The 72,089-nt window shown below is 38.1% G+C and overlaps 3 protein-coding genes across 4 annotated transcripts; 2 read left to right on the forward strand and 1 right to left on the reverse strand.

Moving 5' to 3' along the window:
- The first annotated feature begins 20,556 nt into the window (after positions 1 to 20,556).
- LOC107805016 (serine carboxypeptidase-like) lies at positions 20,557 to 23,660 on the forward strand. Its single transcript, XM_016628986.2, has 8 exons — positions 20,557 to 20,999; positions 21,096 to 21,264; positions 21,731 to 21,850; positions 21,962 to 22,105; positions 22,224 to 22,374; positions 22,469 to 22,557; positions 22,761 to 23,019; positions 23,268 to 23,660. The coding sequence occupies exons 1-8, from the start codon at positions 20,662 to 20,664 to the stop codon at positions 23,513 to 23,515; spliced, it is 1,518 nt and encodes a 505-aa protein (XP_016484472.1). The 5' UTR covers positions 20,557 to 20,661; the 3' UTR covers positions 23,516 to 23,660.
- Positions 23,661 to 25,818: 2,158 nt separating this feature from the next.
- LOC107805014 (sister chromatid cohesion 1 protein 1) lies at positions 25,819 to 31,294 on the forward strand. Its single transcript, XM_075244623.1, has 20 exons — positions 25,819 to 25,871; positions 26,420 to 26,488; positions 26,586 to 26,644; positions 26,716 to 26,760; positions 26,873 to 26,892; positions 27,030 to 27,109; positions 27,318 to 27,438; positions 27,907 to 27,976; positions 28,099 to 28,177; positions 28,331 to 28,440; positions 28,812 to 28,882; positions 28,969 to 29,130; positions 29,354 to 29,519; positions 29,599 to 29,681; positions 29,761 to 29,959; positions 30,049 to 30,127; positions 30,330 to 30,481; positions 30,573 to 30,657; positions 30,750 to 30,862; positions 30,973 to 31,294. Exons 1-20 carry the CDS (start codon positions 25,819 to 25,821, stop codon positions 31,053 to 31,055), a joined length of 1,899 nt encoding a protein of 632 aa, XP_075100724.1. The 3' UTR covers positions 31,056 to 31,294.
- A 1,100-nt stretch (positions 31,295 to 32,394) lies between these two features.
- On the reverse strand, positions 32,395 to 41,371 carry LOC107805015 (T-complex protein 1 subunit beta). Of its 2 annotated transcripts, none has more exons than XM_016628983.2 (12): positions 41,137 to 41,371; positions 40,430 to 40,483; positions 40,294 to 40,350; positions 39,715 to 39,780; positions 39,510 to 39,621; positions 38,607 to 38,735; positions 37,635 to 37,706; positions 37,299 to 37,414; positions 35,997 to 36,073; positions 34,550 to 35,035; positions 33,846 to 34,161; positions 32,395 to 32,691 (listed from the first exon to the last, which is right to left on the reverse strand). In XM_016628983.2, exons 2-12 carry the CDS (start codon positions 40,433 to 40,435, stop codon positions 32,548 to 32,550), a joined length of 1,581 nt encoding a protein of 526 aa, XP_016484469.1. In that variant the 5' UTR covers positions 40,436 to 40,483; positions 41,137 to 41,371; the 3' UTR covers positions 32,395 to 32,547. The 2 variants fall into 2 exon arrangements, with proteins under 2 accessions (XP_016484469.1, XP_016484470.1); XM_016628984.2 differs by having other exon boundaries at positions 40,430 to 40,503.
- Positions 41,372 to 72,089: the final 30,718 nt, after the last annotated feature.

The following is a 72,089-nucleotide window of genomic DNA, read 5'->3' on the forward strand; positions in this document are numbered from 1 at the left end:
AATTTGAGTAGAAAATGGGGAACCGGGGTTGTAATACTCAAAACAATCGGCCGGGTCGTTACAAAGATCTTTTGAACCCACCGGTGGAATCCATCGAGTTTCTGAAACATGCGAAGGGTGAAAATACGGCCATAAAAGAATATCTAGTCAAAGGAACATTATACAAGGAACTTACGAGTGCTGTTCCAAGCAACCAGAAAGGATGAAGCCATTGTTGGAATAATGTCGTTAGTGGCAACTACAACAAACCATTCCATCGACCATTATCCATGCTAGACAACAAAGCACGGTGGCCGCGCTTGCAAAGGTTTATCATTCCCCTGAGGAAGATCATAGGGGAATAGAGATTCACCATATGAGCTAAGGTTAGCTCCTCTCCAGCTTCTTGGCACAAACATCAGAGGCAGGCAATCGTCCTCCACACTGAAGGACTTACCTGTGCCAAACATACCTGGTAGCAAGGCAAAACGTCGCAATCATGGAATCAAGCTCTCCGCTCAAAGAAAACACACCCAAAGTAAAGGGGTACGTGAAAAGGTATGTAAAACCTTCCTTGGGAAGGGTCACTCGCTCCGATAGATCAGAAGCAATCATTTCCAACTCATTGCAGCTGTAGTCCTCCTTCACAGCAAGAATACTGGAAGGACGAATGGAAGAAGGGTACCTACTAACAGCCCATGTACGAGGGTTAGCAGTAGAAAATTTCTCTTCAAACTCCTTCGAAGTACTAAGCCTTATTGGGATGATGGAACCCACTATTGGAGGAACGGAATCCTCAGTTTTGTTCTTATTTTTTAAAGAACCAGCACGTTTAGAGGAAGAAGCCGTTGAAAAAGAAGATGGAAAAGATTTTGTGTTTGAAGAAAATTAGAAAAGGGATTGAAAAAAAGGATGCAAAGTAGAAGCTCAAGCAATTATAAAATGCAAAGGAAAAGGAAGTTGCGTATAAGTAAAATTTTGGTGGCTAAATTCATGGCCATGATTACCTCGATAATCGAAAAAAGTTGTGCTGAATCATGGGATGATGCATTTTCGGGGCATTAAATGCTGAGAGACGTGCGTCTAATCACTGTCTGAGGCCTTCAGAGGGAGTTATAGTAATTTCTGCCAAAAAGGTATTTTTGCCAACTTCCCGGTAACACAAAGTTATGTCATTGGAAAGCAAGGGGACTATCTGTATAGGGTAAAATATGATATGACATGTGGCTGACTAAAAGGAGGACACGTGGAATCCGAGATGGGATGGCTGAGGACCGAACGCAACCACTCTGCTTGTCACCGGAAAGGATAACGTTCATGAAGGTGTACTAAATGATCTGCGCCCTGTGGCATTTACTAAGGAATATTCTGCAACATTAAGAGCGATGGTCCGTTACAGAGAATTTGGCATTTATATTCACCGTTACATCCTTATCAATGACCCTCATAATTGTCATTAAAGGAGGGCACGATCCTAGGACTTATTTCCCTAGGCATAACTATAAATAGTGAGCTCCGTTACCATTGTAAAGGACACAAATTTTTTGGAAAAAATATATACTATATTCTATACAAAGCTTTATATAATTTCACTTTCTTGCTTTTTGATCTCATCATTGCTATGTTCGAAAACCGTGTTCACAGAATCACCATCTTTGCTATTTCATCTATATTCTAAGGCTAAGTATTGTGTGTTTCTTCGATTATTATATTATGTTAGGATCAAATTAATTCACTTAGAAACCATGTATCAATTCAATTATACCATTTTACGGGTAAACAAGTGTACGTTTGAAAGAACTTTTGCACAAATTAGTGAAGTGCAACCCGTTGTAATAAGTTACTCATCAATTTTCATGTTATCAATTCATATTTATACAGTTACTTATAATTGGGTTTTAAGTAACGTCACACTCCACACATGTCTTTTGATTTTGCACTACAATTTTTCATATCGAGACGTCCCAAAATATTTGACAATAGAACTCTCATTTATTTATAACTTTCATAACTTTCTGTTTACCCTCAAAATCGGATAACATTTAAATTTGTAAGTGATTTTAAGGATATGTGGATTAACTTGATACAAAGTGATAAATTAAGTTACTATAGAATAAATAAAGATAAAATAAATTCAAATCACATGAGTTGAATAGTTTCAGCCTTATTGAAATATCCACTCTCGATCCGCGCTCACCACGACCGGCAAACTGTTGAAAAAGAACAAGAGCTAAAGACAGAGAAAATGATAAAATGTTGCTTTTGAATGCATGTTACAATGTTCTTCATGAACTATCAGACCCCCTTTATATAGTAGGGGGTCCAATTTTAGGTACAACTCTTTAAAAGGTAAGAAATCTTCTGATTCACTGATTGTCAGTTCCTTATCGATACGTGCCGAGATCCCCGCCATAATATTCGAGCGGTCACGGATATTTCATCCTTCTGTTGGCTATGTTGGATTTTCTGTCAATGTTCTTCGAAGTCGTTCGAGACTAGGACTAATTCCGGGACCATGGCCTCGATATTCTTGAAGGCAGGCGTCACACCCCCGTGTTCTAGCCCGATGGGACTTTGGCTCGATTTTGGTACCTTGTTGCCATGTCTCGAGCCTGGCTTATTTTGTCAGAGGTTAGGATGCATTATGAGCTCGATTTCACCCGTATACAGATAGTCCCCTTGTTTTTCGGAGAGTAAACGATGAGAAACGACTTGAGCTTCCGATTCTTACTTTGATACATCGTGACAGAAATGACAAAACAATCAAAACGTCTCGTCAGTCGAGTCATAATGGCATTAAATGCATGTCAGCCGCCAGTCGGCCATCCCTGGATGTGAAACGCCGCTGAACTACTATAAATACCCCCCTCCTTTGTTCATTTTTACTTTACATCCAAACCTTCTACCCTCGTACCTTTATATTTTAATACTCTTTAGCACTTTTACCTCGGTTATTCGAGGTCCTTGCAAGAAGTTTTATCCATCTTCATCTCAAGCCAACAAGTCTAATCCTTCAACTTCCTTTTTTTCTTCATCTTTTTCAGATTTTCCTCCACCTTCATTTTCTAAGGAAATGGAAAAGACTTCAGAAATCGTTCCCCAGAAAAAAGCTCCTTCTACTTCGCGGCCGGCTACTGAGGTCGAGGAGACCACTCTGCGTGCGGCCGTTGATGAACCAGTGCACAAACCCCCTTGAAAAATGTTCATCCCCGGGGGATGTTCGATCAACGTCGATTTCAAGGTTGAAAAGCCTTCCTCCATACAGGGTCGGTGTGAGGAGCTTTTGAGATACATCTACTCGATTACCAAGGAGATCCTCCCTACGGTCCAAAAAGACTACAGTTGGGATGATAAAGGCATAGTGGTCCCCGACCCCGACAAGGCCATCACCACCTATGTCGAGGGATATTTAAGTGTTTACACTTATCCCTTTATATTGGGCCCAGTGGACCCGATCATTTTGGATTTTTGCAGGAGGTACAACGTGTGTCTATGCTAGATTCATCCATCACTCAAGAGGATCGTGATCCTCCTCCGCTTTTTGTGAACAAAATCGATGGGTGCTCGTTCACCATCAATCATCTACTCCGCTTATACAGTCCCTGAATCTTCAAGGAGGGACTGATAAAGCTTGAGCGTCGGGCCAGTAAACCCCCATTATCAAGTATTGATGAGGATCGGGATCGGGGTTGGCAAGGCCATTTTGTCTGAGTGAGGACTTCGGACTTGATCACAGCTGAGTGCAGGCCATTTTCTGAGAAATGGAATATGTCACGTAAGTATAACTTACTTTCGAATGTCGATTTATTATTTACTTCTCTTTTCCTTATCGGTGCTTTGTGATGGTGCAACCATCGCTCGGGTTCCAAATGTTATCCCTCGACTCAAGGAGTGGGTCGAGGGTATCGTTTCTCAGATGCCCTACTCCGAGCGCTCGTGGAGCAAACTCTTGAAGGGGTGTTGGGAGGCCCGTTCCCATGGTGATACTTCTTTCCCGAGTAGGTTGTATTAGGACTCTCATTTTAACATTAAGCCCTTACTTCCTTAACTTCTTTTTGCAGGTTAATCTAAGGATGTCGAGCTCCAGCCTCCATTCGATGACAAGAACTTACCTGCCGAGCCCCCAGCTCTGAGACAGGCCGAAGAGAGGAAAAGGAAGAAGGCTCTGAGTTCCCCTAGCTCGGAGAAATAGTAAATAAGAGGAAGGCTGGTGTGCAAGTCGAAAGAAAACACCAGCGCCCGAGCACCAGCTTCGATTTCGCTCTATCGGTTGAAGGACAAGTCTGAGGAAGAACAACCTTTTGTTCTGGTGGCCCGGGAGCTGTCGCAGCTCAAAGAGCAGGGGGCCTCTGAACCAGAGATCCGTGAGGTCGATCTGCCTCAAGTTAGGGAGGTCGATGAGGAGGCCGGGGCCTAGGCTTCCCGGGATGCGGGCAGTGCCCCGAAGGAGGCATTCGGTGTGATAGATATCATCGAGTCACCCTCGTTTACTGAGTCCATGTAATACGAGGCACAAATGGTGAAAGAGCGTCCCAACAAGGGAGGCCATGGAGTGGACGACCCCCTCCGCTGATTTTTTGATAGCGTGGATTTCACCGCCATGGAGGACGTCACTGGATTGGGTGACTTATAGGTATCGAGGAAGAGTCTGTCCTCGGGGGAAGGTGGGCCTAACTCGAGCCTGAAACTGATCAACCGGTTCCCTGGCCCGAGTATGGATACTGATCGGAAGCGGTCTATTGTCATCACCGTTTCGGAGGATGCCCAGATTCTTTCCACCCCCATAGGGGTGGCCAGTTATCTCTGGTGCCTGTTGATCGAAGAAGACCATGCCAAAATGAACGAGGTAGACGCACCCTGCATGTTCAATGAAGCACAACAGGAGCTGAATCGGGTAACTCTAGATAACTCTTGATGATTTCAATTTATCCTTTTATACTTGCACTAATTCATTGATAATCCTAATATTTTCTTCGTATTTCTAGGCCTCGGTGCTTCACTATGAAACTTTCCTCCGGTATCGGGATGAGCAGATCCAACTCAAAGTTGAAGTCAAAGAGCTTACTGAGAAGAAAGACATGTAGAAACTTTTCAGCGAGCAGCGTGAAGGAGAGGCTAAGAGCCTTCGAGTTGAGTTGGAAGCGACTCAGAAAGAACATGCCGACCTGGTTGAATAGGTAAAAATCTTTGAAGTTAGTGATGATGAGCTAGACACGGTGACTAATGGACGGAACCTGCATATCCAATAGAAGATTGATTGGATCGACCAACTCCGAGCCAAGATGGATACAGTCAAGGTCGAGGCCAAAGAGTGGAGAAGCAAGATGGACCGCCTGGCCTCAGAAAAGGAGACTGCCCGGGCATAGTTGACCTCGGCGTAGGCCCAACTTTGAGAGACGATAGAGAAAGTTGAGGCACGGTCCTAAAATATTGAGGAGCTCCAGTCTCAGCTAAGCTCGGTTGTTGCCGACCGAGAGACTTTTGTTAAGGAGCTTAAAGCGGCCAAGTCGGTGGTTGAAGTAACCAAAGTCGATGCCGATGAGATGGTGGCCCAGTATTGTCAAATAAATGAAGTGGCAGTCCCGAAGGGAGGCCCTCGAGGAAGTTCATACTCGGGGTTTTGATTTGTTGGCCGAGGTCAAAAGTGTTAAGGGGCTCGAGGGCGAGGCTAAGAAGTTGGCGTATCCCGAGGACGAAGAAGACTCCGAGTGTTGGGGCAGATCTAGGAGCGGAGAAAACTCTTATAGTCCCGGTGATAAGGCGGGCTCCGGTGGAGACCAAGCCGTTTAAATGCCTGGTAGTTTTTTCCTTGTTTTTGTACTTTTGTACCTTCTTTTCTAGGCCGTTTGGCCTTTGTAAAGATCTTTTTATATATATAAGGCTTTTTTTCCCTTCGACAGTTTTTAAGCTTGCTTCTTTTCACTCTTTTCTTTATGATTGTAAAGAATGCCTTAGCACGTAATAATTAGGTCTTGTTCGAAGGTTCCTATAGACCTTGCTCTCGATATTATTTTGTTTAAGACTCGTGGGGGATCAGTACGACTGGAAGCTTTCCCCAGAGGACTTAGAATTTTTTTAATTACAATTTGCCGAGGGTAGCCTTTTGAACAGGTTTAGAAATTTTGAAAGCCTTGTTTTTTTTTGTTACGGGTCTCGGACATCTCCGAGCCATTTTAAGACGGTCGTAGCCTTTCTAGTTCGGGTGTTTCCCAGTGGACTTGTTACCCTGAGTCATCCGGGCTTAACCGAGATAACCGTCACCGAATGAGGGTGGCCGTAGACTTTAAAGTTCGGGCACTGCCTAATAAGCTTTGTACCCCCAGGCTTCATTATCACAAGCCTTCCGAAACTGCCTTGGGCGACAGTCCCTGAGTGAGGTGGCCCTTGGGCTCAATGAATTTAGGGGATCAAATGTAAGAAAGAAAATATTTCAAGGGGCAAAATATTTATCCGCAAGGTAGAAACTTCCTTTCATTTTTGTGAGTAATATACAAAGTTACACATGTGTTCAAGCTTTGTGTCCGGGCTCGGGCGGTCTATGTAGGCACGGTTCATTCGACTGTTTGGCCCTTACAGTAAATCCTATCGATTGAGCCTAGACTATTTGAGCACAAAGTTTCTTTCCTTGCCAAAATCATTATCCGAGGGTAACTCCCCCCAGTATTCGAGGTCGATCATAGAGAAGCCTCGGATATTGTTGACAACCCATCTTCGATTCTAAGTTAGCACGATCCATTGTTGTCTCATTAAAAACCTTGCCGGAAAACCCATTTGGGACAAAACCGGTTCAAGGGAAAAAGAGTGCAACGCGTGCTTTCAAGCCTAAAAATTGTATCGTTCTTTGACGGTTACCTACAAGCGTTAGTCCAAAATGTAAATAAATAAAAGAAGTAAATGGGGTCATACCTTAGCAATAATATTATTTCGAGTGAGTTATGTTCTAGTTATTCGGTAGTCGCTCACTGTTCATTTCTCCGAGTTTGTACGACTCCTTTCCGGTGATCTCGATAATTTGATACGGACCTCCCCAGTTCGACCCCAGCGTCCCTTCATTCGGGTTTTGGGTATTTAATGTGACCTTACTCAAAACAAAGTCCCCAACATTAAAGTGTCGAATGTTGGTTCTTCGATTGTAATACCTCTTGATCCGTTATTTTTGGGCGGTCATCCGGACGAGGGCGGCTTCACACCTTTCATCTAGCAGTTTCAGGCTCGTATTCATGGTCTCGTTATTTGATTCTTATGTTTCATATCGGAACTTGAGACTCGGTTCTCCGACTTCGACCAGTATTAGAGGTTCGGCGCCATAAACCAACGAGAACGGGGTGGCCGCGGTACTGGACTTCGAGGTCGTACAGTAAGCCTATAGGACTTCGGGCAAGATTTCTTTCCATTTTTCTTTAGCGTCGGTTAATCTCTTTCTGAGGATTTGGAGTATGGTTTTGTTCATAGACTCCGCTTGCCCATTCCCACTAGGGTGATAGGGTGTTGACAGGATTATTTTGATCTTATGATCTTCGAGAAACTTGCTTACTTTGCTGCCGATGAACTGCTTCCCATTGTCACACACGATCTCGGCTGACATTCTGAACTGACATATTATGTGGTCCCATATAAAATTAATGACTTCCTTCTCCCTGACTTTCTCAAATGCCTGGGCTTCCACCTATTTAGAAAAATAATTAGTCATAAACAATATAAATTGAGCCTTACCGGGTGCCCGTGGAAGGGGGCCGACGATGTACATCCCCCATTTCATGAACGGCCAGGGCGACAAGACCGAATGTAGCAGCTCCCCGGGTTGTTGAATCATCAGAGCGTGCCTTTGACATCTGTCATATTTTCGTATGAACTCCTTCGCATCCTTTTCCATGTCAATCTAATAGTAGCCGACTCTGATTATTTTCTGAACAAATGATTTGGCGCCCGAATGATTTCCGCAGGTGCCTTCGTGGATTTCCCTCAGAACATACTCGATGTCTACGGGTCATAGACATATTGCGAGTGTACCATCGAACGTTCTCCGAAAAGATGTACCATCTTTGGACATGCTAAACTGGCCCACCTTCGTATGTAGAGTCCTCGATTCCTTAGGGTCCGAAGGCAGTTTTCCGCTATTCAGATATTCTATATATTTATTTCTCCAGTCCCAAGTTAGGCTTGTTGAGTTTATCTCGGCGTGACCTTCTTCCACTACTGATCTCATGAGTTGTACGACCGCCCCCGAGTTGAACTCATTGTCATCAACCGATGATTCCAAGTTAGCAAGGGCATCGGCCTCGCTGTTTTGATCCCGAGGCACATGTTGTAGAGTCCACTCTTTGAACCGATGTAACGATACCTACAGTTTATCCAGGTATCTTTTCATTCGTTCCTCTCTGACTTTGAACGTCCCATTAACTTGGTTCACCATAAGAAGGGCGCCCCACTTAGCTTCCATAGCCTCTGCCCCCAAGCTTTTGTCTAGTTCGAGACCTGCAATCATGACTTCATACTCGACCTTATTTTTAGTTAATTTTACAGTCCTAATAGATTGTCTAACTATATTATCTGCGGGTGGTTTCAAAATAATTCCATGTCTCGGCCCATTTGCATTCGAGGTGTCGTCCGTAAAGAGGGTCCAGATTCTCGAAGATGTCCCCGCGCTTAACAACAACTCTTGTTCGACCTCAGGTATTAGGGCCGGCATAAAGTAAACTACAAAGTCTGCCAAAATTTGAGATTTAATGGCGGTCTGAGGCCGATATTCGATATCGTATTCGCTGATATCTACGGCTTATATGGCCAACCGTCCCGATATCTCGAGTTTATGCATTACATTCCTCAATGGGTAAGTGGTTACGACACATATGGGGTGACATTGAAAGTACGGTTTCAACTTCCTAGAGGAGCTTAGCAAAGCGAGCGCTAATTTTTTTAGGTGAGGGTATCTAGTTTCGGCCTCACCTAAAGTCGTGCTAACATAGTAAATTGGAAATTGTGTATATTTCTCTTCCCGGACAAGGAGTCTACTTATCGCTATCTCCGATACTACTAAGTACAAGTATAGTTGTTCGTCTGTCTTCGATGTGTGAAGTAGTGGTAGGCTCAATAGATATCGCTTGAGCTCCTCCAAGGCTTGTTGGCAATCCGGGGTCCATGAGAAGTTACTATTTTTCTTCAACAATGAGAAGAACCGGCGGCTTTTGTTGGAGGACCTCAAAATAAATCGTCCCAAGGCAGCTATGCGTCTTTTTAACCTTTGTACGACCTTCACATTGTCCACAATAGTGAGATCTTCGATGGCCTTGATCTTATCGGGGTTGATATCGATTCCCCGATTGTAAACCATGAATCCGAGGAATTTACCAGACCCGACTCCAAATGCACATTTCTCCGGGTTCAGCTTCATATTGTATTTCTTCAATATGATGAAGGTTTACTGCAAATATTTCAAATGATCCTCTGCTCGCAGGGACTTGACCAACATATCATCAATGTAAACCTCCATTGATTTTCCTATTTGTTATTTGAACATCTGATTTACTAGGTGTTAGTAAGTGGCGCCGGCGTTTTTTAGTCCGAACGACATCACATTATAGCAGTAGGTTCCGTACTTGGTGATGAAGGAAGTTTTTTTCCTGATCGCCCGGGTCCATCCGAATTTGGTTGTACCCAAAATAAACGTTGAGAAAACTGAAGATCTCATGGCCGACAGTTGCATCGATCATGTGATCAATGTTAGGCAAAAGGAAAGTGTCCTTAGGACATGCTTTATTCAAGTCTTTATAGTCCACACATATTCTTAATATGTTCCCCTTTTTGGGGACTACGAATACGTTTGCTAACCAATCCGGGTATTTAACCTCCCGGATGGACCCTATTTTAAGAAGTTTAGATACCTCATCCTTGATGAAATCATGTTTGACCTCGGACTGGGGTCTCCTCTCCTGCTTGACCGGGAACATCGTATGACAAGAGAGTATTGGAGTAGGATAGATGAAGTGGAGGTTAGCATCTGGAGTCATGTGTGACAAGAGAGTGCCACTGATACTCAAAGGTAAGTTCTATAAAGTGGTGGTTAGACTAGCTATGATAGATGGGGCTGAATGTTGGCCCGTTAAGAACTCATATATCCAGAAGATGAAAGTAGCAGAAATGAGGATGTTGAGGTGGATGTGCGGGCACACTAGGATAGATAAGATTAGGAATGATGATATTCGAGAGAAGGTGCACGTGGCTCCCATTGATGACAAGATGCGGGAAGCGAGGCTTAGATGGTTCAGACATGTTCAGAGGAGAAGCCCAGATGCTTCAGTACGGAGGTCTGAGCAGCTGGTTGTGGAGGGCACGTGAAGAGGTAGAGGGCGGCCTAAGAAGTATTTGGGAGAGGTGACCAGGCAGGATATGACGAGGCTCCAGATTTTCGAGGACATGACACTTGATAGGAAGATATGGAGGTCCAGTATTAGGGTTGTAGGTTAGAAGGTAGTTGAGTCTTTCCTTACTTCGTACCATTGTGGGACTAGCCAGGTAGGGTTTTTGTCTAAGATAGCTAGTGGCAATGTTGTGTCTTACTATTTCGCTTTTCAATGCAGGTCCTATTTACTAGCTATCGCTTTTGCTTTGCATCTTTCTTCTAGATTTCATGGTGTTCCTATTTTTCTTATGATTGTTGTGGCGATACTAATATTGTCTCCCTTTGCTTTGCATCTTTCTTCTGGATTTCATGGTGTTCCTATTTCGGAAATAGACTCTCTACTCCTTCGGGGTAGGGTAAGGTCTGCGTATACACCCTCCCCAGAACCCATTAGTGGGATTTTACTGGGTTGTTGTTGTTGTTTCTAAGGCTCAATGCATGTGCTTAGCAAATTGTCCTACTGTAATCTACTATAACTTGAAATTTAACTAGAAAATAATAAAATATGCACTAAGAATATATGCATATTGTATTTTCCAAGAATCTGTAGTAATGAGTAATATTTTAGTGTTGAATTTGCAATTCAATATTTTCTTAGTAATAGCAGTTATGATTTGCACATTAACTAAACGTAACAAAAGAGATTTATGTAATGAGTATTTTTTTAGTATTGAATTTGCAATTCAATATTTTCTTAGTAATAGAAGTTATGATTTGCACATTAACTGAAAGTAACAAAAGAGATTTATGTTATCATCGAAAAACCAATAAATAACGTAATTTATTGAACAATGATCATGGTAGTTATTAATTTTTGCGCGTGGCTTTGGGATTGGATAAACTTCTAAAAGGTGTGCCATTTTGGGCTTCAACATTCACTAACAATTAATAAAAGATTGAGCTCATATATAACATGTTAGACTTAAGAGTTTTAATCCCGGAGGCTATAGGACCCATACTCAAAAAAAACTTTGGTTTTTCGGTTAACCAAAATACTAAAACCGAACACCAAACTTTTAAAAAATATAAACCGCAAACCGACCAAAAACCCTAACAAACTGAATCGTATAAACCGAAATTATCGGTTCAGTCAGTTTTTTCTGGTGCAGAGTCGAGGGTACCGCCCTCATGTTGTAAATCCATGATCTCCTGAATAAAGCATTGTACCTCATGTCCCCTTTGATCACATAGAACTTTGTTTCCTGAATGGTCCCGGCGGTGTTCACTGGCAATGAGCTAGACACGGTGACTAATGGTCGGAACCCGTAGGTCCAATAGAAGATTGATCGGATCGACCAAATCCAAGCCGAGATGGATGCAGTCAAGGTCAAGGCCAAAGAGTGGAGAGGCATGATGGACTGCCTGGCCTCGAAAAAGGAGACTGCTCGGGCGCAGTTGACCTCGACAGAAACCCAACTCCGAGCGACGAGGGAGAAGGCTGAGGCACGGTCCCAAAAAATTGAGGAGCTCCGGTCTCAACTACGGTCAGTTGTTGCCGATCGAGAGACTCTTGCCAAGGAGCTTAAAGCGGCCAATTCGGAGGTTGAAGTAACCAAAGCCGATGACAATGAGATGGTGGCCCAGTATAAAGCCGATGTCGAGGCAGCCCAGGACCACCTGAAAGATATCGTCGAATACATGAAGTGGCAGTCCTGAAGGGAGGCCCTAGAGAAAGTTCATGCTCGGGGTTTTGATTAGTCGGCCAAGGTCGAAAGTGCTAAGGGGCTCGAGACCAAATACAAGAAGTTAGTGTATCCCGAGGACGAAGAACACTCCGAGGGTTCGGGCAGATCCGGGAGCGGAGAAGACTTCGATGGTCCTGGTGATGAGGCGGGCTCCAGTGGAGCCCAAGACGTTTAAATGCCTAGTAGTTTTTTTTCTTGTTTTTGTATTTTTGTACCTTTTTGTCGAGGCCGTTTGGCCTTTGTAAAGATCTTTTTATATATATATAAGGCTCTTTTTCCCTTCGACAGTTTTTAAGCTTGTTTCTTTTCGCTCTATTATTAATGATTGTAAAGAATGCCTTAGCACGTAATATTTAGGTCTTGTTCGGAGGTTCGAACAAGCCTTGCTCTCGATATTATTTTGTTTAAGACTCGTGGGGGGATCGGTATGACTGGAAGCTTTCCCAAAAGTACTTAGAATTTTTTAGATTACAATTTGCTGAGGGTAGCCTTTTGAACCGGTTTAGAAATTTTGAAGGTCTTGTTAATGTTTTCTGGTTATGGGTCTCAGACGTCTCCGAGTCATTTTAAGACGGCCGTAGCGTTTCTAGTTCGGGTGTTTCCTAGTGGGCTTGTTACCCCGAGTCATCCGGGTTTAACCGAGATAACCATTCCCGAATGAGGGTGGTCGTAGCCTTTAAAGTTTGGCCACTGCCTGATAAGCTTTGTGCCTCCGGGCTTCTTTATCCCAGGCCTTCCGAAACTGCCGTGGGCGGCAGTCCTAGAGTGAGGTGGTCCTTGGGCTCAATGTCCTTAAGGAATCAAATGTAAGAAATAAAAATTTTCAAGGGACAAAATATTTATCCGCAAGGTAGAAACTTCCTTTCATTTTTGTGCGTAATATACAAAGTTACACATGTGTTCAAGATTTGTGTCTGGGATCGGGCGGTCTATGTAGGCATGGTTCATTCAATTGTTTATCCCTTACAGTAAATCCTATCGATTGAGCCTAGACTATTCGAGCACAAAGTTCTTTCCTTGCCAAAATCATTATCCGAGGGTGATTCCCCCCCCCCCCCCCCTCCCCAATGTTCGAGGTCAATAATAGAGAAGCCTCGGATACTGTTGACAACCGGTCTTCAATTCTAAGTTAGCAAGATCCACTGTTGCCTCGTTAAAAACCTTGCCAGAAAACCCATTTGGGACAAAACCGGTTCAAGGAAAAAAGAGTGCAACGCGTGACTTTCAGGCCTAAAAATTGTATCGTTCTTTGACGGTTACCTACAAGCGTTAGTCCAAAATGTAAATAAATAAAAAAAGTAAACGGGGTTATACCTTAGCAGTAATATCGTTTCGAGTGAGTTATGTTCCAGTTGTTCGGTAGTCGCTCACCGTTCATTGCTCCGAGTTTGTACGACCCCTTTCCAGTGATCTCGATAATTTGATACGGACCTTCCTAGTTTGTCCCTAGCTTCCCTTCCTTAGGGTTTCGGGTATTTAATATGACCTTCCTCAACACTAAGTCCACGCATTGAAGTGTCGAAGGTTGGCTCTTTGATTGTAATACATCTCGATCCGTTATTTTTGGGAGACAATCCGAATGAGGGCGGCTTCACGCCTTTCATCTAAACAGTTCCAGGATCGTATTCATGGTCTAATTATTTGATTCTTCGGTTGCATATCGGAACCTGAGACTCGGTTCTCCGATTTCAACTGGTATTAGAGCTTCGGTGTCGTAAACCAATGAGAACGGGGTGGCCCCGGTACTGGACTTCGAGGTTGTATGGTAAGCCCATAGGACTTCGGGTAGGATTTCTTTCCATTTTCCTTTGGCATTGGTTAATCTCTTTCTGAGGTTTTGGAGTATGTTTTTGTTCGTGGACTCCGCTTGCCCGTTCCCACTAGGGTGATAGGGTGTTGACATGATTCTTTTGATCTTATGATCTTTGAGAAACTTGCTTACTTTGTTGCCGATGAACTGCTTCCCATTGTCACACATGATCTCGGCCGACATTCTGAACCGACATAATATGTGGTCCCAAATAAAATCAATGACTTTCTTCTCCCTGACTTTCTCAAATGCCAGGGCTTCCACCCATTTAGAAAAATAGTCAGTCATAAGCAATATAAATTAGGCCTTACAGGGTGCCCATGGAAGGGGGCCGACGATGTCCATCCCCCATTTTATGAACGGCCAGGGCGACAAGACCGAATATAGCAGCTCCCCGGGCTGATGAATCATCTGAGTAAGCCTTTGACATCCGTCGCATTTTTGTACGAACTCCTTCGCATCCTTTTCCATGTCGATCCAATAGTAGCCAGCTCTGATTATTTTCAGAACTAATGATTCGGTGCCCGAATGATTTCTGCAGGTGTCTTCATAGATTTCTCTCAGAACATACTCGATGTCTTTGGGTCCTAGACATATTGAAAATGGGCCATCGATCGTTCTCTGGAATAATGTACCATCTTCGGATAGGCTGAACCGGGCCGCCTTTGTATGCAGAGTCCTCTATTCCTTAGGGTCCGAAGGCAGTTTTCCGGTCTTCAGATATTCTATATATTTGTTTCTCCAGTCCCAAGTTAGGCTTGTTGAGTTTATCTCGGCATGACCTTCTTCCACTACGTACCGATCTCATGAGTTGTACGACTACCCCCGAGTTAAACTCATTGTCAATGACCGACGATCCCAAGTTAGCAAGGGCATCGGCCTCGCTGTTTTGATCCTGAGGCACATGTTGTAGAGTCCAATCCTTAAACCGATGTAACGTTACTTGTAGTTTATCCAAGTATCTTTGCATTTGTTCCTCTCTAACTTCAAACGTCCCATTAACTTGGTTCACCACAAGGAGGGAGTCGCACTTAGTTTCGATCACCTCTGCCCCCAAGATTTTGGCCAGTTCGAGACCTGCAATCATGGCCTCATACTCGGCCTCATTGTTAGTTAATTTTACAGTCCTAATAGATTGTCTAACTACATTACCTGTGGGGGGTTTCAATACAATTCCATGTCCCTACCTCTTTACGTTCGAGGCGTCATCCGTAAAGAGGGTCTAAATTCCTGAAAAAATCCCCGCGCTTAATAACAACTCTTTCTCGACCTCGAGTATTAGGGTCGGCATAAAGGCGGCTATAAAGTCTGCCAAAATTTGAGATTTAATGGCGGTCCGAGGCCGATATTCGATATTGTACCCGCTGATCTCTACGGCCCATTTGGCCAACCGTCTCGAGAGATCGAGTTTATGCATTACATTCCTTAATGGGTAAATGGTTACGACACATATGGGGTGACAATTAAAGTACGGTTTCAGCTTCCTAGAGGTGCTTAGCAAAGAGAGCACCAATGTTTCTAGGTGAGGGTATCTAGTTTCGGCCTCACCTATAGTCCTGCTAACATAGTAAATTGGAAATTGCGTACCTTTCTCTTCCCGGACTAGGACTCCACTTACCGCTATCTCTGATACTACCAAGTACAGGTATAGTTATTTGTTTGTCTTTGGTGTATGAAGCAGCGGTGGGCTCGATAGATATCGCTTGAGCTCCTCCAAGGCTTGTTGGCTATCCGGGGTCCATGAGAAGTTACTCTTTTTCTTCAACAGTAAGAAGAACCAGTGGCTTTTGTCGGAGGACCTCGACATAAATCGTCCCAAGGCGGCTATGCATCTGGTTAACCTTTGTACGGCCTTCACATTGTCCACAATAGTGATATCTTCGATGGCCTTGATCTTATTGGGGTTGATATCGATTCCCCGGTTGTATACCATGAATCCGAGGATTTTACCAGACCCGACTCCGAATGCACATTTCTCCGGGTTCAGCTTTATATTGTATTTCTTCAATATGTTGAAGGTTTCCTGCAAATGTTTCAAATGATCCTCTGCTCGCAGGGACTTGACCAACATATCGTCACTGTAAACCTCCATTGATTTTCCTATTTGTTATTCGAAGATCCGATTTACTAGGCATTGGTAAGTGGCGCCGGCATTTTTTAGTCCGAACGACATCACGTTATAGCAGTAGGTGTCGTACTTGGTGATGAAGGAAGTTTTTTCCTGATCACCCAAGTCCGTCCGAATTTGGTTGTACCCGGAATAAGCGTCGAGAAAACTGAGGATCTCGTGGCCGACCTTTGCATCGATCATGCGATCGATGTTAGGCAAAGAGAAAGAGTCCTTAGGAGATGCTTTATTCAAGTCTTTATAGTCCACACACATTCTTAATTTGTTCCCTTTTGGGGGTTACTACTATGTTTGCTAACCAGACCGGGTATTTAACCTCCCAGGTGGACCCTATTTTAAGGAGTTTAGATACCTCGTCCTTGATGAAAGCATGTTTGAACTCGGACTGGGGTCTCCTCTTCTGCTTGACCGGGTGAAACTTAGGGTCCAGGCTTAGCCTGTGAGTGGATATTTCCGGCGGGATCCCTCCCATATCAAGGTGGGACCAAGCGAAACAATCTTCACTAGCTATAAGAAATTGAATGAGTTTTTTTCCTAAGCTCTGGATTCAATATCGTGCCTAGGTATACCATTCGATCGGGCAAGTGTTCGATCAGTACAACTTGCTCTAGTTCATCGGCCGTTGATTTGGTAGCGTCGGAATCGTCGGGAGTTATGAAATATCTGGGAACCTCGTAGTCGTCGTCCCCGCCCATCTCCTGCTTCTCCGATTGGGACGGAGTTGGTGTCAGTAGTTGCTATTTGGTTTCTCCCTTGGTAACAGGACCCAGCTCCTTCGGTGTCGAAATTGTGGATATCGGGACCACCTCGTCGACTGCGAATATCTTTTTTGCGGTCAGTTGTTCTCCGTAAACTATTTTTATTAGGGGTGGACGTCGGTCGGTTTGGTTCGGTTTTGTAGAAGTTCCATTTTTCAGTTTTCGATTTACGATTTTAATAACTAAAACAGAACCAAAATATATTTTTGGGATGTGGTTTGATTTTCTTGCGGTTTGGTGCGGGTTCGGTTTGATTTTTTGGTTTTAGGCTTGTCAAATTAGACTTCTTTCTTAAGCAATAAATGAGCCTCAGAATTAATTCTTACAAAGCTTCTGAGGCTCAATGTATGTGCTTAGCAAATTGTCCAACTGTAATTTACTATGACATGAGCCTCAGAATAAACCAGTGTCCAACCGTATAAACCAAAATTATCAGTTCGGCCAGTGTTTTTTGTTCGGTCGGTATTATGCCCACCCCTAGTTTTTATTCCTTCCGGCGTCGGAAACTTCAACACCTGGTGCAGAGTCGAGGGTACCGCCCTCATGTTGTGAATCCATGGTCTCCCGAACAAGCATTGTACCTCATGTCCCCTTCGATCACATAAAACTTTATTTCCTGGACGGTCTCCGGTAATGTTATCTCCCCTTTAGTGGTCTCACATGCCATATTGAACCCGTTTAGGACTCGGACTGCAGGCATGATCTGATCTTGTAGGCCGAGTTGTTCCACGACCCTCGATCTGATGATGTTGTCCAAGCTACCTGGATCAATTAACACATGCTAGCTCGAGATTTATTTATAAGTACTGATATTACCAGTGCATCATTGTGGGTCTGCACGATCCCCTCAGCATCTTCGTCGTTGAAAGACAAGGTTCCCTCCGGCACATAATCCTGAGTCTGTTTTTCCCTTGTGTGGATACTTTGGTGCGCTTCAGCATCGGCCCCTAGGGAATGCCGACCCCATCGATGATCATGTTAATGATGTGCTGAGGTTCCTCATACTCGATCTGTTTACTAGAATCTCTATTCCTGGAGTGGTTCTTGGCTCGATCGCTCCGGAACTCTCGGAGGTGTCCGTTGTTGAATAGCCGGGCTACCTCCTCTCTTAATTGTCGGCAATATTCTATTCTGTGGCCGTGAGTTCCATGATATTTGTACATCATGTTAGGATCTCTTTGGGCTGGATCGGACTGTAGAGGTCGAGGCCATTTGGTGTCTTTGATGCGTCCAATGGCGGATACGAAGGTTGCGGCGTCGACGTTAAAGTTGTACTATGATAGCCTTGGCGCCTCCTTATGCACGATGGGCCAATCGAGACTATTTTTGCTCATGAGTCCCCGATTGCTTTGACCTCGATCACTCCTTCTTTCACTTTTCATGGGGTTTTGCCCAGATCCGGTATTTGATCTTGGTTCACGATCAACGTCTCTCCTGACTCTGTCGACGGCTCTGACGGGGTAAACGGACCCGAAAGGGGCCCCGAGTTGATCATCTTCGACCCTGATTTTTGATTGATACCGATTATGCACGTCGACCCAAGTGACAGCCGGGTACTCCACCAGATTTTGTTTCAACTACTGTGAAGCCAATGAGCTTCGAGCATTGAATCCCTGGGTGAAGGATTGAACGGCCCAATCGTCCGCGACCGGAGGTAAGTCCATCCGTTCCATTTGAAACCAGGACACAAATTCCCTGAGCATCTCATTATCCCTCTACTTTACTTTGAAAAGGTCTGACTTCCTGGTCTCGACCTTGATAGCCCCAGCGTGTGCTTTTACGAAGGAATCTACAAGCATAGTAAACGAGTAATAGAAATTGGAAGTAGGTTGTGATACCATATCATAGCTCCTTTGGACAGAGTTTCCCCGAACTTTTTCATCAGGACATACTCGATCTCATCATCCTCCAAGTCGTTCCCTTTGATGGCGCATGTGTAGGAAGTCACATGCTCATTTGGGTCGGTCGGTCCATTATACTAAGGAACCTCGGGCATGCGAAAATTCTTTGGGATCGGCTTCGGGGCTGTGCTCGGAGGAAAAGGTTTTTGAACAAACTTCTTGGAATCCATGGCCTTCAGTATCGGAGGTGCTCCTGGGATTTGGTCGACCCTGGAGTTGTAGGTTTCCACCTTTTTGTCATTGGCTTTAATTTTCTTCTCCTCCGATTCTATCCGTTTTGTCAATTCTACCTGCCTGTTGAGCCAATAACATTTCGAAGATTACCCGCAAATTGATCACATCATTTTCACCGTTGTGTGTATTCTAGGGAATCGATCGGACTTCCCTGTGCTACGTTGTTCTCACGATCGGTACGCAAATTTGTGTTGATGGCCACATGTGAACTAGCGTCGATAGGGTCCACAACCGGAACTCTGCATAGATCAACCAGGGGCACCTCGTTACTGGGTGCTACATTGTTGTTCTCGTCATGGTGGCTGGACTCGGCGTCCATGTTTAGAGGGGCAGAATGGGAGTTTGACATTTAGATTTTTAACCTGGAATCAAAGTCACTTCAAAGAACAAGTGTAAAATAGGGTGTGTTACGGGAATTTGTATCAAATTGCCGCTATTATCCTTAACCCCACGGTAGGCGCCAAACTGTTTACCCTCAAAATCGGATAACAATTAAATTTGTAAGTGGTTTTAAGGATACACGGATTAACTTGATACAAAGCGATAAATTAAGTTACTATAGAATAAATAAAGATAAAATAAATTCAAACCACACGAGTTGAATAGTTTCAGCCTTAGTGAAATAGCCACTCTCGAGTTGGGCTCGCCACGACCGGTAAACTGTTGAAAAAGAACAAGAGCTAAATACAGAGAAAATGATAGTATATTGCTTTTGAATGCGTGTTACAATGTGCTTCATGAACTATCAGACCCCCTTTATATAATAGAGAAGTCCTATTTTAGGTACAACTCTATAAAAGGTAAAAAATCTTCTAATTCACTGATTGTCGGTTCTTTATCGATACGTGCCGAGATCCCCGCCGTAATATTTGGCCGGTCACGGATATTTCGATTTCACCCGTAGGTCCTATTTTGTCGGAGGTTAGGATGCACCATGAGTTCGATTTAACCCGTATACACTTTCAACAACTTATATTTATTAAACTATTTAATTTTTAATTTTTTTGATGGAATATTTGCTCTCATTTCAATTTAGATGAGGTAGTTTGACTCGTCACGGAGTTTAAGAAAAGAAAGAATACTTTTGAAACTTGTGGTCTTAAAAGTTTAAGGGGCAAAAGCTTTGTGGGACCATGACATTTGTGTGGTTATAAAAGTTTCTCATTAAGGGTGAAATGGGTAAAATGAAGAGTTTAAAGTTGAATTATTTTCAAATTTAAAAATATATCATTTATTTTGAAACACACTAAAAAGGAAAGTATATCATCTAATTTGAAACAGATGGAGTACTTTTATATCCCGACTATTAGTCTCGTACATCATTACTGCTCTGCAAAAGAGATTATGATAAATTAATCAAATGTTCTTATGATTAATAATATTAAATAATTTTCTTGATGTATGAAAAAATTAGGTAAAGTATAAAATAAATTTGCACTATTACTTAAAAAAACAAAATAAAAAAGAAAGAAAAGAATAATCTTTCGTTAACATTCACCTCCCCCCTCCCCCCCCCCCAAAAAAAAAAAAAAAAGAATTGGTACTTGTCCATATTAGCAGCAGTCTAAAGTCTTAAACAAACAAAACAAACCGCCCGTTAACCCTGTTTCTTCCCCCACTTTTCCTCTCTCAAATTCTTAGCATCTCTCTTTTTTCTTTTCTCTCACATTACAACGCACACCTACTAGGTATGCCCATTTTACACTCATCTTCCCCCTTATAAATCTCAACTGCATACAAAGATATTGAAAAACCCAAATCCTGAAAATGCCTTCATCTTTCTCTCTTCTCTTTCTTACTCTGCTTCTTGCTTCTATTTCCTTATCTTTCTCATCAACTTTAAATTCTAATGATGATGATTTTTTCCTATCTTCTACTCCAAAATTCCCATTAACAATGGCAGAAAAGCTAATCAGACAGCTTAATTTATTCCCTAAGCATGATATCAACAAGGCTGCAGCAACAGGGGATTCTGCAGCAGTTACTGAACAGAGACTTTTTGAAAAGAAATTGAATTTATCTTATGTTGGTAATTCTGGGTCTACAGTTCAAGACTTGGGTCATCACGCTGGTTATTATCGTCTTCCACATACTAAAGATGCAAGGTTTGAATTGGATTAAATGTTCTTCTTGCTTCATTTTGGTAAAAAAATGAATTTATGGGTATTATTAATTAATGCTAAATTATCTGTTTTTGGCAGGATGTTTTACTTTTTCTTTGAATCGAGGAGCAGGAAGAATGATCCAGTAGTTATATGGCTAACTGGAGGGCCAGGATGTAGCAGTGAATTGGCTGTGTTTTATGAAAATGGACCATTCAAAATTGCAGATAACATGTCTCTTGTCTGGAATGATTTCGGCTGGGACAAGGTTCTTGTTTTCTTCCTTTTGCTTTTTCTTTTGTTTTTTCCTCTCTTTTTTTCAGTTTATTCTTTTTATTTTACCCAATTAATTTCTCAAGAAACGTCAGTTAGATCTTTTGAATATGGTAAAAATCTAAAAGAATTCCCTCCATGTTTTTATTTGTTATTCAACCTTTCTCCATCATGCAAAATACCTTTTTACCTACTAGCATTTTTTTCTTTAACACTTGTTGTTCATTAGCTGTGACTTGTAGAATTTCAAAAATTCGAAAGTAGTTCAACGTTTATTGACATCAATGACTACTACGCTTCTCTTCACTTTATTTAAGTGGGACGAATACAACATGTTACAACATGTTAAAATATAACAATAGTGTAAAAATCGTTTACACCGGTTAAATCCTATAATCAAACATGCAACTTTCCTTTGTTAGTTGAAGAATGATAACATATGATAAATTGCAATTTTACAGGTCTCAAATCTTATATACGTCGATCAGCCAACTGGAACTGGTTTCAGTTATAGTTCAAACGATGATGATATTCGTCACGATGAAAGGGGCGTAAGCAATGATCTCTATGACTTCTTGCAGGTTGATCCTATTCTTTCATTCCTTTTTTTTAGCTCGTGATAAATCTCTAAAGTTTAACTGATATAATTAATAAAATTTAATTCAAACTTTTTCAAATTCTTTTGATGATAGGCCTTCTTCAAGGCACATCCACAGTATGCAAAAAATGATTTCTATATTACTGGAGAATCATATGCTGGGCATTACATTCCTGCATTTGCTTCTCGGGTTCACCAAGGAAACAAAAATAAAGAAGGAATCTACGTAAATCTCAAGGTATTTCTAACTCTTACCATATATCATCCCTTTTTCTTTATCCAGTAATTACCTTTAGTTAGGTTTAATTTGAATTTGTCGTCATGCCAATGACTTAACAAAGTACAATTTTTTTTAGGGATTTGCTATTGGTAATGGACTCACTGATCCAGAAATTCAATACAAAGCCTACACTGACTATGCTCTGGATATGAAATTGATCAAAAAATCTGATTACAATGCCATAGAGAAGTCATATCCAAAATGTCAACTAGCAATTAAGCTTTGTGGTAATTCATTTTGTTTATCCTCAATGTCCTTTTCCTTCTTCATATAGCAGCAGCTAGTCTTTACATTAGCTTTCTTCTATGCAAATAATATTAGGAAAAGATGGCGGAACTGCTTGCATGGCTGCATATCTTGTTTGTACAAGCATCTTCAACAAGATTATGGACATTGCTGGTGACAAAAACGTAAGAAAGACCAATCTCATTTTCTCTGAGCTAATGATGTACAACATATTACTTGTCTTATTTTCCAAATTACTGATCTCACTTATAATGAACGGGTATCTATAGTTACAATCCTTTAAGTGACGTGATAGAATAAAGTTTTTTTTACACTGTCAGTATACAAAAGTTAAAGTCATATGAATTTTGTAATTTCCGAGTTGCAGTACTATGATGTGCGGAAGAGATGTGAGGGCGATCTATGCTATGATTTCTCCAAAATGGAAACTTTCCTCAATGATCAACAAGTTAAAAAGGCTCTTGGTGTTGGGGATATTGAGTTTGTTTCATGTAGCTCTGAAGTTTACCAGGCAATGCAGTTGGACTGGATGAGGAATCTTGAATTGGGAATTCCTTCACTCCTTGAGGATGGTATCAAGCTACTAGTGTATGCTGGGGAATATGACCTTATCTGCAATTGGCTTGGTAAGCTTTATATTATCATATGGATTTAACTTATATACACAAAAGAGGATTTTCATACTATATTAGTGTATTTTAACCTACCTTATTTTTTCATGCTAGTAATTCTACTTTTAACAAAAGTTACTTCAAGTTATCTTTTACGTCTGTCAAAATATAGAAGTTGAACTCTATCATATTGTTTATAAGTCAATTCAAAGCTACCAACTAACAATAATATTATAAAACTCTATTTCTTGTTATATGGACAGGGAATTCGAGATGGGTGCATGCAATGAAATGGACAGGGCAAAAAGCCTTTGGAAAAGCCACACAAGTTTCTTTTGCAGTAGATGGTGTAGAGAAAGGAGTTCAAAAAAACTATGGACCTTTAACTTTCCTTAAGGTCCATGATGCAGGTCACATGGTTCCAATGGATCAGCCTAAGGCAGCAATGGAAATGCTTCAGAGGTGGATGCAAGATAAATTGTCTAAAGAAGGTCATCTTGCTCCTATGTGAAAGACCCACATACATTACTGAGACAGAATTACAAAATTTTCCAGTTATATATATTCCAAGAAAATGTTATTAACCATGTAAATACATTTCACAATATTTGTGTTTACAATCTATCATTGAAATGATTTTTCTTTGAGGAGAAGAACTTAGTAATTGCACGTCGCACTAAATTGTTCAATAACCCCCTCCCCTTCTTCCACTCCGCCGGCAGAGTAACTAGAACTAATTTAATCATCCAATTGATCAATACTGTCTCCAAGTAACCTGACCTTGAAACGAGTTATTCCTACCAGGCATCATGGGCAGCACAATATTAAGTTATCAAAATCCAAGTTAGTTAGCTTGTCGGCCTGTGATGAGATCTATAATGTCTAATCATTTAGATGTGAAAGTTAGCAGTCAAGAACGATCCATAACCCCAAAATAATGAGGTTCTTAGCCACTCATGTTCATAAAAATCATCAAAATATTATTTTTAAACATAAAATATATGAATGCTAGAAGAAGAATATAAGAATTGATGAATTCCGTGCTCCCGAGTGGTTCGTACTTTTGTTCCTCTCTCAAAGTAGCGTCTCCCTTGCCAAAAGAGGTTTAGGTTTGCTTTTATACGAGTTGGGGGCGTCTTGGGGTCGAAATAACCGAGTCTCGGGCGAACTAGGACAGATTTCGCTTTGACTAACCCACAGGGCAAGTTCTAAACTACACAAGATAGCACGGAATACCACGAATCCTTACACACACATTGCGCATGACTCAATCAAGACCGTTCTGTTCAACTCTCAAGTCAAGCAAGCACAGATAGTTGAGAATTTTAAAGCAATAATGCACTAGGTGCCATACAAGTCAAATAACTGAGAAAAAGGCGTCACAGAGTAGGCTACTTATTTTACTTAGGCAATATAATTCAAATCGAATATACAGGAAAACAGAGCGCATGCCATAGCTCAATGTGCCAGCACCAAACATGTCAACAGGTATCTCAGAGCAACTCAATTTTCTTCCTATCCTACTCCTAAAAAAATAAAAATAAAAACAAAACACCCTGTTCAAGCTACACCCTTAGAAAAGAACCGGCATCTAAATAAAAATCAAAGGATACTACCTAACTATCCTAACAAAAACAAAAGAAAATCTTTTTGGTATTTTTAATCAGACTTTAATCCCTCAAGAAAACTGTCCAAAAGATCCATTGTCGCGAAAAGTTCGAGATTTTTTTGATTTGTTTTTTCTATTTTTGTTTTTTTTTTTACTTTTTATTTTACAACTACTACTAACTAATTAGATTATGTGAGTTCTAAACTAAGCTAAAAAAATAAAAGAACAGTTTTATACAATTACAAATCAGAAAGTATTTTCCCCACCCCACACTTAGATAATGCATAGTCCCCTGTGCATAAACAAATTCAAAACAAAGTAAGGTGGAAAGAAAGAACTCCCTGCTAGTCGGATTCCTCCTCCTCAAAATACCCACTAGACGCAGCTCCGGGCTTATCATCATCATACGCTCCCAGGGGCACCAAAGCCATGGGCCCCGTGACTTCATCACTAATCTTAGCGTCATCATCGGATCCTTTGTGGGTGTTCTCATTCTCAGACGGGTGAATGGGACTGCCATGCGCAATCCCCAACATCTCCTTTGAAGAACCGGAGAGATCATTGCATAGATGCATATGCTTCTCAACCGTCACACCTAGCCTGCTCATTATCACATTTAGAGCGCTATAGAGATACCTGTTGAAGTTTTCGTCCCTCTCATTCCTCGCAGCCTGGCTTAGCTTTGACGTAAACTCCAACAAGGACATAATATCCAGCAATTCCTTTGGTGCCTCTCCAACACCTCATCATAGCTAGGGTACTCCGGTATCACGTAATGTCCATGCATGGAGTGCGTCAAGAGGTTGCCAAAAAATTGATGTAAATACTGAGTAGGAATAAAATTTTAACCCGTTAAGGCGTTGAAGAAGAGCAGAGGGGCGCGTGGATAGGAATGATAGCACAGAAATTCTATCACTTGAGCTGTGAGAGTCGAGTCGAGTCGAGTAAATGAAAGAAACATTCATTCTTCTTTTGTAAGGTGGGGCCCACAAAGCGGCTCTGCAAAAAATGCAATAGAAATCGTAACAGATTATGGCGGGTATACCAGAGAATCGCACAGGCACAAAACACACACACGCTTTCCCTTTCTCACTTTGCATGTGATCTCTCTCTCTCTCTCTATCCACCTATTTATACAAAACCTTCTCACTTCAAATTCTCTCTGCAATTTCAGTGCCTGAACTCTCTTTCTCCACTACTACAATATGTTCTACTCTCACCAGCTCCTTGCTCGCAAAGCTCCGCTTGGCCAAATATGGTGAAAAATTGTCAATTTCTACTTCTCATTTCGATTGTTTCTTTCTAATTTCGTTTAATTCACTTAAATAAGCTACATGTTTTGAGTTTTTGCGTTTTTTACCTCCATATATTGTAATTTCTGTATTCTCTCAAGCTTCTTCATACGACTTTCGTAAATTGAAGTTCACTTTGAGTTAAATGTTTTGTCACAGTTCAAACTGGATCCGTTATTGTTTTAAAATATGCTTAAATTCGAGTTGTTTTTTAATTTAATGATCCAGCTTCTTACTCGCAAAGCTCCGCTTGGCCAAATATGATGAAAATCATTAGTTACTACTTGTCGTTATGATCTCTCCTTTCTGAATTCGCTTCTCATACATAAGCTTTTACATGTTTGGAGTTTCTGTATTTTTTACTTCCATATTTTGTAATTCTGTGCTAGATTTTTGTTTCCTTTTTTAAGCTCCTTAATTCAATTTTTCGTATATGTTTAAGTTATCACAATTAAAATTGTCTACGAAGAATGCTTAATTCGAATTGTTTATGAATTTTCTCTTTGCTGTGAAGGATGGCGGCCACTCTGCACTCGAAGATCAACCGGAAAAAGCTTAGTAAACTCAATATTATTAAGATCTGGTCAGGCGTTTTTTTAATTCTTCAATTACTACGTCAAACAACACTTTATTCCTCGTTGATTTTCAGTACTAATCTTCTGTTTCTTCATTTAGTGCAGTGAACAAATCTTAAATCCATCGGTCCCAATGGCTCTGAGACTCTCTGGAATTCTCATGGGTATGTTTTACTGAATTGAGTAACTGAAGTTTTCGTTTGAGGATTTTAAGCGTCAGTTGTATGTATCTCAGGTGGAGTAGTTATTGTTTACGAACGCAAAGTGAAACTGCTTTATGGTATGAATATCATCATTTTTATTTGAATTTCATGTCAACTTTTTTGGAAATTTACTCCTAATTTCCCTTCCTTATTGCTTCAACGTTTTTGTTGTTGTTTATTTCAATGCAGATGATGTGACTCGTCTCATGGTAGTAACGCTGGTCTTCGATTCACCAATCAACTAATTTCTCTCTTTGCTCTGTTTTTGTTAATTTCAGCATTTATTTGTCGTCCAATTGGTGATGACTTTTGTGATTACGTAATATGTGAGTTTGGTAATTTTCAGGTGCAAATCAATGAAGCTTGGAAGGTGAAATCAGCAGCTCCTGATCCTACGTTGCTTCCCAAGAGTAAATTGCAAGCCAAGTGAGTACCTCATCTCCACTTCAACATCAGCGTATTTTTGCATCATAGATTGAAATGGCGCATTTTAGCACGTAGCAGTTTTCAGTTACCTTGATAGTGCTTACAGTTCATCAATGGGTTATTTAAATTTTGATTGGTAGTAAAAAATTAAGTTCTGATTCGTTTTGTGGTTTTCCCAAGGTTGAATTCAGCTTTTCATCCCCTGCAGGTATGAAGCTGTTACCCTGCCAGAAAACCGGGAGGAAGAACTCCCAGAGATTGAACAGACTCTACGAAATTCGGAAACTGTCACAATGATGGGTTTCGAACAAACCTCCTATTTCGCGATGGTAAATTAATGGAAAGCGCTAAATAACTTAAACCCCAGATTTTTTGTTTTGTTAGGAAAAATAGGATACAGATAAAAAGTGGTATTTCAAATGTTCAACAATATTGCAAGTTGAATTAGTAGAAAGTTAACAATAATAAAGCGATTTGATTTCCTTTCGTTGAATTAGTAGAAAATTAACAATAATAAAGCGATTTGATTTCCTTTCGTTTTTCCTTTGGTCTCTGTTACCCAATTTTACTTCATATGTTTTGCAGTTTGTTCTGTTATTTCTTGTTATTCCAACTCTTCAGTTGTTTAAGCTTTTAGAAAGACTATCTAAAGTTAATTTGGAATTTTGTCCTTTGTTCATTACCTTGAAGAGCAGGCAATGGTTGTCTGATGCCAAGTACATATAGTAAAAGTAAGATGATCATTAGTAATTTCAACATAAGATTTACAGCTAAACTCCTGGATGTTGTATGTGCAGAGACTAGATAATGTAGACCTCTATGATAAACCCAATGCACAGGAAGAACCTGCCCAGGACTTTCATCAAGGTATACATGTAGATCCCACTATCATCATACACTATGCTAACTATATCCTTGCATATACTATTATTTTCCAGTTTTCTCTTGTTGTGCTTATCTCTACACACACCCGAAAACCCTTGTTGCAGTTGCTGCTGATAATATCACCCTGGCTGAACATTTTGATTCCCATCAGGCAGATATAGATATGTTTAATCATTTTGAGAGGTATCATGAGGAACAGTTAAAATGCTCTCTATTTAAAACTTTCACTATTTACCTTTCTAAGTTTATATTGTCAGTTAAAATAATGACTTCCCATGAACCAAATTATACATCATTAAATCATGGGAGTGTTTTTGAGGATGAACTATTCCACAGGTTTGATATTGAAGGGGATGAAGAAACACAAATGAATTTTACCCAGCCAGAGGAATCTCAAATCCCAAGTACTCTTGTGCCATCTCCACCTCGACAAGAAGCCCGTCAACGTAAGAATGTGCTTACTAGACTTTCTTTTTTTTAAAAATATTACTAGCTTCTAGTTCAGATAAGTGAAGTTTTGTGAGATGTAAATAGCAGATGGACTTAAGATGATTCGCTTGGTGCTTTAAGAGAGACTTTCAAACCTTGCTCTCCAATACGAATATGGATGCAAGTCGCACTTACCTACTATTAGATCAGCTAATATACTTGTGACTACCTGGTTGCTGAACCCTTAACTTTAAACTTCCAGTTTACATGCATAGTTCATTCAAGCACAAAGCTCAATTTGATTGAGTTGAGCTTGTAAAGTCCTTAGATGTCCTTAGTAATTACTTACTTCTGCAAATAGATTGAATAAAGAGAAATTTTGTTGCAGCTAATGAGATCCCTGACAGACATCCAGAGGAGCAAATGAAGCAGCAATCTGAAGCTGAAGAAGTTTTTGAGGTAGAAATTCCACAAGCAACCGAGTTAGGAAATAATGTAATGGAAAACCTTCAGTATTAATCCAACGTTTTAACATGATTCTGTAGCAACGGCAGGACCAACAAAGGCCAAAGCCAGCTCGACAAAGAGCAAGAAAATTAGCGCATCTTGCAATTGACTATGAACAAACTATTATTCCTGGTCACATATATCATACCTGGCTTCAGGGTTCTTCAGATATTGTATCAGGAACAAGGAAAAAGAGAAAGGTGCAAATCTAGATCGTCCCCTCCTCAATCGCTTCCATTTTGTACACCTTGAGCAATTAAAATTTGACTATGGGTCTTATTACGAACAAAGTATGTTTATCTCTTCCATCAATGGATGGTGTTTGAATATCCTAAGAATAACAAATGTACCTCTCTTTTTAACTACACTAAGATGCAACATCATTTATTAGTAACCTTAACCTTAAGTTCTTGCTCTGTGCAGACTTTGAGTGCCTCATCTTCTATGAAGATAGGCAGACTCATGGAGGTGCCTCCTATTGCATTACTAGAAGGGTTGCTCACAAATGGAAATAGGGAAGTTCACTATCCAGCACCACTCCTAAAATTGTGGATGAGAAGTACCCAACCTCCCCATGATTCACCTTCTGGTCTGGTTTTTCATCCATGCTTTTTAGATTCTCTGTTGAAAAAACTACAAACAGATGGTAATTCCATTTTGACATGCAGGAAAGGCCTCTCCACCTTATCCTCCTGAACCATCCTACACATCTCCAGCTGAAAGGATGCACAATTTTGAACCTGCCAGATACGTAAGGAACTTCTGATTCTCAATTAGTGTTAAACGACAACTGGCTTCAAGTGTTTCTGATTGAGCATTTGAATGTGAAGCCTTTCGAAGAGTTGCAAACTGGTGTAGGTTCCCCATCAGTAGGGATCTCCATAGAGAAACAAAGGGCATATGTCAATAATAACGAGATTCCACCTGATCTCATGGAGGACCTCAGAACCAATCTTACAAACCTCGGACTGCATCCAAAAGAGGTTAATGGAGTGAATGAGACCAATCACATGGCCACACCTGGCTCTGGTATGTAGAATTTACATGAATATTCCAATGCCCATCATGTGTACGCAATTTGTAATGGTGGTATAACTTTTATTTGTGTGAATCTATAGGTGATGAGCCTAGATCCATTCCAAGCTCAGGATCTGATCATGGTTACCTATCACAGAACTCCATAACCAATTCAAACCGGTTAGTACTACTAGTACATACTATATATTAAGCCGGTAATTGTTCAACGATAAACTACTCCAGTCATACTCACATTAACAGAAGGAAATAATGAATATCATGGTCCAGGTTCCAAAGGAAAGTTTAACCTTATATTTTTATTACCAAAGTTTCTCTGTATGTATAGCAGCTGGTTACACTGATCAAAATTTCAAACCTTCAGGTCCAACAAGAAAAGACCCAATTCTTCATCGAGGCACGGTGCAAGTGGCCTTGAACCAGTAGCAGAAGAGTACCAATGGCACCATCCTGATCCAACTTTCAAGATTGCTAGACTATCTGAACTATCAGAGAATGGTTATACACCAGACAATGGTTTGTGAACACTCAACTTTCCCATTTTAGTTCTGGTCATTTTATTTAATGTGGTTTAGTTGTCATAAACCTGCCTTTACTGCTTTTGCAGAGATGTTGATGGAAACTGGACCAACACAAACCCAACATCAATTCACTACTCAACCTCTTGACAAGATGACTGACACTATCAGGATGTAAATCCTTTTTCATTAGTTCCTAAAACTTCCTCCAGTTTCATCATGAATCAGCTGATTTATTGACTTCTCACATGGTACATTGTCTACAGGCAGCTGAAGAGTCACTTTGACACTCCTGGATCAGCCAAAGCAGAATGTTTGAATGAACTGACTCTTGGGATGACAAAGAAACAAGCAGCTTGTCTCTTTTATCAGACTTGTGGTATATATATTCCTTACAATTCTTTTACTCTGCATTGAGCACAGAGAAACTTTTTAGTTTTCAGCTTTTCTCATTAAAGAGAATTAAAGTTTGCTCCATTCTATGTGCAGTTCTGGCCACTCGAGACTTTATAAAAGTCGAACAGGAGGCACCATATGGGGACATTCTCATTTCAAGAGGTGCAAAGATGTGACAACTGATAACTTGCGAAGATGCCAAGCCCTCAGTCTTCTAGGTCTATCTTAGTGTTATAGCTGATGCAATTTTTACTTTAGGTTAAGGTATTGGAGAGTCCAAGCACAGTTTTATAGCTCGTAGTATTAGGACAAATTATTCTTATTGCTAAGCTATTTAGTTGTTTAATGCTGTCCTTACTGTTATAATCATAGTAATCTCCAAGAATATAGAACTTATATGATTGGTGTATTTGGAGAACCGCTAATAATTGCATACTCGTTCTAGTATTTGGTGACAGGTATCGACCGTAAAAGTGAGAAAGTCTATTGTTAGTTCTCTTTACCGCGGCAAGGTTTAAAGTCCAACAACAACAACCCAGTATAACCCCACAGGGGGTCTGAAGAGGATAGTGTGTACGCAGACATTACCACTGCGCTGGGGGTAGAGATTGTTTCAGATAGACCCACGGCAAGATTTAAAATTCAAGTATCAGGAAAAGTTCACCATTAGAAAAAATGAAATGGTCGCAGCGAGCTAGCCCGAAATTTATGTAATAAAATATGTATGAAGAAGTCAATTTGAATATGAAGAAGTCAATTTAAAGATAAAACAAAAGAAAGAAAAATAACTTATATAAAGAATTCAAATTGTAAGACACTAGCTTTTCTTTTGGTTGGATGGAAGTGCCATGAACTTCCAGGGAAACAAAAATGTAATCAAAGAAGTTTACGAAGTCATTGGATAACATTTCTGCAACGTTCCTTCCCGTTCTTTTGCTTTTCGTCGAACAATGCAATCATGCAACAATGATAAATTGGATTAAGTCATAGTACATTGTCTCAGCTAGTTTTGAAGTGATATCTGAAATCTATTCATTAATAAAACCAATCATATAGGCCAACGATCCAATCCGTATGTATAACTATGAAATCTCTGTTCTACAGAGCGTAGTTAAAGCCCCTAATGGAAGTGATTTTAAATGGATCTCGTGTTTCTTCTCAACTTTGATATATTTTCATACTCCCAATAAATTGCATAGGTTCACACAACTCACAAGATCCAAACTGTTATTCCATAATTGCAGATGCATAATGATCATTGTGGTAGAAGTAGGAAGCTTTCGCCTCATTTCATTACTTTGGAGTAGAAAGTTATTCGGACACGTAAAATACAATTCTCATTAAATCTTTTAACACGCTCAAGAGTCTCTTGAAAACAATTCCATTTCAAGTTCGCCTCTGCTGACACAATGTCCGTAGACTACCACAGAAGCAGCGGAATAAAAGCTATTCGGTGCACAACATATTCGGTTATAGGCAAATCTAGATCAAACCTATCAAAACTTAACAAAAACATAAACATAACAATAACGTTTCTTCAAAACTTCTCAAGCAGTGTGTACACTGGCATGAAAGCGAACAACATTCCATAGTTTGGCTAATCTACAGTTATACCTAAAATCTTAACCACAAGACCGAATACAAACATCTCAACAGATTAACCACACCTTACATTCCTTCCCTCCTCCGTGGGGCACATGTGATGATTTCATCAACTCGTAGGATCATCTCAGCAGCCTCGGTTGCAGAGAGCAACACAGCCTGTTTGACTTTGAATGCCTCTGAAATTCCTAACTCTGCCATATCTCCAACCTGTCATACATGCCAAAAAAATGATGGTTAAAATCTAGCAAAGTACAAACTCCCAATAAGCAAGCAAGATTTGACGATTTGCATGGGATTTAACATCGTTTCTCAGAAAAACTGGAAAGGAAGAGAACAGAAAAATTTCAGAATTCTTCCTCCGGTACTTTGACTTGCTAAAAAGAAGAGGAACAAAATAAATGGATTGGTACAGCCCTCTTAAACAGAACAAAGGAAAGAGAAGTTTGGTTTTCTTCACTTTCTCCTCCATTATGTATTATGTATTGTTACACCAAAACCTACTCCCTTGATCCCATTTTATGTGATACTATCCGTATTAGTCTTTCCCAAAAGGAACGACACCTCCCCATATTTAGAAATAATTTAACTTTAAACTACTCATTTTACCCTTATGACATGATTTTATAGCCACAGAAATGTCTATGGTATGTGTTAGACCACAAGTTTCAAAAGACTTTCTTTCCTAAACTCCGTGGTCAATCAAACAACTGTCACATAAATTGAGATGGAGGAAGTACTATCTTTTCCTTTTCCTACTTACAAGAATCTTAAAAATGATGTCAAGATTTAGCACTAGGATTGGCTGCCTTGGTATTACAAAGAGTTCTTTTTTCTTAAAGAAAGCTTTGATTAAACCTTGTGAATTTACTGAAACAAAAGAACATGTTAATACGAAAACTAACACACGAATGAATTGAGCATAGCTGAAATCTGTTGGAAAAGGGATCCTCTTTACAGCAAAGATAAATCATGATTCTTTTCCTTTTTGGGTACTTCATTTCCCCTGGTAAAACTAAAAAGCTAAAGAGCATAAGCTATTGCTTTTCTTGGTCTTTCTGCATCCATAGGGCACTAACATACACCCCCCCCCCCAACAACCAAAACTAAATTGCAAGATGCTACTTAGAAAACATTCAAACAGAGGTGCCTGACTATGAGGGGCCATCTCTATTGAAAGCATAAGCAAGGTCGCAGTTTAGGAGATATCACAAATATTCCTGCTAAGTTGTTACCAGTGTTGCATTGACCTTGTAGCAGAAAAGTAAGGCAAAACGATCTAGAAAGCTGATTCACGGTGTGTTCTGAACTTATTGCAAGATAGCATAATTAATTAATCTGACATTCTGAGTGGGTTTACTCACATGTCCAGTGATGACATCTATCCCTGCATTGCTTTCCTCCTTGTGATGCTCTGCACGAAGCTGAGCGACCAGCTCAGCACTGTCCAGACCAGCATTGTCAGCAATGATGGTCGGAATTGCCAAAAGTGCCCGGGAAAAAGCCTCAATTGCGTGAGATCTTTTACCAGGTGTCTTTTTAGCGAGTTCATCCACTGCCTTCGCCATCACCATCTCTGGCCATCCACCTCCAAGTAGAACTCTGCTGTCATTTACTGTCTGAGACAGTACACACAAGGCATCATGCAGAGACCTTTCAGCTTCATCCAGTACATGAGGGCTGCCAAAAAAATATGAGAAGGCGTTCACATGAAAAGATAGCACAAAATTAAACAGACTTCACTGTCAAACCACAAAAGATTACTCTTATAATCAGCGCATGCATGGCCCATGTCGCGACCAAAGAGATATTGATGTAAAACACGCCTTTATTGAATATTAACTTCCCAATGGACGGAAATCGCTTGAACCGTTATAAATTTCAACAACAAAAGAGCAAAGATGCTGTGCAAGGACATGTGAGCATCAAGTAGTTTACACTTCACCAAAATCAAACAGATATTAAGCTGGAGACAAAATGACACCGTTCTTCCGACCCATCTCTAACCCTCCTTCCTACAAAGAAATGGGAGTTAAGACAGAGAAAGATTAAAGACGCTAAAATATACCTTGCACCTCTCAAGACAATTGTACACGCCTGACCCATTTCGACCCCAGAAAAGTGGATCAACTTGTCCTCACCAATCATTATTTCTTCAATGAGTTTGCAGTGGCCAAGCTTGACAGACTCTGGGTTATCAAAGGTAGATGCAATCTCTCCACCAGTAACTAAAGCCAGGCGCTCAATACCATCAAAATCAGCATGCTCGATTGCAAGTATCCCTGCATCGGCAAATAGTTCCTCTGGGAAATTGTAAATCAGCTGCCGGTTAACAAAGCAGTTTATTCCATGAGAGATGATCTTTTGCACCTTCTCCCTCATTTTATCTTTTTCAGCAGCTTCTAGCTCAGCAACCTTGGCCATTGAGTCAACTCGGACACGTGCTCCATAGATTTTAACTTTATCAGTATCCATTGCAGTGTTGGACACCAAGATCTTAGCATTTTCAATACGTTTCGGTTGGCCAACCCCAATCTTTTTATCCAAAATAAACCTGCAGCAAAGAAATGATATATAGACAAGGGAACACAAGGAACTTATATTACAAGGAATTTAGTGGAAAAAAAGGAAAAAGGTGAAAAATCAAGAAGAGTTTGGCTTGAAGGTATTTGGACCAACAATAGAAAGATTACAAGGAGGTTTATGAAAAGACAACAAACAAAATATCCCCCATCAAGAATCCTACTAAAGAGTTGTATGGTTGATTTTGGGACTGAGGTAAACTGAGCATTGTAACAGAAGGGTCCGGGGCTTACCCTTTTTGTCCTTTTGCATTTTTTGATAGAGTAATAAGTTATCGATGTTGTGGGGGAAAACCCTGTACAAGAAAAGTAGAGAACCTAACCAACAATATGGTTCTCTACGAAAGACCTCCACTAACAGGAAGCTCAAGGGTGCACCAAAAGTTATTCACAAATAACGACTTGCACCAAGCTGGCACAAAGTCGTAATCCACCCCTTCAAAAGCTCTCATATTCCTTTCCCTCCAAAGTAACCACATAAGTTCCAACTGCCAAGAGAGCTACATTATAAGCTCTACATCTCGTTCTGAATGCCCAACTAGATCCAGCTAACCCCAAACACAGTTCTTATATCTATCAAGATGATAAGCCTAGAAGACAATAACTCTAGCCAACCATACACAAAAGGCTTAAAGAACTCTTCAGAGATTTGCTCAATGCCGAGAAAAAACCTCCCAAGGAAGACATACATTTCACCAGATACGAAGCACACTCACAGTACACTGCACTAGGTAAACAGCCTACTTTCTCATTTCTTTAAACAAATAAGAGCACACACCCTCCGAATAGTTCCTAAAATAAAAAGATTTAAAAGCTTTGAGAATGAAAAATTAAGTACAGCAACAAAAGAAAAGCTGGACATGCAAGAGGAATCCAATAATGTAATAGTAAAATGAAATTGGCCCAGAAAGACTTCACGAGTTTGTTACAAACCCTTCATCTAAAAATGAATCCTTCAGAGAACCTCCAGGCTTCTTAATAATTTGGATTGCCTCTAGATTGGTGCTGCCCTGTCATTCCAATTAGTTTAATCAACATTTTGAAAATACAGAAAAAAATAAACAGCGGAAAATTAATAGGTATGCATGGGAACAAATCAAAGATTCAACTGGCAACAGAATGAGAATGAGCACTGGAAGGGTTTGCTTTTCTTTTCTCTTTCTGATAGACACAAGGCAGACATATACTTCAGCTCAATTTTTTACATGAGAAGATACAGAGCAGAATCCAACTAATATATAAGGGAAAACTAAAACATTCATAAATTTGGTGCAAAATGAGTTCTCAAGGCCTCTGAAGCAAGATAGTTTTAATGTGTCTGACCAGGAAAATATGACGTCGAGTTTTACACGAATTTAAGAGGTGTTTTTACCTGCATCATGTTACTTAATAAGTCGACACTGAGAGACAGTGATATTTACCAATAAGTTACTCCCTTCACCGGTCTCGATGACACTCATTAAGTGACATCTTTCGACTAAAAACAAATACTCCCTCTAATCCAGTTTATGTAAACTTGTTTTCTTTTTAGTCCGTTCCAAAAAAAATGACCTCTTTCTAAATAAGGAAAGAATTTAATTTTAACTTCCAATCCTACCCTTAATGACAAGCTTTTATAGCCACACAAATACTCTGACATATTTAACACCACAAGTTTCAAAACAATTATAGCCACACAAATGTTAAGGCTTGTTTAGGACCACAAATTATAAAAGTCTTCATTTCTTTGTTAAACTTCGTGCCCAGTCAAAGAGGTTCACATAAATTGGAATGGAGGGAATATATTTTTTAGAAATATGAAGACACTTTTTTTAAAATTAAACCAAGATGGTGTCAAACATACGCATCAATTTGGATTTGAAATTGAACCACTATCGCCAAAGAATCCTCTATTTACACCCCCAAAAAAAAGACAGATATCAAAAGGTCTATTTTATCAAAAAACAAACTAAAAGTAAAGACAGATATCTTCAGGGGACACATCCCACATTAACATTCATTTCAATGATCATGGCTACCATTTAATAAAATCAGAGCTTATCCGGAACATGCTGTTTAAAACATCATTATCAAATTGTCAAGACAGTCAACTACTGCAGTATAAGAGTAAAAACAAAATAAAGAAAAAAGCAGATGCAGATAAACCTGAGATCAAAAGATTAAAATAGAACGGACCAAGTACATCCTAGATTATCCCCTAGATATGGATAAGCTGCTAAATGTAAATGTACGGACCTTTAACCTCATAACTGCATCAACAGACAGTTTTGCAAAATGCTCTTTGTCCTGAGACAAGATTTTCGAGCTCAAAGTAGTCATCGCAATATTCATCAAGTCCGACCTAAATTTCTCTGCAGCATCACAAATTTATAAGAAACATGGACAAGGACCATATGGTTGTGAGTAAGAATTCTTGCCTCATCACGATTTATCTTAGCATTTACTGCTTTCCAGAGCAATTTACACAGTGAATTCTTTTAGATAACCCATACACCAGCATAAAGGAGAAGTTGTTGATGATGTGAAATATCACTGTTCTGTTTCAAGTGAGACTAGCTCAAGCAAAGATACCTGCATCCTGTTTATTATCAACAACCTTCTGCAGCAACACATTGCGTGCACATTCAGCTGCCATACGATAACCTGGTTTGGAGAAGCCATAACATATACCAATTAAATGTACACTCAGTGCCAATACAAAATTAAAGTACCTCAAAAATTTTAACTATCATACATCAACAACTTGAAAGTAGCCATGATTCCCAGTTTCCCACAGATATAAAGACAAGATTTTAATGTCCTAAAGACTTCCCTGAGACTGGTTCTTAGAAACCCAACTACAGAAGCACATTGCCATGTGATATTTCTTTGGTTGCTGTTCCCCCCCAGGATTACAAACAATGGTTAATAACTGAAAAGAACATTAAGGTTAAAGTAAACAAAGAAATGTCTTCATGAGCAGTATATGAAAGATGCAATGTCTCTAGACGACTTCCTTCACTGAAAGCTTGAGTTCCAAAATACAACCATCCTTACAAGTTACAACCCAGTTTAAATTACCAAATTCTTTTTTTGAAGGACAGTTCAATATCACCCAAGTGTTTTAATTTCAAGATACCCCATTGGAGGTCTCAATAATACCCAAGTGTTTCTTTCTTTAAAAAAAAAGGATCACCCAAGCGTTAAACAATATAAAAAAGTAAGAAGATGAAATTCTAACTGATTATGTAAACCTTTCAGGTGACTACTGGCATCCAAAGATCAATACAAAGATGAAAAGAGCTTTGTTAAATTAGAAAGATCATCAAACTGTCATTTGACTACCAATAAACCACATAAAGCAGTCATTTACAGATTGAAAAAGAGGAATGCCAATAAAAGATAAACTACCAACATGCACTTACGAACAGCATGCAAGCAGAGTAGCGCTGTTGAAGACACTAACATTCAAAGATTACAAACTTCAAAAAAATTGAAGTAAAGCCCCAGAGATATACATCCCAATAAGCCAATACTCTAGGGCATGAGATGAACAGAACAAACCTGAAATAATTGTCATTGGATGAATTTTCGAATTAACCAGCTTCTCTGCCTCCCTTAAAAGTTCTCCAGCCAAAACAACTACAGACGTTGTCCCATCACCAACTTCATCATCTTGTACTTTAGAGATGTCTAGTGAAAGGGTTAAGGTAGAGCATTTATATGATATCGATCTTTTGCAGTTCTGTACCTTAAATTTTCCCCGTAATAAAGTTTCCAGCAGAGTTTGAGGGTTCATTTTGCTCTCCGGAACACACTTACACAAGTCAATGCATCTATTATAGACAATGAACAGATACTACCAAGTCTTACGTGACCTTCCACAAAAGCCATGTCACCTCTAAGTAACCATTTTGTTTTTTTCAAAATATTAAACAACAAATACCATACACTCAGCACCTAACCAATTAAGTTCTACCCTCCGGTATCCTGTTTGGCAGCGATGAACTGCATCCTATCGAACGATCAACTGCTCCCAAAGTCTGAATTGAAAAAACATAAAGCCCACCCCGGAGATACCTAGCATAGTTGCTAAACCATTGCAATATCTAAGCTGCGGCATATCTTTCAGAAGCTTTCAATCAAAATGCCTTAACAGTTCAGTTTGTATCTATCTATTAATTGAAGTCCTTTTCAGCCAAGCAAAGACTTAGAATTTAATACAAAAAACTTAAGTGCCTCGCTTCTACTAAAGTTCAATGATAATCTATGCTGTTGGAAATTGAAGACTTGTAAAAGTCTCAAGATTGACCTCTTCTTTTTCAGCAATAAAAAACAGCAGTCAGCAATCAATTAGTAACCTTTTCTAGGGAAAAAAAGCTAGATATTTTAGATGTCTACTGTCCAAATCTCTTACACGACTATATACAATGGTCCACTGACCCCCAAAAAAGATAACAAGGATACCAACCAGGACCTTGGCAGCAGGATTGTCAATATGGAGGGACTTCAAAATTGTTGCGCCATCATTTGTAACTGTAACACTATGACCTCTGCTGGTTGATTGTAAAATTTTATCCTTAAAAACACACATAAACAAGATATTATCAAACCACAATCTAACATCTTTTCAAACAAAGCTGTAAGCTACATACTCCAAGAATGAGCTTACCATTCCCTTAGGTCCTAATGTTGTCTTAACCAAGTCAGCAATTGCCATAGCCCCCACAAAGGATGCCTAAAATTAGAAACAGTCATTTCTTTCAGTAAAAAGGACAAATAATCGCCTCTAACAACATACTTCATTTTTCCTTCACAGAGAAGATAGAAAGTCACAGTAACTTCATACAATACTATCTCCCTTCATATTACATGGCAGGTGTTTTACTGGACATGAGTTTAAAAAGTTGATCTGAACTGTGTAATATTAGTGGTAGGCAAGTAATTTTTTTTTTGTTTTGTTTTGAAAATGCATGGTAGTTGAATAATATTAAAAAAAGGATGAATATTCAGTTTGATAGAGAAAATAGCACATCAAACTTTATACTTGAGTAGTTTTGAATTCATGAAAGTTGAGATACTATTTCGTTAAATTGCAACAAATATTTTGTGACATACACAATGGAAAATGTTGTATAAATTGGGATAGAGTAATTACATACAAATAGCCTTCATCATCAAAAAAAATTACATACAAGATAGTCTTTTGTAAACTACCAGCTATATTTATTTCCAGATACATGAGACTTACCATTCTAGCTCGCTCTCCCTTTTCTTCCGTAGCTTCATCTTTAAGAATCCTGTCAATCTGGAAAACTAAAATATAAGTTCTGGAACCTACAAATTACAGGAAAAAAGAACGAAAACAAAAAATCCCACTAGCATACCGCCATTAGAAAGAAAACTGAGATGTGGAGCTGAACCCAATCGCTGAAGATTAACTAAAGAAATAAGCAGCACACTGTATCAGATAAAAGCAGAGACATTAAAGGGAAATGATGACAATTATAAACCATAAAACTTCAAAAGCACCATTCATTAATGATAGTATAAGAACGAAAGTAAATTTTTTCAGTGGGAAACAAGAGAGCACTAGTTTATTCACAGATTAAGTATCGGAAAATACTTGTGCGTTCCGATTTATATAGTGAGAATACATATTATATAATCATGGCACTGTAAAACAAATAGTCTATTTAAAAGATATATGTGATGCATTTATTGGTTTCGCAAATACAGATAAGTTTATTTCCTCATATATCAAGTCACCAGCGGTGATCCATTACTACATCATCTCAGAAATGACTAAATCCTCAACAATTGAAACCTCACTATTCTCCCTTATAAAAAGCCAATGCTAGGGCTTAACACATACAACATAACACAAACACAACTCAATCACTCCTCAGCTATACGAATAAATCATCTGTTTCATATACGTCATTTTCGTCATGATTTAATTAAATTTTACATAGTTGTCCACCTAAGACGATCCTCCTCTTTTATTCGGGCTCGGGATCCAGTATACTTGTGAAACGCATGTAAACAGAGTTCATGAAAAGAGATAAGAGAGAAAATAGAGAGCAAGACGAACCTTCTAGAACTATGCTTTCCACGGCGGCGCCGGAGAAGTTACTGAGAGTAGTGGAGAGGTGTCAGTGGGAAAAGAAGAATCTGGAGGGAGAGGGAGATTTGCGAAAATGGTGTTTTGGAGTCTGAAGTTTTAAATTGTTTCGATGGTATTTTATTATAGTTTATTGAGGGGTATATTGGTCGTAAGAACTAAGAACCATGGGCTTTGTTGTGAAACTTTAGTAGAAATGAACTTCGGGCTACTATCTACTAATTAGCCAATATATGGTGAATTTCAGTTTTTTCTATTTAATTTTTTGGGATACAAATGTTTTAAATTATCCTAAAATTCAGATTCTTAATTTAAATTTTTATGATAAAATAAATACTAATTAATTCCTAAATAGTAGCTCTAAGAAGGCTATTTGTGTACTTCCTCTTGCCCGGTCCAAATTCAAATGGTCCATTGTTATCGGGAGAAATTTAAAAATAACCACATTTACAAGTGGTAATTGAAAAATAGTCACAGTTTCAAAAGTAATAAAAATTTAACCATTTTTCATGTAAAGATAAATCTGAACGAAAATATTGTTCAAAATACGGAAAAATATTCCAGCATAATATACTGGAGTTCCAATATAATATACCGGTCCAGCATAATATGCTGGAAGTTCATACACAGGTGCTCCAATCTCCAGTATATTATGCTGGAACTTTCCGCGTGTTGGAGTTCCAGCATAATATGATGGAAGTTCATACACATGTGCACCAATCTCCAGTATATTATGCTGGACCGGTCCGTGATGCAACAAAATAGTGGCTATTTTTTAATAACTTTACAAATGCTGGCTATTTTTAAATTATCAGTCCGAAAACTGGCTAGTCCGTGCTATTTTTACATTATTATCTCTGACTCTTTATAACATCTATCTGATCCCCCTCTCAAAAGTTCCAAGAAATTCTTTTGTTAAGAAATAAAAATAATCTACTTCAAATTCTCGAATCAATTCATTTTCGAATATCAATTAATTTTCTAAGTTAATTATCTTGTCCTTTTGTATCTTTGAAACAAACAAAAAAAATAATCTCTTGTCATTTTATCTATGTCAATCCAATGACCTTCTGGCTACGAGCCCTCAATTATTTATCTATCTATACTATATTAAAAGCGCAAAATCCATTAGCGAAATATTATTTGTCTTTTTTAGCCTTTAAAAATAAGTTTTACATTGGATAAATATGTAATTTAAGTTACTTTTTTAATATTTAGAATTTTAAAATCAAGTAATTTTAATTATTACCTAATATTTAGGAGTTCAAAATCAACTAAATAAGGACAAAAAATATTAAGAAAATAGAAGAGAATATAAATAAGTAAAAGGTAAGATTCTTTTCAAACAAGGAAACTCCATGAAAAATATTGTGTAATTTTGTGTAAATATACATAATATGCACGCAAAATCTACACATAAATCTTAGGTAATATAAATGTCCTTTTCTTATTGAAATATACATAGCAAAATTATAATACATATTTTTTTCCTAAGATTTGCTACCTTGAATGTATTCTCACGTGGTATGTATCTTCAACGACTTGACAAAACAAAAAAAGTTCTTATTTGTTATTATTAAATGACTTTGTCTTTATTAATTTAAATTGAGTTTTATGAAATACTAATTTATTCTTTAGTTATCTGCCAATAAGTTGTTTCTTCCATAAAAGCAGGAAGAATGAAATTTAAAATTTAATAGTGTTTATTTATTTCTTACTAATTCTTATTTTATGTATTTTATAGTTAAAAAAGATGACGAATTTGATAGTTTTTTGCTAAGGATTTTCAATTGCTTCTTTAAATACTTGTAATTATAGAAATATTGTTTGTATAATATCTAAAATTTATAAATTAAAATTTCATTTTAAAACTTAAGATGAAAATTAAATAGTTTGACTTTCACATTGAGAAGTGGAATGAAACTTATTAAAGGAGATAGTAATCTACTTTAATTTATTTAATCAATGTAAATTTTTAGTAATTTGTTCTAGAACATTGAATCACCATTAGTCATTTTCAGATAATATATTTATTTTTTTCATGAGTTTATACCTTTTAATTTTATTTTATATTTTACATACATTGTTTAAATAATTTATCTGATTTTAAAAATTTATCTTCATTATTCATGTTCACGCGCAAAAGCCCTTAACGAAATGTCGTTCGTCTTTTTTGCCCTTTAAAAAAGATTTCACACTAGAAAAAATTGTCATTTACCTATTTTTCCTAATATTTAGGACTTTGAAATAAAATAAAACTTTATTATTAAGACTTTCCATAGTTGAATTATTATGTAGGAATCCCTAATATTTAAGTCATTAAAATCAACTAAATGTTTTCCTTGTATAAACTAAAGTTCTAATTTAGGACAAAATATATGCGCTAAATTACGTTGAAATACTTTTAGAAACTCAAAAATTTTAATATCTCACAAAAAACCATTAGACTTAGATTCAAATTTCAAAGCCATAAAAGAAAAACATTGAACAACTACTACAGTATTTGAAGAAAAGAGTATAAGACTATTGATTCTTCTAAAAGTAAAGTTAAACGAGGAATTTGTAATTTAATTATTATCTTAATATTTAAAATTCTGAAATTAACTAAAATTTTAGTTATTAAAATTTTTCTTATTTGAATATTAGACCTAATAAATCGACTAAAAATTTTACCTTGTGTAAATCCCTTTTTAATTTGAACTAGGTAATATAGCTTATAGGTACATTTAATATTTACATTGAGATACAATTATTCATACATCTCCTTCAAGTATGCAAAATTACAACGGCTTTTAAAAAAAAAAAGAGAAGCAGCAGTCAGTAGTTCAAAGTGTTCCCAATGTTTTCCTATCAAATAAAGATTTAAGCACTTCCTAAGTCTAAAGTTTGAGGATTATTAAAAATAAACTTTCCAATTCTAAAATAATGATAATAATAAAAGTTTTATTTATGAATTTTTGGAGTTGAAAACAATTTAAATCTACCTTGAAAAGGTATTTTTCTCTTTTGTTTATGTTATATTTTAATATATTATTTTGAAAAAGCTTTTTATTAATTTTATCTTCTCGCTTAGCTTAATGATATCAATATTCATCATTTCAAGAACTTATATATTTTTTAGTTTTTATTTTATAACTTAAATATATTAGTTAAAAATATTTCAGTCTTTTTAAGAAATTATATATTCATTGATATAGGTACACGCGCAAAGCACGTACCTTAAGTACGAAGGTCATTAGCGAAATATCGTTTGCCTTTTTTATCATTTAAAAATATAGTTCATATTGGACAAAATAGTCATTAACTATATTTCAAATATTTAAAAATAATTATTTAATTATTTATCTAATATTTAGGATTAGTGATTTACTTATTTTTCTACTTTTTAGGACTTTGATTTCTCCATTCCTTATAGTTTTAGAAGTCCTTATTTTTTAACTCCATTTAAATTTAGGAGTATTAAGTTTCAAGAATTATCAGTTTCGACCACTTTATACTACTTTTAGATTTAAGATGGGTTTTTGTTAATAATTTTCGTCGCTTTCAACTCATTTAGATTTAAGTTTATGATGCAAATCAAAAGGGTATAAAACTCAAGCTATATAATTAGTTTGGTTTTGGTATTCTATTCGAATAATTTTCTCAGAAAATTTAAAAAAAATTGTGAAAAATTATATTTGGATATACAATAGTATGTTCATTACTCTTTAATCAAGTATTCCTTCTATAAAAATTATGTATACAAAATATAAATAGACATTCTAAAAAGACTATAATTAGATATAAATTATCCCAATATTCATAATTATTATATTCACTAACTCAACATCAAATTCTAGAAATACTCTTGAAAAATACTCAACAATTATACGTCACCTATACATAATTTAATAATATTTATATAATTTTTAAAATTTTATATTTACTGATATGGGTACACGCGCTTTGCGCGTACTCTAAAACTAAGTACTATATTAAAAGCATGAAGGTCATTAGTAAAATATTGTTTGCTTTTTTTGTTCTTTAAAAATAATGTTCACACTAGAAAAAATAGTCTTTTAATTAATTTTTTATTATTTAGAAATCTTCATTTAATTAATTATTTGACTAATATATTAGACTTGCAAATCAACTAAAATTTTGATTTTTAAATCATTACTTATATGAGTTATACAAAAATTCCTAATATTTAGGAACTTAATTTACCTTAGACTTTATATAGATAGCTATATTCTGATCCTAAATTAATAGACTACAGTTTCATCAATACGTAAAATATACGATCTATATTAGATAATAGTTGAAACTTATTATTTGCTAGGAATTTGGGATGGAAATTATAATAAGACAAATAAGGAAACCAGACAACTTGTAGGCTGTAGCCATGAAATAACTTCAGCGGGTAGACGTTAGGTTTGTGCATATTATTTCATTCTTTCTTCCTATTTTTTTTTTTATAATAATAATATTTGAAAAGTACACAAAAATTTTAAGAATACAAAGAAAAGAGAGAGAGATTGAGATACGAAGAAAAGTGGAAAGTGACTGACAAGAGACGATGGCACTAATAATTCTACAAATATAAATATTCAAAAGTGAAATATCATAACAACTTTTTATGTTTTAAGAATATAATTCTTAGTGGTGTGAAGACCTACTTTTTTTTTTCATACTCGAGTTTTTCATCATATTTTTTAATATTTGATATTTCTTATGCTTAATCTTGATATTTAAACTGTTATGTTATTTTTTTAGTAGAATTTATTAGAAAATACATAATAATTTTAATACAATCTACTACACAGAGGTCGGAAGAATTTATCTTAAACACAAACTAAATCTAATAAAATTACTTCCTATCTTCCCTACACTATTTTCTTGTCTCACATCCCACTCACTACACTATTTAATTGTCTCATCACCTTATGCACTATTCTGTTGTCTCATCATCCATTCTTACACTTTTCCTGATGTTTGGCAACAATTATATATTTTTAATGCATTAGTTACCTTATATTTTAGTGCTTTAATGCTAAATTATATTATATTTGTGCTTAATTGAGTTTATTTTATGTGTAGGTACTTTGGATATGAAATTGATAGGGAAATAGAGATTTTATATATATATTTTATACACTACAAAAATGAATCATGATTATTTAATGATTGAAAATATTATGATATCATGATTGGGTAATAATTGAAGACAAAATTATTAAAGGATCCAAGTTAGCAAATTGACATGGGAACAATTAGAGTTCAAGAAGAGAAGCATGCACTTGAAAGTAAAAGTTAGGCAGAAGACATCGAATCTTAACAGAACTAAATCGTTGAAACACCAAAGCAGGTGACGCGAGATTGTTACCTCGCGTTTGAGCTCGCAAGGCGCGGCCTATTGCGAGATACTTCGCGCGTTCCGCGTAGCGACGCATGGTCCGAGTTTCAAGTCTATTTCGTCTCCTTTTGACTTTTTTTCTACGCCTATAAATAGTCTTTAAACATCAGTTTTACACAATTTTTTAACCGAAAGGAGAACAAGCCATTTTGGAGGCAAGAACTTCACGTGAAACAACTTTTGGAGGAAAAAATCATCGAGTTCTTCATTCCTTCATCTTTTCTTTATAATTTATTTATGCAAAATACTCGAAAAATTGTTACTATGAACATGAGTGGTTAAGCACTCTAGTTTCCAGGGTTGTGGTTGACATGATTATTAACGTTTATTAATTACATCTTCGTTAATTCGGATTATCATCTTGTGGTTGTTTTTTTAATTCTAGTTTTAACTTGTGAATTGTTGTAGCTACCAATTCACCCTACTTTCTATGTTATGCTTGAAAAAGCCGTGTTTAGATTAGAGTAGAATTAAAGAGAGCTTGTTTCTGAACTCGTGGCTCGGGGAACGATTTCGCGGTTAGGATAGGAATATACCTAACAGTCTTGCTTAGTTAAAAACCGTATTATATTCCTTCATGATAGACTCAATACCATAGGAATATATGATTGATATATTGTGGATAGGCGAGTAGTATTGTGAGAACATGCTATTCATATAAACGATCCGGTCAATTAGCAACCATTGATAATCTGGATTAACAAGTGTGGTTATTGAACTTAATAGGATTGATAAACTGACCACAACCCTGGAATCTTTATCTCCTCTGAGTAAAATCCAAAACACACGTTTGCATCCCTGATAAATTAGCCAATTACTTGCTCAATATTTGCAAAAGTAGTTTAGTAGATAAATAACATTTTTTATTATCTTGTTAATTGATTTTAGTTTACTTAGTTAACGATTAATCTAAGTCTCTGTGGGTTCAACATCCGACTTTCGAGTCACTTTATTACTTGACTGTCACGATACTTGCGTGTACTTGGGGAACCAACAAGTTTTTGGTGCATATTTCATTGTCTCGTCACCTTATGCACAATTCTCTTGTCCCATCATCCATTCTCTACCCCTCTTCCTCTCTTCTTTTATTATAAGCGACAAATCTTTTACATACCTTTCACACATCTTTTTACACATCTAAGAGAGAGAAAAATCAGTTGAAATATCAAAAGAAGTAAGCTGAAATTTGAGAGCTTTTGAGTGACTTTCCTAATAGCAAAACCTTACAAAACATCACTAAGTTCTTGAAGCTAGCCTTGGTTTCTCTCTTCCTTAAGTTGCTGAATTTTTGGGTTAAGTTTCTGGTTCACCTCTGGTTAATATTCTGTTGTTGTTTGCTGTCATCTGCTGCATTCGGTTTAAGGATTTTTCTGGATTTGGCGCTGCTGTTTTTCTTCCTATATTTTGCTGCAATATAAGGTAACTTCCAAAGCTTTGTGTTTACCCAAAAAACGGATAGAGTTAAATTTGTACGTAGTTCTAAGGATATATGGTATAGCTTAATACAAACCGTAAGGATAAATATAAATATCAAATATGGATTGCAAAGAGTACAAAGTAAACAAGGTTGTAAAGAAGATAATTTTTAGGACTGAACACGTTGAACTAATTTATGAAGCTTAGAAGAACAACTCTTCACTATAGGAGAATATGGTGCTTGAATTACAATGTAAACAAAAACTTCCTTACAGAAATAATAACCATTGCCTTTATAGTAAAGGGATCTCACTTTAGATATAATTAAAAATACATAGTGGGAGACCCATGATACACTAGTTTTTCTATAATTTCTGCCAAGATTCTCTCCTCTAGTGGGATTGCAATGGCTCTTGTCTATGAGCTCGATATTGACTCGAGTTATCGGTCTCGACTCGAGCTCTCGATCTTGACTTGAGCTCGATTCTGATTTGGATCCTTGCATTGATTCGGGGTCAGTGTTGGTCAGTCTCTGAATCATAAACTCGATAACTTTACTTTGCATCATAGTTCGATTTAGATTCGAGCTTGATAATGATATCGAGCTCGACATTGATCGGTCCCTCGAGCTCGAAGGTTGTTTGTACCATCTTCGGAACCCATTTCGAAGTCTTACTCTGATCTGTTACATTTTGACCTTGATCGATCGCACGAAGGCCGAAATTTATTTCGACCGTATACAGATAGTCCCCTCGTTTCTCGGGAAGGATGTGGTGAGAAACGATATAATTTTTCACCGGCTCGATCGGATTATAAGCTGACGTTTACATTGGACTCGACCATGACGCACGTGATAACTGTCCCATCGATTTAGTCTTTCAAGGCATTTAATGGATGTCAGACGGTGGTCGGCCACCATTGATACTGAACCGCCATTGCTTTAATCTATAAATAGCCCTTCCTTTTATCATTTACCATTTTTACATATTCAATCTTCCAAATTTCCCAAGTTCTTTTTCGTTCTCTTTGAGTTTATTCGCAAATCTGTGATTCTTCTTTGCAAGATTCTTCTTCTAAACCACCAAATCTTTGCTACCTTCTGTAAATCCAAAATGGTGAAGACATCAAAAATCGTCCCCCAAAAAGAAAAAGCTTCTTCTTCCCAATCTGCCACCGACAAAACACCGGTGGATCCACGGCCTGAGGAGTGCGTTCCGGCGGCGTGTGTTCTTACCTCCGATTTCAAACTCGATAAAGGTTCGCCGATTCCTGGCCGATGTGAGCCCGTATCGAGATATATTTTTTTGATAACCCGGGAGCATATCGAGCGGATAAAAAAAGATTGTAATTGGAGAACAAAGAAGTGGTAGTGCCGTCTCCTGAAGAGGATATTACTACTCACGTGAGAGGGTTTTTAAGCGTGTATACTTACCCTTCACGTTAGGTCCCCTCGACCCCGTTATCATAGATTTTTATTGTAAAATACCTAATAACCCTAGGCCAGATACATCCTTCCTTTTGGCGGATCATTATTTTGATCCGATATTTTGTGAGTAAAATCGAAGGGATGCATTTCACTCTCGATCACCTTGCCCGATTATACTGTCCTCGCCTTTTTCGAGGAGGTTTAATAAAACTCCAACGTCGAGCTACCAAGGCTTTGTTCTTGAGTATAGACGAGGATAAGGATTGAGGCTGGATGGGCAGATTCACTCGAGTAAGGACTTTGGACCTGATTTCGATCGAAAAGATGCCTTTTTTGAGGAGTGGAACATGAAGCGTAAGTGTAATTCTGTTATTATCTCCTACTATTTTATCCTTTCATTCCCTTCACCAATATTCCCCTTTTGTGATGCAGCAGTTCCTCGGACGGCGCAGTGCCCGGTCTCAAGAACTGGGTACGTGATCTGGTTTCGACCTCCTCCTACACCGAGCGCTCATGGCGCGACTTGTCGAAGGGCCGATGGGAGGCCAAAAATCACGGTAAGTACCTTTCTCGTATCTTTTGATAATTCGAATAAAATACTTTTCACACACTTTAATAAATTTTTCCGTGTGTAGGTGTGGGCAAAGATGTGATTCTGAGGCCCTCATCCATCGAAGAAGAGGCTCCGGCCTCTGTCCCAAAGCCGGTGAAAGATAATAAGAGGAAAAGAGCCCCCGTCCTTGAAGATAAAAAACCGAAGAAAAGGACGGCTCGTAAGCCGAATAAGAATATCGTTCCTTTGATCGTAGAATCGGTTCTGCGTCTGAGGGATGAAGAAGAAGAACAAGAAGAGAATGATGGGTCTGCGCTGGTGGCCCGAACGAAGACCACCACCAACGTTCCACATGCAGCTGGATCGATGGTGGTTCATAAGGCTCTGCCTCGAACTGAGGATATATCGGAGAAAGATTCGGGCAGAGTCCCCGAGTTGTTGGAGATCGAAGACGCTTCCAATAAAAGCCAACGGATGGGGGATATGTCTGAAGGGACTCTTCTCGAATCTTATCGAACCGAAGAGAATGCCCCAGGTGATTCACTTGGGGCAGTAGCAATCGAAGACTCGCCCACCTTCCCTGCTTTATCCGCAGGGGTGATTCGGGAGGCCCAAGCTTTGGGGGGCCCTCGAATTAGATAGGACTCATGATGGAGAGGATCCTTTTCGTGACCTGTTTATCGGTGTCGAGGACACTACCGGTACGAATGATGCATCAGATCTTTTTCACGGAGTGTAGCAGGCTTTGAATCAGGTAAGCCTTAAATTATATGGTGTTACCTTTAAGTTTGGTTTTCTTTTCTAACTTCGTTTCTTCTTTCTTTGCAGGCCGCGACAGTTCATCGAGAATCATGTTCTCAGTCCCGAACCGAGCTGTGTCGATACGAGGCCGAGCTTCAACGGGTTACGGAGGAGAGGAACTCCCTAAAGCTCCTCTTAGGCCAAGGGGGGAAGAAATAAAAGACCTCCGAGCTGAGTTGGCCAAGGCTCACCAAGATCATATCGATTTGTCCGAGCAGGTAATAATACTTTTAAAAGCCTATGGGCTCGATACCGGACTGATGGCTAATTTTTCGGTCTCACAACTGCAGCAAAAAATTGAGATGATCGGAAAACTCCGTGAAGAAGTCGATGTGATAAAAGCGGAATCTTTTAAGTGGAAAGAAGGAATAGACCGCTTTGCTACAGAGAAAGAAACTGCTCGAGTCCAATTGTCATCGGCCGGAAACCAACTTCAAAAAATGAAGGAGAAAGGTTCGGTCCAAGCGAGAAGAATAGAGGAGCTCGAGGCTCTGTTGGCCTCTGAACTTGCAAAGGCTGAATCTGACGCCGAAAAGGCAAAGGCCGATGCGGATGCACTCGTGGCCGTCTATCGGGCCGATGTTGAAGCTTCCCAGGTCCAATAAAGAGAGGCAGTCGAGACCACCGATACTCGAGCACATTGGGTCGCTGAACTTGCTAAGTGCTAATCTCGAAGGGAGACACTCGAGGAGATCCATGCTCGAGGTTTTGACCTCGCTGAAGAGATTATAAGGGCCAAATAACTCGAAGTTGATGCTGAAGCCTTGGTTTCCGATGACGATGATGGTGATAATGATGATGATGATAGGAGTAAGAGCGGGTCCGAGAATGGGGGGAGCTCGATAGAGAAGAGACCGCTCCTGGGGATAACCAAGAAGCTTAGTCCTCAATTTTTATGTTGTAATCAATTATGTAAACAATCTTGTATATAAAAATATCCATTTTTGCCGACTTGCTTCTGTTATGTTTCCTGTCTTGTGAAGATTTTATTGATGCCTTATGAATATTTTCATAAGGATTTAGGCAACTTGATCAAATTTGGAATTCGTAGCCTTTATAACCGAGTGAGCGCTTACTCAAACTTGAAGTGATGTAGCCCTTAGGCTTAGTAGTCGAGTGAATGATTCAAACTCGAAGTAATGTAGCCCTTAGGCGTAATGATCGAGTGAGTGCTTGCTCGAACTCAAAATTAAAGTAGCCCGTAGGTGTAATGGTCGAGTGAATGATTCGAACTCGAAATAAGAATAGCCCGTAGGCTTAGTAGTTGAGTGAATGATTCGAACTCGAAGTAATGTAGCCCGTAGGCATAATGGTCGAGTGAGTGCTTGCTCGAACTCGAAATAAAAGTAGCCCGTAGGCTTAGTAGTCGAGTGAATGATTCGAACTCGAAATAATGTAGCCCGTAGGCTTAATAGTCGAATGAATCGAACTCGAAGTAATGTAGCCCGTAGGTATAATGGTCGAGTGAGTGCTTGCTTGAACTCAAAATAAAAGTAGCCCGTAGGCGTAATGGTCGAGTGAATGATTCGAACTCGAAGTAATGTAGCCCGTAGGCGTAATGGTCGAGTGAGTGCTTGCTCGAACTCGAAATAAAAGTAGCCCGTAGGCGTAATGGTCGAGTGAATAATTCGAACTCGAAGTAATGTAGCTCATAGGCATAATGCTCGAGTGAATGATTCGAACTCGAAGTAATGTAGCCCGTAGGCGTAATGGTCGAGTGAGTTCTTGCTCAAACTCGAAATAAAAGTAGCCAGTAGTCTTAGTAATCGAGTGAATGATTCGAACTCGAAGTAATGTAGCCTGTAGGCATAATGGTCGAGTGAGTGCTTGCTCGAACTCGAAATAAAAGTAACCCGTAGGCGTAGTGGTCGAGTGAATGATTCGAACTCGAAGTAATATAGCCCGTAGGCGTAATGGTCGAGTGAATGATTCGAACTTGAAGTAATGTAGCCCATAGGCGTAATGGTCGAGTGAGTACTTGCTCGAACTCGAAATAAAACTAGCCTGTAGGCGTAATGGTCGAGTGAATGATTCGAACTCGAATTAATGTAGCCCGTGGCGTAATGGTCGAGTGAGTGCTTTCTCGAACTTGAAATAAAAGTAGCCCGTAGGCGTAATGGTCGAGTGAATGATTCGAACTCGAAGTAATGTAGCCCGTAGGCGTAATGGTCGAGTGAGTGCTTGCTCGAACTCAAAATAAAAGTAGCCTGTAGGCTTAGTAGTCGAGTGAATTATTCGAACTCGATCCTGTTTGCATAATAAATCTCGAAATAGAGGAGTTTTTCTTGGATATAAGATATCGGTATAGAAGAGAACTTTTCTTTGCAAGTCATTATACATGTGTTCATGTTTTGCGTCAGGGCTCGGGCCAACTACATGAGCATGGTTCGTTTTGACCATTTGGCTCTTACAACTTTTCCTATTGGAACCCTGTTGTTACGAAATATCTTTCTTGCGTCAGATCTTGATATATTTAAGGGATAATGCCCCCAGTATTCGAGGTTGATTATGAAGAAGCCTCGGATACTGTTGAATTGCCCTCAGGTAGCACATGGTTATTGCCTCGTTAAAAACCTCACCGAAAAAACCCATTTGGGATAAAAGCCGATCTAAGGGAAAAAGAGTGCAACACGTACTTTAAAACCTGAGGTCTCGACGTCTTTGATCGAACTCCTGCGATGGGTTAGCTTTGAATATGTATATATGGGCGAAAGGAAAGAGAGAATCATACCTTAACAATAATATCGTTTGAGGAGTGATATGTTCCAGTTGTTCGATAATGGTTTGCCATCCATCATTCCGAGTTTATAAGATCCCTTTCCGACTATATCGAGGACCTGATAGGGTCCTTCCTAATTTAGGTCGAGCTTCCCTTCATTAGGATCTCGAGTATTGATGGTGACCTTCCTTAGGACCAAGTTCCCGATCCTGAAGTGGCGGAGGTTGGTTCTTATATTGTAGTACCTTTCGATTCATTGTTTTTATGCAGCCATTCGAACGAGTGCCGCTTCTCATTTTTCATCTAATAATTCAAGTCTAGTGTTCATTGCCTCATGGTTTGATTCCACCGATGTATGTCAAAACCTTGCACTGGGTTCTCCGACTTCGACTGGAATTAAGGCTTCAGATCCATACACTAAGGAAAACGGAGTTGCTCCTGTACTAGACTTCGATGTTGTTCGATATGCCCATAGGACTTCGAGCATAATTTCTCTCCATTTCCCTTTGGCTTCGTTCAACCTTTTCTTCAAGTTTTGGATGATAGTCTTGTTTGTTGATTCGGCTTGTCCGTTCCCACTGGGGTGATACAATGTCGATAATATCCTTTTTATTTTATGATCTTCGAGAAATTTTGTTTCGATAAATTGCTTACCATTATTGCATGTTATTTCTGCGGGTATCCCGAATCGACACACGATGTGATCCCAGATGAAATCTATAACCTCTTTTTCTCTTACTTTCTCGAACGCCTGTGCTTCAACCCATTTAGAGAAATAGTCAGTCATAAATAAAATGAATTTAGCTTTACCTGGGGCCGATGGTAGGGGCCGACGATATCCATCCCCTATTTCATGAAGGGCCATGGGGATATGACTGAATGAAGTTATTCCCCGGGTTGATGGATCATCGGTGCAAACCTTTGACATTTATCACATCTTCGAACAAACTCCTCAGTGTCCCTTTCCATGCTATCCCAGTAATATCCTGCTTTGATGATTTTGTGAATCAGTGATTCGGCGCCGGAGTGGTTCCCACAAGTGCCTTCATGGACCTCTCGTAAAATTTAATCGGTGTCTCCTGGTCCCAAGCATACTGCCAATGGTCCATCGAACGTCCTTCTGTACAATGTTCCATCTTCAGCCAACGTGAATCGAGCAGCTTTGGTTCGTAGGGCCCTTGACTCTTTAGGGTTCGATGTGAGTTTTCCGTTTCCCACCAAATATTCAATATACTTATTTCTCCAATCCCAGGTTAAGCTTGTAGAGTTTATCTCGGCGTGCCCCTCCTTGATTACAGACCTCGAGAGTTGAACGACAGTCCCCGAATCGATCTCATCTTCCTCGACCGATGACCCCAAATTTGCGAGTGCATCGACCTTACCGTTTTGTTCTAGAGGCACATGTTGCAAAGTCCATTCCTTAAAACTGTGCAAAGTTACCTGTAATTTGTCCAAATACCTTTGTATTCTGCCTTCTCGAACCTCGAAGGTTTTGTTTACTTGGTTTACTACAAGTAAAGAGTCACATTTAGCTTCAATCATTTATGTTCCCAGGCTTTTTGCTAGCTTGAGACCTGCAATCACGGCCTCGTACTCGGCCTCATTGTTAGTTAACCTATTGCCTAATGATGCCACCCATGGGGGGTTTCAACACGATGCCAAGCCCGGACCCCTTCATATTCGAAGCATCATCTGTGAAGAGGGTCCAAACCCCCAATGATGTACCCGATTTTAACAATAGTTCTTTTTCAACCTCGGGTACGAGGGCTGGCGTGAAATCGGCCACGAAGTCTGCTAAAATTTGAGACTTGATGGTCGTACGGGGTTGATATTTGATATCGTACCCGTTGAGCTCGACGGCCCATTTGGCTAGTTTTAGGGCTTGTGTAAAATATTACGAAGTGGGTAAGTTGTCAACACGCATATGGGGTGACACTGAAAGTATGGTCTTAATTTCCTAGAAGCGCTTATCAGTGCGAGCGCTAATTTCTCTAAGTGTGGCTATCTAGTCTCTGCTTCTCCTAAGGTCCGACTTACGTAATAAACAGGAAATTGTGTACCTTGCTCTTCTCGAACTAGGATGCCACTTACTGCGATTTCCGATATGGCCAAGTATAAGTAAAGTCTTTCATCTGTCTTCGGAGTGTAAAGTAGTGGTGGGATCGATAGGTATTACTTTAATTGTTCTAAAGCTTGTTGGCATTCCGGGGTCCAAGCGAAGTCGTTCTTCTTTTTTAGTAGAGAGAAGAATTTGTGGCTTCGATCCGATAACGTCGAAATGAATCATCCTAGGGCAGCTATCCGTCCGGTTAGCTTTTGCACCACTTTCACACTATCCACGATAGTGATGTCTTCGATGACCTTGATTTTATCGGGGTTGATCTTGATTCCCCGATTTGATACTATGAAGCCAAGGAATTTGCCCGAGCCAACCTCGAAAGCATATTTCTCGGGGTTGAGCTTCATGTTGTATTTCCTTAAAATCTTGAACGTCTCCTGCAAATGAGTTAAATAGTCCTCTGCGTGCAGGGACTTGACTAGCACGTCATCAATATAAACTTCCATCGACTCACCTATTTGTTTTTCGAACATTTTATTTACTAGGCGTTGATAAGTAGCTCCTACGTTTCTTAGCCCGAAGGGCATTACATTATAATAATATGTTCCATACTTGGTGATAAACGAAGTTTTTTCTTGGTCCTCCGGGTTCATTCGAATTTGATTTTACCCAAAATAGGCATCGAGAAAAGTAAGGATCTCATGGCCGGGTGTGGCATCGATCATCCGATCGATGTTAGGCAGTGGAAAAGAATCTTTGGGGCATGTTTTGTTTAGATCTTTATAGTCTACACACATTCTGAGTTTGTTCCCCTTTTTAGGGACTACAACTACGTTAGCTAACCATTCAGGATATTTTACTTCCCGAATCGACCCTATTTTGAGAAGTTTACTTACCTCTCCTTCACGAACGCGTGCTTTAACTCGGACTGAGGCCTTCTTTTTCTCTTCACCGGTCTGAACCTAGGGTCCAAGCTCAGTCGATGCGTTGTTATCGATCGTGGGATTCCTGTCATGTCTACATGGGACCAAGCAAAGCAATCTATGTTATCAATAAGAAATTGAATAAGTTTTTTCCTGAGTTCGGGGGTTAATCCCGTTTCCATGTATACCTTTCTTTCTGGCAGACATTTGATCAATATAACCTGTTCTGGCTTTTCGACCATCGATTTGGTGGCGTCAAAATCCTCGGGGGTGATAAAAGTTCGGGAGGTCAGGAAATCTTTCTCGTCATCTTCTGTTTCATGCTTCACCGATTTGGTCGAGACTGGCAGCTGTGATTGCTATTTGGCCTCTCGTATATTTTTAATGCTCGTTCTTTCTGAGGCTGATAATGTTGATATCGGAGTTACCTCATCGACTGCAAATATTTCCTTCGCCGCATGCTGCTCCCCGTACACTGTTTTTCATGCCGTCTGACGTTGGGAATTTCATTAATTGTGGAGAGTCGAAGGTACTGCCCTCATATTGTGGATCCAAGGCCTTCTGAGTAGGGCATTATATCTCATGTCACCTTCGATTATATGGAACTTTGTGTTTTGGATGGTTCCAGCCACGTTCACTAGTAGAATAATTTCCCCTTTAGTCGTTTCGCTGGCCATATTAAAGCCGTTTAAGACCCGAGCTGTGGGCACGAATTGATTCTGTAGACCGAGCTGCTCCACGACCCTTGATCAGATGATATTCACAGAGCTACCTGGATCCACTAAAACACGCCTAAACTGAACTTTATTTAATAGGATAGAAATTACCAGAGCGTCGTTGTGGGACTGAGAGATGCCTTCTGCTTCTTCGTTTTCGAACGATAAAGTGCCTTCGGGCACATAATCTCGGGTTCGTTTTTCCCCTGTGGCCGATACCTTAATGCGTTTGAGTGTGGATCTCTGTGGAGTGTCGACCCAGCCGATGATCATGTGAATGATTTGTTGAGGTTCTTCTTGTTTGTCTTTTCTGTTGGAGTCCCTTTCTCTAAAGTGATTCTTGGCTCGATCACTGAGGAATTCTCGAAGGTAGCCCTCATTGAATAGACGATCTACCTCCTCCCTTAACTGTCTGCAGTCCTCGGTCCTGTGGCCATGCGTACCATGAAATTTGCACATAGAATTCGGGTTTCTTTGGGAAGGATCGGTTTGCATGGGTCTGGGCCACCTAGTATCTTTGATTCTTCCGATTGACGATATAATACTCGATACATCGACGCTGAAGTTATACTCCGATAACCGAGGTGCCTTTCTAGGATCGGCATGTTTGTCAAAACCATTCTTGCTCATCAGTCCCCGAGAATTCTATCTTCGATCACTCCTTCGATTGTTCCGGGCGACATTGTGTGTTGAGCCGTTATTCATCCGATTTGTGATGTATGGTTGATATCGGTCTCTGTTTGACCTCGGTTCTCTATCGATGTTCCTCTGGTTTTTAATAGCAGATCTGTTTGGATGTGCGGATCCGGAAGGAGTTCCTAATCAGTCGTCTTCGACCCTGATCTTTGATTGATATCGATTGTGCACATCTGCCCAAGTTATTGCCGGGTACTCGATCAAATTTTGTTTCAGCCGACATGATGCCATCGAACTTCGCTCGTTCAATCCTTGAGTAAAAGCTTGGACGGCCCAATCGTTTGTGACCGGTGGCAATTCTATGTGTTCCATTTGAAATCGGGACACGAACTCCCTCAACATTTCATTATCCCTTTGTTTCACTTTGAAAAGGTCCGATTTCCTCGTTGCAACCTTTATGGCACCGGCGTGTGCCTTTACAAATGAATCCGCTAACATGGCAAATGAATCGATGGAATTTGGTGTCAGGTTATGATACCAAATCATTGCCCCCTTCGAGAGGGTCTCTTCGAATTGTTTCAACAACACGAATTCGATTTCATCGTCTTCCAAATCGTTACCCTTGTTGGCACCCGTGTAAGAGGTGACGTGTTCGTTGGGATCGGTCGTACCGTTATATTTGGGGATTTTGGACATACAAAATTTTTTGGGGATTGGTTTTGGGGCTGCACTCGAGGGAAAAGGCTTTTGTACGAATTTCTTGGAATCCAACCCTTTTATCCTGGGCGGAGCCCCTAGGATTTGATCGACCCTGAAATTATATGTTTTTACTTTCTTATCGTTGGCTTCGATTCTCTTTGTGAGCTCCTCAAGTATTTTAGCAATTTCGGGAGTAGTCCCCGATTCTTGCTCGTTTGACTTTACTACGGTTGGCTCCGTTCGGTGGGCAATTTCTCGAGGTGGACTGGGCTTCGGTCTGCTTGGTAGATGGGTTTGGCTCTGCAACTGAGCTATCGCTACCTGCTGGGCTTGCAATATTTCAAAGATCATACGCAAGCTGATTTTGTTCTCCTCCACGTTATGGGAGTCTCGAGATGCAGATCGAGTACCACCATGAATACTATTTTCAGGCTCGGAATGTTGGTTTGCCTCAAAGGCCACATGCGACTTGACATCTAGCGGTACTTCGGCTCGAGCTTCAGGTACTTCGACTCGAGCTTCAATGACACTGATAAGCGGCCTTCCGGACATGGGCATCAAGTTATTGGTTTCGTCTTAAAGGCCGGCTTCGTTGTCGGTAGGTAAAACCATTAATCGAGGGTTTGCCATTGCTAATTCGAAGTCAGAGACACCCTCAAAAGGCGAGCGTAAACTTGTGTGTGTTGCAGATTTGTATCAAACAAACGCTGTTATCAATATAAGGTAACTTCCAAAGCTTTGTGTTTACCCAAAAAACGGATAGAGTTAAATTTGTACGTAGTTCTAAGGATATATGGTATAGCTTAATACAAACCGTAAGGATAAATATAAATATCAAATATGGATTACAAAGAGTACAAAGTAAACAAGGTTGTAAAGAGGATAATTTTTAGGACTGAACACGTTGAACTAATTTATGAAGCTTAGAAGAACAACTCTTCACTATAGGAGAATATGGTGCTTGAGTTACAATGTAAATAAAAACTTCCTTACAGAAATAATAACCATTGCCTTTATAGTAGGGGGATCTCACTTTAGATATAATTAAAAATACATAGTGGGAGACCCATGATAAACTAGTTTTTCTATAATTTCTGCCAGGATTCTCTCCTCTAGTGGGATTGCAACGGCTCTTGTCTATGAGCTCGATATTGACTCGAGTTATCGGTCTCGACTCGAGCTCTCGATCTTGACTTGAGCTCGATTCTGACTCGGATCCTTGCATTGATTCAGGATCAATGTTGGTTAGTCTCTAAATCATAAGCTTAATAACTTTACTTTGCATCATAGTTCGATTTAGATTCGAGCTTGATAATGATATCGAGCTCGACATTGATCGATCTCTCGGGCTCGAAGGTTGTTTGTACCATCTTCAGAACCCATTTCGAAGTCTTACTCCGATTTGTTACGTTTTGACCTTGATCGATCGTACGAAGGCCGAAATCTATTTCGACCGTATACACTTTGTAATGTAAATCTTTGAATGGAAATGGTGATGTCTTGAGTATATGTTTAATTGTTGGACTAATATAAGATTTCATTCCCTGTTAGTAAGTGTGTAAGTGTTATAATTTTCATTTCATAAGCATTTTAAAGCTTTACGTTGATAAAGACGAAGCAATAAACTCGTTTAGAAGGTTGTGTATCACTCTTCCAAATTCAAGGTTCTAGTTTATTTTGATCTAGTTGTTTTATAGCTTAAAGTGCTATTTTTCATTTGGCAAAGGAATTATTTCTCCTCCAACGCAGAAGTTCATGTCACAAGCTCCGAGTGTGAGAGTTAATTTTTTTTACTACATAAGGAGGCCTTCTGTGCAAATGATATATTTAATTCAATACTAAAAATAAAAATTAGTATAAATTTGTGTTGAGAATACTTCTAGGAGGTTCCATAACTAGTTGGCCAAGCCCAAAATTTGAGTTAAAATAACGTGAAAGGCTCCTTGATAAACATGTGCAGTGATTGAGTAAAAAGGGAAAAACATGATTTCATTTCTATTAGTTCTCCGTTATTACCTTTTGTTTGACTTTTCCTTTGTGTCATGTGTTTAATCATTATTGAATATTTCCGTGAATGTTAGGTAAAAACTGATTATAATTTTAGTCTTGTTATATTCATGTTTAGTCTTTTTCATCAATTATTGTAGGCGAGTTAATTTCGTTTTGTTTAATAAGAAATAAAAACGGGTCAAATGATTTATTTTCGTCGGGCCAAATTTAATAAGGCTATAAGTAGTTCCAAATAACAACAAAGCTAGCTGGCCCGTTGTCAAGTGCTAAGTAGGCCCAATCTTTACACACTGATCAAGTCCAATGAATTGAAAGAGAAATCAGTTTTTTTAATTAACTTGACAACCTAATCTTCTTGAAAGACAGTTAAACGCTAGGCAATTACTAGGTGCACCTTCAACTGTTGACCATGTGTTGTTACACAATTCTTGGTCAACATCAATTAATAAAATGGTCGTGAGCATCCCCACTCCTTGACTCGTCAATAATAAATTGTGTTTGACCATGTATTCATACCCGTTCCTTGGTTAAACGCCCATAAACAAATAAAGATCTTGCGTGCTTATACGCTCCTAGGCCAAAATTGATAAAAAATTGATTAATTATTAAACGGCAATAGACACTAGTAATTTAAGGTATATAACACACAATTTTATTTGATAATAATTCAAGCTAAGTTTTAGTCAATAAAAGCGACCGTGCTAGAATCACAAGATTTGGAGAATGCCTCACACCTTCTTCCCAGTCAACAAAATTTCTCACCCGATCTTCTATTCTCGCAGACCAATAATAATAGAGTCAAACCTTCCTTTGACTAGGGATTTAAATAAAAGGTGCCTTGGAACACCCAAAAATCAATTTCAAGTGGCGACTCTGTAAATAAAATATTCCCTACTCAAGTTTATCATTTTAATTAGTAAAACTCTTTAACCCACTATAACATATCTAGTGGGTAGAAAAGGGGTGTGACAAGTGGATAAAATTATAATTATATTTAAATTGTTAAAACGACGGATGAGCTAATATAAAGAATTTGAATTAACAAAAAATAAAGAATCTAATTTAATTATTTTTTAAATTCACCATACGAGTAAAATTATTTTTATGCTGACAAATATCTTAGGATATATAAATTTGTTTGATAAGAAATGCATTAGCAGTGAAATAAATCAGAAAATAGAGCAACATTCATTATAGTATAATATTAATGTCAAATTGATAAAAATACAAACTTGAAGCAATAAGAATAAAGTAGTAGAGGACAAAGTATACTAACGAGTAGTCATTAATTATTATTATTATTATTATTATTATTACTATTATTATTATTTTGTATTTATTCCAACAAATGACTACTCCTTGTATTTATATATCAAGTTATTTGTTGTAAAATAACAAGTTAATATTAGTCATTTTGAACTTTACACAGTCAATTATTAAACTTTTTCTATGAGCTACAACACCAACCTCTCCCCAAAAGCCAGAGATATTTTCAATTTATTTTATTTGAATTTTTTTTGCTAATAAAAATATTTTTATGTTATTTGTTTATTTTCGTATTAGGTCCTGAAGTAACATCAATTATCGAAGTCCTCATAAATTATAATAAGACATATGGAGACTTTTATGGATGTGATTTCTTTCATCGTTGAGCTACTAAATTAGATCAATATTCATTTTTCTTTTTATGAACTTATATTTTTATTTTATTTTATTTTATTAGTCAAACATTATTGTTTAATATTATTTATATGATTTTTTTTTATAATGGTGTATTTATTGAAATAAAGGTGTACGCGCCTAAAACTAGTCTTATTAATTGTGTGTAAGAAAGTCATCCTGTCTTTTGAGAACAAAAGTATAGTCATCTCCCACAATAAAGATATTAAGATATGGGAAGGTAAATTGTCATAATCTATTTGTCAAATAAGGAAAGCAAAAACCCACCAACCGGATTATGAGTAATGCTATATGGTGATGAAGGCATGATGATATTGGATTCGATATTGACAGTCCATGCACAGGGCGGCCCAACCTCATCGCAGGCCTAAAGCAAAATCTTAATAAGAGACCTTAATATATATATATATATATATATATATATATATATATATATATATAAATGAATGAATATCGAAATTATCTGTAAAAGAAATAAATGCAAACCAAATGTATAATTTAAAAAAACGAGAATTTAGTTTTATAAAATACAGAAAATTAAATGAATTTAACATTGATTGCATCACAACTGAAATGGGAGAATCCAGAAAACATAAGTGACTCCTTTTTTTAGTAAGTCCCTTTCTATATTTGGTAACAATTCAACTTTAGATTTTTCTTTTTACCATTATTGAGATAATTTCTAGCCCAAAAACTTCTATGATTTATTTAAGATTACAAGTTTCAAAAGCTTTCCTTTATTTCATAAAATCCATGTCCAGTCAAACACTTTCATATAAATTGAGACGGAGAGAGTATAATTTATGTAAGAAAAATAATTAATAAGTTAGATTACTAGATATAGTTACGTGACCACCTAATGAATAGAGAAATATAATTAAGTAAAAAAGTAAAATAAGATTGACAGAAAATTATTTTAGTTATATTAATTAGAGAAAGAAATCGAATTATTAAAAATTAATATAACAATAAAGAAATAAATTTATCAATAATAAAAGATAATTATATAAATAATATACTATTATATATAAAGAATACTAATAATTTTGGGGCCTTTAAATTTTTGGGGCCTAAAGCAAGTGTTTCACTTGCTTTAGATTGGGCCGCCCCTGCAACCCCACTAACTTTGTTCGCTTCTTCAACCAAATAAGAGCTACAGTTTTTTGCTCACAAGTAGGCTTTTACTCTGTGTTGCGTTCACTTTAACAGAGCCCTGTTTAGAAGTCTCTAACATTTTCGTACAAATCCTAATCCATGTGACCAAAAGAAAGAGCTAGCACCACTATATATGTTTTTTATACAAAATATTTTTGAGCAACTACTTTTTGGATACACGTTACGATGGGGTATTATTAAGGATAAAATAAAGAACGTTGAAAGTAAAAATTTAATAAATATAAAAATGTAATACTTTGTTAAACAAATTAAAAAGGAGAGAAAAACATATGGATTGAAAAGGGAAAGCATACAGTTATGTACGGACTATCTACAGAAATTTTTATATTATCAGATTACCTAAAAGATATTTACAAGTAATCCTTCATCAAAAATAAAAATTTTGTAACTTAAATGTAACACAAATCTCCTACTATAGCATATAAAAGTAACATGATACGTAAAAACTTCTTACAACATTGTTGATATTCCTTCCATTTCAATTTATGTGAACATATTTCTTTTTTAGTTCATGCCAAAAAAAAATGATCCTTTTTCTTATTTGAAAATAATTTACCTTTATGTAATGATTTATAACCATACAATATATATGTGTATCATTTTACATCACAAGTTCAAAAGTCTTTTACTTTTTTTTAAAATTGCGTATCCAGTCAAATAAGTTCACGTAAATTGAAACGGAGGGAGTATTAGTTAAGCGCAGATAAAACAATAACTAGCGAAATGTACTACCAATAATGCAAAGGCAAAAATTCCGGAACGGAAATAGCCGCCTGGGCTTTTGGGTCCACATTTTGAGAGATTCATATTTATTTTGAAAAACAGAAAAACACATAGGACAAGTTTAAAACTGAATCAAGTGGACAGGACCAGGAACCTCGAGTAGAAAAATATAGTAGTGACACGTTTCGACTAAAATAAACATGTAGGCTGTGGATCCCACAGTTTTTCTTCAGGAAAAAAACACAAGCAACTTATGTCGTCATTCCAACCACGAATCCTAGTTGAGATACCTTTGACCTTTTACCTATGTCTTCCTTTATTTGTACACACAACCCCTCAACTTTCAGTATTTAGCTTTGACTCCACAGGCAATAACTTGTCCTATTTTTTGGGAACACAAGAAAGTGGGAGACGAAGAGAAATATGTAAAGGAGAAAAAGCAAGGAGATGGATATAAATGCATTTTTCCAACTGACATTATTATCAAGATATAAATATCTCACCAATTAATTTTAGGCCTTACTAAGATTCAGACAATAAATTACTTTTTAATGTATTTCGAGAGTCAGAACGAGAGACTTGGCGTAACTGGTAAAGTTGTTACCACGTGACCGAAAACGGTCACATGTTCAAGCCTTCCGGTTACATGTTCAAGCCGTGTAAACAACCTCTTGTAGAAATGTAGGGTATTAAGGATGGTCTTATCCTTCCCCGGACCTCGCGCATAGCGGAAGCTTAGTGTACCGGGCCGTCCTTTAATTTATTTCGAGAGTCAAACTTTTAATTTTGACAGTGAATTTGGACATAGAATCTTTAAGTTTTTTTGAAACAAAATTTATATATTTGAAAATTATGTAAAAAGTATTGTAAGTCACAATAATCAATAATTCAAAATATATAAAAAACTCGTATAACAACAACAACAATAATAAACTCAGTGTAATTTTACGAGTGAGGTTTAGGGAGGGTTGTGGTTGTGTACTTAGACCTTACCCGTATCTTAAGGAGGTAGAAAAACTGTTTTGATAAACGAAGTATTCTAAGAGATTAATCAAACATTATTTACAAAATGCATTTTACATCCCAACTTTTGTTAACTATCTCGTCAAGCCAAAAGTAACACATATTGAGGTATTGGAGAAGAGGAGGGGATACAAATACAAACAAATTAACAACTGTCAAAATTGCACGCATCTATCTTTTGTTGGATTGGTGCCTTTTGTTTTCTTTTCTAAAGGAGGACTAGAAGAATTAGCATAACTTTTCCATCTTAGTTTGCCTACCGTTGAGAAGTAGCACGTAAAAGTCCACATCTTGGCTGTCTCAGAGTCAATGGAGACTTCTATATCTTTCCTTCCTATTTTATTCTTTTTTATTCATATGATCCACAATTATTATCTTGAATATGTTTTCAGTCTCACATATTATATGGCGGCCACCCTATTTTGTTTTTCAAGTAATAGATTCCACGTTGCATGAGAAAAGACAGATATACATACTTTTATTTATTTATTTCGTGTGGGGCCATTATCTTATCACCTTTATAACTGTTCTTCTATAAGCTCCAAAGAGATGGCCTTTTAGCTGTTTTCCCCCCTTGACTTTACAATTTGCTTTTGCTTTTTCCTTATCTTCTTTCAAACACATAACACTAGGAAGTTAAGGGTGAAAACATTTTTCAAAACTCTTTTTCAGTATTCCCTATCATATTTTTCATCCCCACAAACCCCCACCTACCTACCTCATATTTTCTTTCATTTCAATCTTTTCATGATATATAAAAAATATTTTTTTTCATTTCAACAAAATGAGTACTTTATTTTCATGTTGTAGAGAAAGTACTTTTTTTTCTAACCAAAAAAAAAATAATTTTCTTTTGAGTTATGGAGCACAAATTTCAATGTTGTTTTTGCGTCAAAAATTAAAGCGGCACATTAGTTCCTTTGGAATTGTGTAAATTTTTAGAAGAATAATTAAATTCTTGAAAAAAATAAAGTCCTGAAAACGTTGGGTATTTGGAGGGGGAGAGGGAGGGCGGGAGCACAGGAAACATGGGGACTTGTGGGAAAGGGGGTGAGGAGAGTAGCATAAAAAATTATTTTCCTAAAAAATATTTTCTACTCTTTAACCAAACACTAAAAAATATTTGTTTTAAAAAATATTTTCACTCACCAACCAAATAAGAGAAAATAAGTGATAAAACCATGAATTTTTTTTTTAGGAAAATATTTTTTATGGAAACATTTTCCTTCATACCAAACACACCCTAAGAGTGCTGCAGCTTATTAGTTTATAATTGAGTTTTAGTTGGAGCGGGTCTAACATTTTCCAATTTTCTCCAAGTAAAACTTGTTCTTCGAGAGATCTTCACATATTAATTTTGGATGATGCAACCATGTAGGAGAAGGTCCAAACTCTCATTTTCAGCTAAGAACTATTTCTATATTTTATACTTTATACTGCACGATATGAATTATTAATGAGATCTTGGCTTATACGATATAAAATATCGGAAATAAGCAGAAGAGACTCCGGTTCCCATGATATATATATATATATATATATATATATATATATATATATATATATATATATATATATATATATTGCTCCAAGAAGGTGATGCGTAAAATCAAATCATTTTTGGACTTAATTTGGTGTGTGATTTCTAATATTTCATATAACGAAGTCACAAGGAAAAAAAAAGACGCCACAAAAATCCTTTGGGTTAATTCTTCAAAATTTAATGCTTTTCGGATCGGATTATCGGGTAGTGCAGAATTTAGCCAAACAACGTTATAATGACAATAACAAAGACAATGCAAGTTGATAATAACGGCAATTAAAGAAAATAAAGAAGATACAAATTTAACGTGGTTTGGTCAAGGTGACCTACGTCCACAAGCGGAGAGGGGCAATTTTACTATACCAACAAGAGTACAAAAGAGAGTACAAAATTAGAGTAAATACTCTAATTCCCAAATACCCCAAGAGAATAACCTCACAAGATCACTCCAAAGAAAGGGTTCACACAAGTATTTCCCAACACTCACTCTCTTACAAAATACTAAATAATGAAATAAAGGAGGAGAAAGAAAGACAAGAGTGATAAACTCTTGAATTGATGTGCGTGCAAATGAGGAGAAACTCCTCTATTTATAGCAAGAAATTCTTGGCCTAATAGTGGATATTATGTTATGGCAAATGTCATGATCCACAAATTTTGTTATAATGGATATTATGTCATGACAAATGTCATGAAAATTTGGCCATATTATAAATCTCCACCTTGGCCTAATTTCGGCTTATATATAGTAAATTTGCTCCACCTTCTCCGCAAAAACCCCCCAATGGGCAAAATCATTCTTCATAAATGCCAATCAAGTTCATGCAAAGCTTGAACTTGGACACCGGAAGAAGTTTTGTGAACATGTCAGCAGGATTGTCTCTAGTGTTGATCTTCTGAACAGAGACTTTTCCTTCAGCAATGGTTTTTGGGGTGAAATGATACTTTATATCAATGTGCTTCGTCCTCTCATGATACATTTGATCTTTAGTCAAGTGAATGGCACTTTGATTATCACAGAAAATAGTAATACCACCTTAATGTAAACTGAGTTTCGCAAATAGACCCTTCAACTATAAAGCTTCTTTGATCGCCTCGGTCTCTGTCATATATTCTGCTTGAGTAGTAGATAAAACTACTACATGTTGTAATGTATCTTTCCAACTAAAAGCGCAACCACCGATGCAAAATACATAGCCTGTTAGTGATCTTCTTTTGTCAAGATCACCTGCATAATCTGAGTCTACAAAACCAACCAAAGTGTTAGTATTTTCCCAAACTCTAAACATGTGTTTGAAGTACCTCGCAAGTATCTGAGAATCCATTTCACAGCATGCCAATGTGCTTTACCAGGGCAAGCCATATACGGGCTTACCACGCTTACTGCTTGTGAAATGTGTGGATGTGTACAAACCATCGCATACATAATACTGCCGACTGCACTGGAATAAGGAACCTGTGCCATGTACCTCTCTTCTTTCTCTGACTGCGGGGACTGAGTAGCTGATAACTTAAAATCAGCAGCAAGAGGGGTACTAACTGGTTTAGCATCTTTCATGCCAAACCTCTCAAAGACTTTCTCCATGTACTTCTTCTGGGTCAGGAATAGCCTGTTGGCTTTTCGATCTCTTTTGATCTCCATGCCAAGGATTTTCTTAGCTGCTCCCAAATCTTTCATCTCAAATTCACTTTTCAGCTGACTTTTCAAATTGTGAATTTTTGTTAAATCCTTAGCAGCAATGAGCATGTCATCAACATAAAATAATAAGTACACAAATGCACCATCATTTAACTTTCGGAAGTAAACGCAACTATCATACATGCTCCTCGAATAACCATGACCCAATATAAAGGAATCAAACCTTTTGTACCATTGTCTTGGAGATTGCTTTAATCCGTACAAGGATTTCTTCAACAAGCAAACATGATCTTCTTTTCCTTCAATTTCAAATCCTTCGGGTTGATGTATTTATATTTGTTCCTCAAGTTCGCCATGTAAGAAAGCTGTCTTAACATCAAGTTGTTCTAATTCCAAATCATACATGGCAACGAAGGCAAGCAAGACACGAATAGAGCTATGTTTAACAACAGGTGAGAAAATATCAGTAAAATCAACTCCTTGTACATGACTGTAGCCCTTTGAAACTAATCATGCCTTATACCTCGCATCTTCAACCCCTGGAATGTCATCATTTTTCTTGAAGACCCATTTGCAACCAACAATTCTTTTTCCTGATGGCGGCTTCACAAAAGACCAAGTACCATTCTTGTGGAGAGACTCAATTTCTTCATTCATTGTAATCAGCCACTTGGCTGAGTCAGCACCAGAAACTGCTTCTGAATATTTTGATGGTTCTCCAATTTCTTCAGTTTCCCGTGCAACTGAAAAAGCAAATGCAACATAATCTCCAAACCTTAATGATTGTTTACCTTCTCTTCTTGGTCTATGTTTGGCTATAGAATACTCCTCTTCTTATGGTTCAACTTCAGGAGTCTCAACTTCAGGAATTTCAGCTTCTGTCTCAACTTCAGGAGTTTCAACTCTATTTTGCTCCAAAGTTGATGAGCTTGGCTTAGAAGGAATGCCAATCTCAATCTCCACCCGGTTCTGTGTACTCTTTCCTTTATCTGTATTACAAGAACTAGAAAACTCTTTTCTAGAATGTAACATAGAGGATTCATCAAAGGTTACATTTCTGCTAATTATAAATTTTGGTGCCATGGGATCAGGATACCATAGTCGGTATCCTTTCACCCCAGATGCATACCCAAGGAAAATGTACTTTTTAGCCCTTGGCTATAATTTTCCATCATTTACATGCATGTATGCAGGGCAACCAAATATCTTTAAATCAGAATAATTAGCAGGAGTACCTGACCACATTTCCTCTGGAGTCTTAAAGTTCAAAGGTGCGGAAGAAGCTAGGTTGACAATATAACAAGTTGTAGAGATAGCTTCTGCTCAAAAGGCATTTGTCAACCCAGCATTTGAAATCATGCAACGAGCCCTTTCCAAAAAAGTTCTATTCATCCTTTCTGCCACACCATTTTGCTGAGGTGTCATTCTCACAGTATGATGTCGAGCAATTCCTTCATTTTTGCAAAATTCGTTGAATTCATCATTATAAAATTTCAAGCCATTATCTGTTCTAAGCCGCTTAACCTGTTTTCCTGTTTGCTTCTCAATCAAAACTTTCCATTGTTTGAAATTTAAGAAAACATCACTTTTATTTTTCAGGAAATAAACCCAAACTTTCCTTGAATAATCATCAATGAAAGTTAATATATACCTGACACCACCTTTTGATGGGGTACGTGAAGGACCCCAAAGATCTGAATGAATATAATCCAAAGTACCTTTTGTTCTATGAATCGCTGGAGATTTGAAGCTGACTCTTTTCTGCTTCCCGAACGCACAATGTTCACAGAACTCCATATTTTCGGTACTTTGGCCACATAAGAGACCTCTTTTGCTGAGGATAGAAAGACCTTTTTTACTCATATGCCCCAATCACATATGCCACAATTTGGTGATGTCAGAATCTGATTTATCTGATTTTGAAGCTGCAGCAGCACCTGTAACAGTAGATCCCAAAATAGTATACAACGTACCAGATCCGCGTGCTTTCATGATCACAAGAGCACTATGAGAAATTTTCAGAACTCTACCTTCACCTGTGTACTTGCTCCCAAGAGATTCTAGAGTGCCCAAAGAGATGAGATTTTTCTTTAAGTCAGGAACATGTCTAACATCGGTGAGAGTTCTCACCACACAATCGTGCATTTTGATTCGGACTGTACCTTTTCCAATAACTTTGCTGGCAGCATTATTGCCCATCAAGACAACTCCACCTCCAATAGATTCATATGTAGTAAATAAATCCCGACTGGGACACATATGATAAGAACAACCCGAATCTAAAATTCACTCATTGTTAGATTTGAAACAATTATTAGTTGCTAAAAAAATAGTTCCCTCAGTCTTATCAGCAGCTACACTTGCTTCGACAGTGTCAGTATTTTTGTGCTCATTTTTCTTTTCTGTATGCTTTTCTTTGTTTTTTAATTTAAAGCATTCAGAAATAATGTGACCTTTCTTATGACAATATTTGCACATGACATTTCTGTATCTGGATTTTGACCTTGATTTAGGTTTCTCACTACTTGAATCTTTCTTATTGGATCTACCTCTTATGAATAAGTCTTCCTCTTGGTTCCCACTAGTTTTCCCAGTAATATCTCTATCTATTTGTTCTTTTGATTTCAAAATAGATTGATATCTTTATAAGAGATATTATCCTTTCCATAAAGCATAGTATCTCTTATATGTTTAAACGACTGGGGTAAGAAAACAAGCAATAACACAGCTTGATCCTCATCTTTGATTTCAGCATCTATGTTACTTAAATCCATAAGGAGAGAATCAAAAGTATCAAGATGTGTAAGTATAGAGGTACCTTCAGCCATACGAAAAGTGTAGAGTTTTTGTTTTAGGTAAAGCCTGTTTTCTAATGTTCTTTTCATATATAGGGTTTTAAGCTTTTCCCATATGCCTTTGGCTGAGCTTTCTGCTGCAACTTCACGCAAAATCTCATTTGAAAGATTTAAAATAATACATGCTTTTGCCTTTTTATCTATGACGGTAAACTCCTCGTCCGTCATTTTATCCGGCATCTTCTCTTTTCCTTGCAGTGCCAAATCTAAGCCATCCTGAATTAGGATAGCTTCAATCTTTAATTGCCACATTCTGAAGTTTGTACTTCGGTCAAATTTCTCAACATAAGACTTTGTTAGAGTCATTTTGGCTATTTAAACTAACCCGGTTAGATCTGGCTCTGATACCAATTTGTTAGGATCGAGTTATCGGGTAGTGCAGAATTTAGCCAAATAACGTTATAATGACAATAACAAAGATAATGCAAGTTGATAATAACGGCAATTAAAGAAGATAAAGAAGACACAAATTTAACGTGGTTCGGTCAAGGTGACCTACGTCCACAAGAGGAGAGGGGCAATTTTACTATACCAACAAGAGTACAAAAGAGAGTACAAAATTAGAGTAAATACTCTAATTAGTCCCAAATACGCCAAGAGAATAACCTCACAAGATCACTCCAAAGAAAGGGTTCACACAAGTATTTCCCAACACTCATTCTCTTACAAAATACTCTATAATGAAATAAAGGAGGAGAAAGAGAGACAAGAGTGAAAAACTCTTGAATTGGTGTGTTTGCAAATGAGGAGAAGCTCCTCTATTTATAGCAAGAAATCCTTGGCCTAATAGTGGATATTATGTCATGTCAAATGTCACGATCCACAAATTTTATTATAATGGATATTATGTCATGACAAATGTCATGAAAATTTGGGCATATTATAAATGCGTTATACCATTAAGTTAATTAGTATAGTACAAAGTTATTGG

Source organism: Nicotiana tabacum, chromosome 22 (assembly GCF_000715075.1).
Source record: "Nicotiana tabacum cultivar K326 chromosome 22, ASM71507v2, whole genome shotgun sequence".
NCBI classification, from domain to species: domain Eukaryota; kingdom Viridiplantae; phylum Streptophyta; class Magnoliopsida; order Solanales; family Solanaceae; genus Nicotiana; species Nicotiana tabacum.

Excerpts from the sequence above, each read along its gene's own strand:
- LOC107805016 (XM_016628986.2), top strand. The coding sequence starts at position 20,662 with ATGCCTTCATCTTTCTCTCTTCTCTTTCTTACTCTGCTTCTTGCTTCT. Across the intron at positions 21,265-21,730 it reads ATGATTTCGGCTGGGACAAG|GTCTCAAATCTTATATACGT; the intron begins GTTCTTGTTTTC and ends GCAATTTTACAG. Across the intron at positions 22,375-22,468 it reads ACTAGCAATTAAGCTTTGTG|GAAAAGATGGCGGAACTGCT; the intron begins GTAATTCATTTT and ends AAATAATATTAG.
- LOC107805015 (XM_016628983.2), bottom strand. Across the intron at positions 38,736-39,509 it reads TGCTGCCAAGGTCCTGGTTG|ACATCTCTAAAGTACAAGAT; the intron begins GTATCCTTGTTA and ends CCCTTTCACTAG. Across the intron at positions 37,415-37,634 it reads TGATAATAAACAGGATGCAG|AGAAATTTAGGTCGGACTTG; the intron begins GTATCTTTGCTT and ends GTGATGCTGCAG.
- LOC107805014 (XM_075244623.1), top strand. The coding sequence starts at position 25,819 with ATGTTCTACTCTCACCAGCTCCTTGCTCGCAAAGCTCCGCTTGGCCAA. Across the intron at positions 26,893-27,029 it reads ATGATGTGACTCGTCTCATG|GTGCAAATCAATGAAGCTTG; the intron begins GTAGTAACGCTG and ends GGTAATTTTCAG. Across the intron at positions 29,520-29,598 it reads TCCCCATGATTCACCTTCTG|GAAAGGCCTCTCCACCTTAT; the intron begins GTCTGGTTTTTC and ends TTTGACATGCAG.